Source organism: Macaca fascicularis, chromosome 3, assembly GCF_037993035.2.
Source record: "Macaca fascicularis isolate 582-1 chromosome 3, T2T-MFA8v1.1".
Lineage (NCBI taxonomy): Eukaryota > Metazoa > Chordata > Mammalia > Primates > Cercopithecidae > Macaca > Macaca fascicularis.
The window spans coordinates 72808254-72880342 of NC_088377.1; the positions used below are offsets into that span (position 1 = coordinate 72808254).

The following is a 72089-nucleotide window of genomic DNA, read 5'->3' on the forward strand; positions in this document are numbered from 1 at the left end:
GAAAAATTACCACTTATAAAACCATCCAATCTCATGAGAACTCACTCACTATCATGAAAACACCATGGGTATCATTCTGCTCCTGGCCACTTCCAAATCTCATGCCCTTTTTATATTTCAAAACCAAACATGCTTTCCCAACAGTTCCCCAAAGTCTTAACTCATTTTAGCATTAACCCAAAAGTGTAAGTCCAAAGTCTTATCTGAGACAAGGCAAGTCCCTACTACCTTGTAACTGAGCCTGTAACTCAAAAGCAAGTTAGTTACTTCCAAGATACAATGGGGGTACAGGCATTAGATAAATTTTTCCATTTCAAATGGGAGAAATTTACCAAAACCAAAGCGCTACAGGCCTCATGCAAGTTTGAACTCCAACGGGGAAGTCTTTAAGTCTTAAAACTCTGAGATGATCTCATTTGACTTCATGTCCCACATCTGGGCCATGCTGATGCAAAGGGTGGGCCCTCATGGCCTTGGGCAGCTCCTTCATGGACTGGAATTGAGTGCCTGTGGCTTTTCCAGGTGCACAGTGCAAGCTCATGGGGGTTCTGTCATTCTGGGGTCTGGAGTGTAGTGGCCTTCTCACAACTCTAGCAGGCAACTTCAGTGGGGACTCTGCATGAGGGCTCCAACCCCACATTTCCCCTCTGCATTGCCCTATTACAGGTCCTCCATGAGGGCTCTGCCCCTGTAGAAGACTTCTGCCTGAACATCCAGGCATTTTTATACATCCTCTGAAATCTAGGCAAAGGTTCCCAGAGCTCAATGCTTGTCTTATGTGTACTCGCATGCCCAACACCACATGGAAGCCACCAAGGCTTAAGGATTGCCCTTTCTGAAGAAATAACCCAAGCTGTCCCTTGGCCCCTTTTAGCCACAGCTGGATCTGGAGTAGCTGGGATGCAGGGCACCAAGTTCTGAGGCTTCATAGAGCAGTGGGGTCCTGGGCCTTGACCATGAAACCATTGTTTCCTCCTAGGGCTCCTGGTCTGTGATGGAAGGACCTGCCTCTCAGATCTTTGACATGACCTGAAGACATTTTCCCCATTGTCTTGACTATTAACTTTGAGCTCCTCTTTACTTTTGCAAATTTCTGCAGTGGTTTGAATTTCTTTCCAAAAAATGGGGTTTTATTTTCTACCTCATGGTCAGGCTGCAAATTTTCCAAATTTTTATATTCTGCTTCCATTTTAAACATAAGTTTCTTATCTCCATCTGAGACCACGTCAACCTGGACTTTATCATTCATATCACTATTAGCATTTTGGTCAAAAGCATTTACAAGTCTCTAGGAAGTTCCAAACTTTCCCACATCTTCTGTCTTTGTCTGAGCTCTCTAAACTGTTTCAATGTCTGCCTATTACCCAGTTCCAAAGTCCACTTCCATATTTTCAATTATCTTTATAACAGTGCCCCAAACTCCCAGTATTAATTTTCTATATTAGTCTGTTTTCACACTACTATTAAAGATACTACCAGAGAATGGGTAATTTATAAAGAAAGGAGGCTTAATTTACTCACAATTCTGCATGGTTGGTTAGGGTCTAAGGAAACCTACAATTATGGTGGAAGGCAAAGGAGAAGCAAGTACCTTCCTCACTAGGCAGCAAGAGAGAAGGAGAGCAGAAAAAACCACCACTTATAAAACCAAAAGATCTTTTGAGAACTCACTTACTATCATGAGAACAGCATGGGGGAAAATTTCCCCCACGTTCCAACTACCTCCCACCAAGTCCCTCCCTTGACACGCGGCAATTACAATTTGAGATAAGATTTGGGTGTATAAGATCTTAAAGTTATGAATTCAATACAGGGCACAGGATATAGCTTTTTTTTCTTTCAGAATATCTGAGGTTTCTAGGTTTCTAGTTAATTATCCACCTTATTAAAATGATCTTTTTTGTTTCAATATTGTTCTTTTCTTCTGAAAATGCATACAGACTCACACACAAACACACTCATTTGCTATATAACTTTCTTACACTTAAGGTATATCTTTTTATTTATTTAATTTTTTCAGATGGTGTCTCACTTTGTCACCCAGGCTGGAGTTCAATGGTGCCATCTTAGCTCACGGAAACCTCTGCCTCCCGGGTTCAAGCGATTCTCCTGCTTCAGCTTCCCGGGTAGCTGGGACTACAGGCACACATGACCATGGCCAGTTAATTTTTTGTATTTTTAGAAGAGATGGGGTTTTACCATGTTGGCCAGGCTTGTCTTGAACTCCTGACCTCAAATGACCCACCCACCTTGGCCTCCCAAAGTGCTAGGATTACAGGCATGAGCCACTGCACCCAGCTGGTGTATCTTTAGAGTAATACATTTGTATATGTAACTATGTAGATAAAAACTAAGTCTGTTTTTGTTTGTCAGCAGAGAGGCCACATGTAAAAAAATATATAAAACAAAAAAAAATATTTAATCATGGCCGGGCGCGGTGGCTCAAGCCTGTAATCCCAGCACTTTGGGAGGCTGAGACGGGTGGATCACGAGGTCAGGAGATCGAGACCATCCTGGATAACAAGGTGAAACCCCGTCTCTACTAAAAAAAAAAAATACAAAAAACTAGCCGGGCGAGGTGGCAGTTGCCTGTAGTCCCAGCTACTCCGGAGGCTGACGCAGGAGAATGGGGTAAACCCGGGAGGCCGAGCTTGCAGTGAGCTGAGATCCGGCCACTGCACTCCAGCCTGGGCGATAGATCGAGACTCCGTCTCAAAAAAAAAAAAAAAAAAAAATTTAATCATGACTCAGAAATGTATGGATATTAATTATACTCATGAAATTTTTATGATCAGAAAATGACCCTATGGCTAATAATAATTCAATTGCACATACTGAAGTAACTAAAAGTGTATAATGGGATTGTTTGTAATACAAAGGAAAAGTACATGCTCGAGGTGATAAATACCTCATTTACTCTGCTGTGATCATTAAATATTGTATGTCTGTGTTAAAATATCTCATATATGCCATAAGTGTGTATGCACACTACCCACAAAAATTTTAAAAAAATTTAAATAAGATAAAAAAGAATACAAATTTGACCTATGGGAACAAAATTCTTCAACTTATTTGCAGTTTAAAACCACTGGCAGGCAAGGCGTGGTGGCTCACACCTATATCCCAGCATTTTGGGATGCCAAGGCAAGTGGATCACCTAAGGTCTGGAGTTCGAGACTAGCCTGGCCAACATGGTGAAACTCCATCTCTACTAAAAATACAAAAATTAGCCAAGTTTGGTGGCACATGCCTGTAGTCCCAGCTACTTGGGAGGCTGAGGCAGGAGAATCGCTTGGACCCAGGAGGTGGAGGTTGCAGTGAGCCGAGATTTCGCTGCTGCACTCCAGCCTGGGTGACAGAGCAAGACTCCGCTCCAAAACAAATACACACACACACACACACACTGGCAAAAAAGAGATTACTAGAGATGTCATTCCCCTACATTAACAAATACTATATTGTTACCATCTTTTACCTAGAGCCTTAAGTAAGATTGGACACGTTAAAGTTGATGGCAAATTAACACTTCTTTCAAAGCACAATAGTCTTAACACATTAAAAACAATTATGTTTAATGAAAAAATTAGGTTCACACATAATCTTTAAAAAAATTTTAAATTTATTGCATTGTATTACATAAAGGTACAATTGATAAAATACTACTAACACTCAAAGAGTTTCCTCTCACTAGAATTCAGAATATTACTGTGAACACCCACCTTATACATCACTAAAACAATGTTATAAGTCAGCCACAAAGAGCCTCTCCATTTAGATTTTTCATTATGCATCTTACAGCCTAATGTCCTTACTCTTTCATAGGAAAGTTCATGAAGAATGGACACCTATAGAAAACAACCTCTCATACCTCTGATGCAATTGATCAAATACTTTCACAAACAATGGGAAGAAGGAATCAACGTGAAGTAACTTGAGACTTGAGTTACATTATTATTTGCTTCTTAGAAAATCTATAATTTTTTTTACAGAAAAAGCAGCATTCCTCGAATGTAATTATAAATCTCCAAAAAAATCTACTTCTTTAAAATGTATATAGTGATATCTTCGGATCTCTTTTACACTCAACACTCTGATTTAATATAATGTCTGAAGTTTCAGTGCCTTCATTCTTTCTACTGTGAATCCTCAAATGTTTATACAGACTTAATTTTTGATTAAATATATTTTCCCCATTTGCTACATATGCAAAAATATTTTCTAGTAGAAACTGGTGTTTTCTAAGCTATAGTTTTCAAACAAATGTTCTTTCACATTCATTACATTTTTAGACTTTCTCTCAAATATAAATCCTCTGATGTTCATTAAAGTTTGAGCATCTGCTTCAGGGTTTTCCTGTAATATAAAATGTGTACAATAAAATCTGTATTACAAGTAAAGGTACTATAATCCTCTTTATGTTTGAAATGTTTGTCTTCAGATAGTCTTTAAAGGCCTAAATTTTCTGAAGGTCTTTTTATAGTAATCACATTTATAATACTTTTTTTTTTGAGATGGAGTCTTGCTCTGTTGCCCAGGCTGGAGTACAGTGGTGCGATCTTGGCTCACTGCAACCTCTACACCCTGGGTTCGAGTAATTCTCCTGCCCCAGCTTCCTAAGTAGCTGAGATTACAGGTGCATGCTACCACGTCCTGCTAATTTTTCTATTTTTAGTAGAGATGGGGTTTCACCATGTTGGCCAGGTTGGTCTTGAACTCCTGACCTTGTGATCCGCCTGCCTTGGCCTCCCAAAGTGCTGGGATTATAGTCATAAGCCACCACACCTGGGTTATAATGCTTTTATTAAGTATAAACTTTCTGATATTGAGTAAGATATGAACAGATATTAATGGCTTTTCACATTCTTTGTATTTGTACAATTTTTCTCTAGTATAAATGCTTTCTTGTGCCATAAGGTGAGTATTTGTTAAAAGTTTTGCCACATTCTCCATATTTGTAGGGGTTTTCTTCAGTATAAATTATCCTACCTACCATAAACGTGTGACTACCATTTAAAGGCCTTGCCACATTTAACACATTTCTGGAGTTTCTCACCAGTATGATTTCTCTTTTTTAGAAAAGTTTGAGGTGTGGTTAAATGCTCTGTTATATTTTTTATGTATGTAGAGTTTCTCTCCAGTATAAACTTTTTTAATTAATAAGGATGGAGAACCTGTTAAATGCTTTGCCACAATTTTTTTTTTTTTTAACAATTGTAGGGGTTGTCTCCAATATCAATTATCTTACATTTATTCAAACAAATGTTTGAGGACTTTTAAAAGACATTTCTATATTCCTTATTGTAGGGTTTCTCTTCAATATTAATTCTCTTAATGTATAATAAGGGTTCAAGATTAGTTAAAAGCTAAAGCTTTTAACCACATTCTTTGTTTTTGTAGGGTTTCTCTCTAGAATGAATAATCTGATACTGTGTAAGGCCTGAGATGTGCTTAAAGGTTTTGCCACATTTTTTACCTTTGTAGAGTCTAATATACTCTCTTAGGCTTTGGGAAGCTGAGAGGCAGGTAGATCACCTGAAGTCAGGAGTTCAAGACCAACCTGGCCAACACGGTAAAATCCCTAAAAATACAAAATCAGCCAGTGTGGTTGCATGCGCCTGTAATCCCAGCAACTCAGGAGGCTGAGGCAGGAGAATTGCTTGAACCCAAGAGGCAGAGGTTGCAGTGAGCTGAGATCATGTCACTGCACTCCAGCATGGGTGACAAAGTGAGACTTCATCTCAAAAAATTTTTGTTTAAATAAATTCTCTTGGGTTCCTTAAGGTTTGAGGGCTGGTTAAAGGCTTTATTACTTTTTTACATTTATAAGACTTTTGTTCAATATGAATTATCTTATGTACAATAAAGGCTTGGAACTGGTTAAAGGCTTGGCCACATTCTCCACACTTGTAGAGATTTTTTTTAGTTATTTTATGTATTATAAGGCCTGAGGGCTGGACTTTATCACGTTACTCACATTTGTAGGGTTTCTCTCCAGTATGCATACTCTTATGATTAGCAAGACTTGAGGACCACTTAAAAGCTTTGTCACATTCTTCACATTTGTAGGGTTTCTCTCCAGTATGAATCCTCTTATGAGCATTAAGAGTTGAGGAGAAGGCAAAGGCTTTCCCACATTCTTTACATTTGTAGAGTTTCTCTCCGGTATGAATTATCTTATGTTTCTTAAGGGTTGAGAGGCAGTTAAAGGCTTTGCCACATTCTTCACACGTGTAGGGTTTCTCTCCAGTATGAATTCTCTTGTGGTAAGTGAGCGATGAGGATAAGCTAAAGGCTTTGCCACATTCTTCACATGTGTAAGGTTTCTCTCCAGTATGAATTCTCTTGTGGTTCGTAAGTGTTGAGGAGCGGCTAAAGGCTTTGCCACATTCTTCACATGTGTAGGGTTTCTCTCCAGTATGAATTCTCTTATGTTTAGTAAGGGTTGAGGACCAGGTAAAAGCTTTGCCACATTCCTCACATCTGTAGGGTTTCTCTCCAGTATGAATTCTTTTATGTTTAGTAAGGGTTGATGAGCAGGTAAAGGGTTTGCCACATTCTTCACATTTGTAGGACTTCTCCATAGTATGAATTATCTGATGTTGATTTAGGTGTGAAACCATACAAAATGATTTGACATATTTTTTACATTTCAAATGTTTCTTTCCACTATGTCTTGTCTTATGTCTATTGGAATTTGAAAATTTACTGAAGACTTTGACACATTTATGAGTCTGAAATATTTTGTTTTGGGTAGTTGACAAACATTGGTTAACTTCATTATAACCTCCTTCTTGCACCTCACACTCACCCATGGTTTTACATTTTTTTACTTGTAAATTCTCATGTTCACATTTTCCATATATTCTCGGTATTACTTTTTGAAGTGAATCTTTTATGCCCAGCTCTGGCTGAAGGTCTTGGGTGAAATGAGAACATGTAACTGAAAGACATAAAAATCACAAGTTACTTCACTTACTAGACTCAGATACATACACTTTACAAATCATAAAATTATACAAGGTACATTAGCAAAATGGCATATCAAATTACCACAGGCCACAATTCCTTCATAGGTTTATAAATGTAACAAAACCACAGTGATCAAAATACCTTTGCTGGAAATTTATAAATAAAGTAAGTGTGTGCATCAGGTGGGCACAATGTCAAGAGCCATATATAAAGAGAAGAGAAGTCTGCGACATTCACCCAACACAGCCCTTCCTCATCCCTAGTAGAAGAATATGGTGTCTTTAGGAGCAAACTGTTTTTTTATTATAAAAGACCAGAAAAATACTGGGACCTATATCTTTACTTTTGGCTTACAGGGGCCTTTCTGTCTTCCATGATAGAAAGTGCTGAATGAAATGGTGGTATACTTTTGAAATGACACCTTTAAGTCTTTTGGGATCAAAAGTGAATGTTACAACAGCAGAAAGACTGCAGTCCATGGGCAGAAAACAGGTGTAGAAAGTAGCTACCTACTGGTAAGAGGAAACATGGAGAAGTCTTTTAACTGAAAAATAAATGCAAAATTGCACACAAGACACATCCTGAAAACATGTTTGAGAGACTCTGTGAATCTCTAGCCAAGATAATTGGTTTCAGGCTATGCCAGGAAAGAGCTGCATTATAAAGATCATGAAAGGTAGTTTTATGTTAATGTTTAAATCTCAACCAAAGATTACAATGTATACAAAACATGAGGACAACATGGTCTAATAAAAAAAACAATTTTTGAAAAAGCAACTATAAAAATAAAGAGGCATATATTAATTTTTAAAATATATTTTAAATTTAAAATAAATTTTAAAATATATTATGCTCAGTGAGAAAAATGGAAAACCAGACACCTAAATAAAATCAGAAAAATAAGAATATCAACAATAAGCTTGGAATAATAAAAACAAAACAATCGTGGAATTAAAAAAGAATAACTGAAAAAATTTAAAAGAAAAAAATAATGTAAGAAATGAAGAAGCTAAACAAACAAACTAAGACATACACAAAAAGATCCATCACACATCTTTAAGCAAAGTTTCAAAAGTCGCTAACCAGAAGACAATCTTGGGAGCTGTAAGATAAAAATGAGGTATTATTTATAAGCATAGTTCTCTGAAACATTTGACAATAGAAATCTTGCAGGTCAATAAAGAACTGTGTACAATGGTTAAAGTACTGAAAAAAAAATCTTCATGGTGAGAATAATAAACACAGCAAAAATGTACTACAAAATAAAGAAAAAATAAAGATCTTCCAGAATAAACACATGCTGGAAAAGCATATAAGCACTGCATGTGCCCTAAATAAAATGCTGAAAAGAGGTCTTCCACTTAAAATAACATGATGAAAAAAATACATAATTGTATGAAAATATATAACTTTTTGAAAAACATATGCATATACAAAAAATAAAATTCTGCAGCATTATCGTGATCATGCAGAAAACATTTTTAGTTATTCTTTAAAATTTGAAAGATACAAGTATAAAAATAATCATAAAACATAAAAAGATATAATTATCAACATCAATAAGATGTATAGGGTAGATAAAATGAGGACAAATTTTTCTATGCAACTGAAGTCATTTTTTTTTTACCAGTTTAAGAAATACTGTGGTAACATTTAGAGGTGTTATAAAATCTCCAATGTAGCACAAAGAAAAAATCTTTATAGACACACAAAAGAAAATGAATGAATTACTAACATGAAACAAAGAATGATATTATATAATGGTAAAATGAGTCAATTTACTAGGAATCTATAACTATTATGTCTATCTATATGTACATGCATATATAAGATCAGGGCTTCAAAATATATAAAGCAAATATTGATAGAAATGAAGCAAGAAACAAAATAGCAACATAAAATTATAAACATTAAGACCTCACTTTCAATAATAAATAAAAAATTGAAATAAAACATCGATTAAAAAAACAGAAAACCTGAAGAACATTATATTGTGTATGAATTCATTTTGCATTACTATAGAAAATAAACTGAGACTGAGTAATTTATAAAGAAAAAGACTTCTTTGGTTCACAGTTGAGTAGACTGTACAAGATGTATATGCCAGCATCTGCTTCTGGTGAGGATATGAGGAAGCTTACAATTATAGTGGAAGGCAAAAAAGATGTATATGCCAGCATCTGCTTCTGGTGAGGATATGAGGAAGCTTACAATTATAGTGGAAGGCAAACATGTCACATGGTGAAAGATGATGCGAGTGTGAGGTGGAGGAGCCAGGTTCCTTTAAGCAACCAGCTCTCATGTGAATTAATAGAGGGAGCCCTCTATGATTACCAAGGGGATTGTGCCAAGTCATTCATGAGGGATTTGTCTCCATGATGCAAACACCTCTCATTAGGCCCCACATCCAACACTGGAGATTACATTTCAACATGAGATTTGGAGGGCACAAACATCTACACCATATTATAAAATCAACTAGGCTAAACAGACACGTACAGAACTCTCCAGTCAAAAGCAAGTGGGTACACAATATTCTTATTTGCACCTGGTATATTCTGTTAGAATACATAGGTCTTAGTAAATTTCAAAAGATGAGCCAGGTGCAGTGGCTCACAGGTGTAATCTCAGTACTTCGGGAGGCCAAGGTGGAAGGATCACTTGGGGCAAGAAGCTTGATACCAGCCTTGGGAACATGGTGAGACCCTGTCTCTACAAATAATTAAAAATTAGCTGGGCATGGTGGGGTAGGTCTGTAGTGTCAGTCACTCAGGAGGCCAAGGTGGAAGGATTACTTGAGTCCAAGAGGTTTAGGCTGCAGTGAGCCAAGATAGTGCTACTGCATTAGAGTCTGGGCAACAGAGTAAGAAACCCTGTGTAAAAAAAAATTTAAGAAGAGCAAAATCATACAGCCTATTTTTTTCTAACCAAAACTGAATAAAGCCAAAAAGAAAAAAGGTAAAATAGGCAAATAAAAAATATATGGAAATAAACACACTCTTCAATGTATTCTTGCACAGGTCAAATAATTTAACTTAATTTAATATTTTTGCTTGAGGGTCAAAATAGTTAAGTGACAACTTAGTTGTCAACATAACTCACAGTGGTTAACAAATTTAATATAATCTGTATCAAAATTCCAAAAGTATATTTATTCCTGAAATATTGTTTAAAATTTTTAAAATTTATTTTGAACTATATCTAGAGAAACATGAAAAACAGAGGCATTATACTTCTTAATTTTAAAACATAATAAAAAGCAACAATAACTGTGGTATCCACACAAAGACAGATAAAGACATGACAGAACAAAATAGGGAGACCAGCAATGAACTCTTCTGTGCATGACCAAATAATCTGCCACAAAGTTGCCATCAGCAGACAATGGAGAAAATATCATCCCTTCAACACATAATGTTGAAAACTGGATATCTATATTGACGAAATAAACTTGGATGCTTTAATTGCATCATATACAAAAAATATTTTAAACAAAATACTTAGACTGAAAAAAAACTAATGAAATTCTTAGAAAAAAATATAGTGGAAAGACATGACATTGGTCTTGGCACCATTTTCTTAGACATGCCATCAAATGAATGAGCAACAAAGAGAAGAACACACAAATTTAACTGGACTAAACTTCAAAATTTCTGTAATCAAATAACACATTTAATAGAGTGACAGTGCCACCCACGAAATGGGTGACAATATTTGAAAATCACATGTGATAAAACTTAATATTGAGAATTTATAAACAACACCTAGAAGTAGACAACGATAACTGAATTACTTGATTTAGAAATGGTCAAGCAAGCTGGGCGTGGTGGCTCATTCTTGTAATCCCAGAACTTTGGGAGGCCGAGGTGGGCAGATCACCTGAGGCTAGGAGTTTGAGACCAACCTGACCAACATGGCAAAACCCCATCTCTACTAAAAATACAAAATTAGCCGGGCATGGTGGCACATTCCTATAATCCCAGTTACTCAGGAGGCTGAGGCAGGAGAATCGTTTGAACCAGGGAGGCAGAGGTTGCCCTGAGCCAAAATTGCACCACTGCACTGCAGCCTGGGCAACAAGAGTGAAATTCAGTCTCAAAAAAAAAAAAAAAGAAAGAAAGAAAGAAATGGACAAATGATTAAACTAAATTTTAATTAAAAAAGTTACACAAATGGGGATAACTATTTGAAAGGTTGCACAAAATTAATAATTTATAGAAAAATGCAAAACAAAATCACAATACAAAACAAAATTACCTTATATCAATTAGAATGGCCACTATAAATTTTTTCAAAAACACCAACTATGTAGATGATGTAAAGAAATTGAAACCTATTCAAGTTGTTGATGAGAAAAAAGATGCAACTATCATAAAAAGTATCATGAATGTTCTTGGAATAATTCTAAATGAAATTATACAACACAGCAATTCTATTCATGAATCTATATCTAAAATATGCAACACAGTAAAATGAAGACATAAGAGGTATCCTGCTTGCATATCCCCCCACAGTAAGTCTCATAACCCAACCTCTAAATAAATAAATAAATACATGGATAAAAATTTAAAAATAAATTATAAAAAACTTTAAACTATATTTCAAGTCTATAGTAATGAAAACGGAATGGCGTGTGCAGAAAAATAGACAACCATAAATGAAACAGAACCTACTATTCTCACACATTTTAGACATGACACAAAAAAATTTTTAATGGTTTAACAGAGTTTCTCAAAAATATGCAGATATTAGTGTACTCCAAAAGCAATGGAAAAGCAGTTTATGCAGTCCCTGATAAGCCACAAAGAAAACTTTGGCTGAACTTGAAGAAAGATTTCTGAAGTGAAAGTAGAATCCGTAGAGAATTTAAAAGCCTGGGGCAGAAGGTATCACTATCTGAGAGCAAAAGTAAAAAATGACTCAGGCTTCTCAGAATCTCTTTCCATAGAAGCACATCTCCCCAAACCACATTTTAAGGACTGGCTTCCTCCTTGATTTGTGTATCTCTCATCTGTGTCATCTGCTTCATTCACTCTCACTTACCTGGGTGTTTGGATACCATCTCATTTCTCTTTATATTCCGAGGCTCTTTATTTTGCTCCAGACAGGTGATCAAGTCTGGCTTAGAGACAGCAATACCTGATTTATTAAGAAAAAAAAAGTAAGATAAATCTTGCTGAATTCTTTAATTACCAAATTAGTATTATGCTTAGTAAAGAGGATATACTAGAAAATTCTAGAAAATTAATATTGGTCATAATAGAACTTTTTAACTATTTAGAAAATATTTTAAATGTGTAGGTCCTTAATTTCACTACTCAGTATTGCTGAATCAAAAACTGGTGGTGGCAACTGAATTCTAAGGCATGGGCAACGCTCTTTTACGCCACAACATTTTTGGAATTGCCACTAACCTAGAGCGAAAGATACATAAGCTCAGGAAAGGGAAAAGTTCAGGTCAAAATAAAACGTCTTGAAGAATTTGTTCTACACCAATGAATCCCCAAGATTTTCTTAAAATCGGAGAGCTAAAATTCATTCATGCAAAGCAGAAATTACCAAAATCATCTTAGAAAAGAGAGAAAGGCAATATATTAGGAATTGTGTATCGAAGTTATCCTCACCCAGGGAGACCAGGTTTCTGTAGTTCTCTAACATCACATCTCTATATAAATTCCGCTGAGCACGATCCAGGCATTGCCATTCCTCCAGAGAGAATTCTATAGCTATGTCTCTGAATGTCAACAGTCCCTGAAAAAAAAACAAAAACAACAAAAAACACTCATGAACACACAAACACTCACCACATGGCCATAGGCAGAGATTTTTATTTGACTCAAGAGTAAAAAGAAGTGTTTCTCACTTATAAGAGTGACTAAAATTATTCAATGATAATTTTTAACACTGAAGTATTCTCTAACTCTGAGAAAAGAGGATAGCAGACAATCCACAATACCACTGTAGGTATAATTTTCTGGACGATAAATTATTAAATTAAGAGCATCAATATGGACATGTCTATTTTTTCCTTTTCTTTTTTCTTTTTTTCTTTTTGGAGACCAAGTCTCGCTCTGTTGCCCAGGCTGGAGTGCAGTGGCGTGATCTTGGCTCACTGAAAACTATGCCTCCTGGGTTCAAGTGATTCTCCTGCCTCAGCCTCTCAAGTAGCTGGGATTACAGGTGTGTGCCACCATGCATGGCTAATTTTTGTATTTTTAGTAGAGACAGGGTTTCTCCATGTTGGCCAGGCTTGTCTTGAACTCCTAACCTCAGGTGATCCACCCACCTTGGCCTCCCAAAGTGCTGGGATTACTAGCATGAGCCACTGCACCTGGCCCATTTTAATTATAAAGAAACATCAGTTTTATGCAAAGTTGAAGATACAGACAACTTCCCTGTTCTATAATTTTTAATAGTAACATTAAGTAGCCTTTCTTTAGCAGCCTAGAAAGCAAGTATCTCCTAATAGTTTTTTCAGAACTTTCTGGATAATAAATGCCATCCTGTTTATGTGAGCATTTTCTAAATCCTATTCTGCATGGAACTAATAGAGCACACAGATGAAACTTCAACAAGACATGTTTCACTTTTCATTAATATCCAAAGACAACTGTGTTTCCCCAATAGAAATATTGAGTATTTACACCTTCTCATGTTCAACAGCTACGATGGGAACATTTTAAATATTGCAGGTCATAAATTTGTGGTGAGAATTCTGCATGGCATACAAGAATCCAAGATGAAGAAAATACCTAGAAGGCTTGGTATGGCCGGGCACGGTGGCTGGTGCCTGTAATCCCAGCACTTTGTGGGGCTGAGGTGGGCGGATTGCCTGAGGTCAGGAGTTTGAGACCAGCCTGGCCAACATGGTGAAACCCTGTCTCTACTAAAAATACAAAAATTAGCTGGGCGTGGTGGTGAGCACCTGTAATCCCAGCTAATAGAGAGGCTGAGGCAGGAGAATCACTTGAACCCGCAAGGTGGAGGAGGTTGCAGTGGGCTGAGATTGTGCCATTGCACTCCAGCCTGGGGCACAAGAGTGAAAACTCAAACAAACAAAACAAAACAACAAAAAGAGAAGGCTATGCTATACAGAAAAAAATTTTTTTCAGAACCCCTAGACTATCATAAAAATAGCAAAAAAATAATTGAAACAAACTCATTAGGTATAAACAACACAAGCGGAGAAGTAAACATCTGCAAGTTCTGAACACATGGCATTCCAAAAGGCAGAGTGGACACTGCTTTTTTTTTTTTTTTTTTTTTTTTTAGACAGAGTCTTGCTCTGTCAACCAGGCTGGAGTGCAGTGGTGCGATCTTGGCTCACTGCAACCTCCACCTCCTGGGTTCAAGCAATTCTCCTGCCTTAGCCTCCTGAGTAGCTGAGATTACAGGTGTGCACTACCATGCCCGGCTAATTTTTGTATTTTTAATAGAGACGGATTTTCACCATGTTGGTCAGGCTGTTCTCAAACTCCTGACCTTGTGATCCACCCATCTCAGCCTCCCTAAGTGTTGGGATTACAGGTGTAAACCACCACGCCTGGCCCAGACACTGCTCTTGATCTGAGACATGCTCACCTGAGAAAAAGTGATTTTTTCCTTTTCCTCCTCTTTCTCTGAAATGTATTTTCAGATAAGATGCTCTCGACATATCAAATCTGCATCTTGAGAATACGCCTTTAAAGCACAATCTATTCACCTGCTACCACCACACACATCCACGGGCAGAAAGACTGAGACTTGCTGAAAACACTCACCCATTTTTGTTGCGTATAACTGAAAAGATTTCAGAGCAATGACAGAACAACGAGCTTCTCCATAACTATTAAAGTATAAGTTTCTTTTTCCCTGCCCTCCCGTATCGGACATCAGCAAATTTCTTTACATAATGGCAGCATGAACTGCACTGACCTCTTCCTACCAAACGGAAACAGGGCAGGCAGTGCAGCCTTCCTCAGATGCGAAGGTTGAACTAAACTCTCCTGAATGTATCTTGAACCCCTCAAGTGTATAAGTTACTTGATAATCTCGGCCCTGCTTTATGCAAAGTGATTCTGCAGGATCCAAAAGGGTCCAGGAATGGGCTTTTTCAACAAGTCCCCTGTAAATGCTGATTGTGCTTTCCCAGACACATTATTAGCATTAGCGAGAGAAAGCAGGCACAGCAAAGAGTCCCTTACACCCGCCACGTCTGTCACAATACACATACTTGTGATACAAATAAAGACAACCAACCTCCACCCTGAAATATTATATTTTTTGTTGGCTTTTTTCAGTTTACAGAGAAAACAGAAGGCAGCAATGTCTGAGTAAGTCTGCACTTGGGAAATGTGTACACATGTACTAATAAAATGGTTATTAAGCAGGTACTATGTGCTCAGGAGCATGTCACAGAACACTACGGGGAATAACACATAATGTGATTTAATTTTCATAGCACTCTGGGAGTTGCTACTAAGTGTTGAATAATTTTTAGCATTTAGATTAAGAGCACAGCAGTTTTATTTCTTATGTGTCTCTATCATTAATTTTTAAAAGAAAATGTATAGAACAATAAATCAATATAAAAAACATCCGAAATGATACAATTACATAAGAATTGAATAATCAACTTCCAAATGGCTATTTTGTAAATAATGAAATTAAGGCAGAAATAAAAAAAGTTTTGGAACTAATTAGAGCTGAAATACAACATACCAGAAGCTCTGGGTCACAGCTAAGGCAGTGTTAAGAACAAAATGTATAACACTACACATCCACATCAAAGAGTTAGAAAGATCTCAATTTACAAATCTAACGTCATAATTAAAAGAATTCCAAAAGTAAGAGCAAACTAACTTCAAAGCTAGCAAAAGACAAGAAATAACCAAAATGATAGCTGAAATGTAGAAGGTGAGACATAAATAACCATAAAAAGTTTAATGGGCCAGGCACAGTGGCACACACCTATAATCCCAGAACTTTGGGAGGTCGAGATGGGCAGATCATGATGTCAGGAGTTTGAGACCAGCCTGGCCAACATGGTGAAATCCCGTCTCTACTAGAAATACAAATATTAGCTGGGCGTGATGGCGGGCACCTGCAATCCCACCTACTCAGGAGGCTGAGGCAGGAGAATTGCTTGAAACCAGAAGGCGGAGTTTGCAGTGAGCAGAGATTACGCCCACTGCATTCCAGGGGCGAAAGAGTGAAACTCTGTCTCAAAAAAAAAGTTCAACGAAACCAGAAGTTGATTCTATGAAAAAATTAATGATAGATAAAACATTAGATTAATGAAGAAAAAAGAAATAATTCATATAAACACAATCAGACTAAAAAGTCCAAAAACAACAGATGCTTGTGAGGTTATGGAAGAATGGAATGCTTATATCCTGCTGGTGAGCGTATAAATTTGTTTAACCATTGAGAAAAACAGTTTGGCAATTTTTCAGTAACCTGAAAACAGAATTACCATTTGACCCAGCAATGCCACAACTGGGAATATTACCAATGATTGTAAGTTATTCTACCATAAAGACACATGCATGCATATGTTTATTACAGCACTATTTACAAAAAACAAGACATAAACCTGTATGTCTTCAGTGGTAGACTGGATAAAGAAAACGTGGTATGTACACACCATGAAATATGATGCAGCTATAAGAAAGAACATCATGATGTCCGTTGCAGCAACATGAATGGAGCAGGAGACCGTTATTTTTAGAAAACTAGTGCGGGAATAGAGAATCAAATACTGTATGTTGTCACTTATAAGTGGGAGCAAAATAATGAGAAAACGTGGACACAAATAAGAGAACAGACACTGAGGCCCAGTACAGGGTGAAGGGTCAGAGGATGAAGAAAATCAGAAAAAAAAAAATCTGTTGGGTACTATGCTTAGGTCCTGAGTGATAAAAGAATCTGTACACAAAAACTTCATGATATGATTTTACCTATATAACTTGCACATATACTCTTGAACCCAAAATAAAAGGTAAAAGAAAAAAAATTTGGCCGGGCGCAGTGGCTCACACCCATAATCCCAACCCTTTGGGAGGCTGAGGCAGGCAGATCACCTGAGGCCAGGAGTTCGAGACCAACCTGGCCAACATGGTGAAACCCTGTCTCTATTAAAAATACAAAAATTAGCCGGGCGTGGTGGCACGCACCTATAATTCCAGCTACTCAGGAGGGAGGCAGGAGAGTCTCTCGAACCTGGGAGGTGGAGGTGGCAGCAAGCCAAGATCACACCACTGCACTCCAGCCTGGGTGACAGAGCAAGACTCCGTCTCAAAAAAAAAAAAAAAAAATTCGTGAGTGGGAAAGAGTGCAAGGTCAGTGGTAGGACTGGCTTATGCTACAGACAGTGGTCCACGTGGGGCTATACTCTGATTTAGTCCTGTGTCCATGCAGGCAGATTAGACCATGATCAAGTGGTACGGACCCCTACATTAGTGGAGGAAACAGGTGCTACTGCAGATTCAGTTTCTGGGGTTGAGGATATGCCAGGAAACTTGTAGGCACTTTGGTTGGATTTTGGCAAGAAGCACTAAAAACAAAAGCGCTGTGGTAGAATTCTTGAGGGTGGTGCCTAGTCCTGGGAGGGGTGTGGACGCATCAATGTCTAGTGGGTCTGTCTGTGAATGGGTGAGAATCACGTGGTGGCAGCTCTGAAAGGAGGTCAGTTATCACAGTTCCTTTTCTCTAAGTTTTTAGTTTTTTTCACCCTGAGAGGAGACCTAGAATCACAAGACAATGTGCAGTGTGACAGCCTGTGTGCAGGAGAACAGAGCCTCCCCTTACCAGATGCCCAGAGTCCCCCTCCAGGCCAAGCCTCTGTAATATCTCTTTTCTGACACCTGGGATTACAGGCACCTGTCACCACGCTCGGCTAATTTTTGTATTTTTAGTAGAGATGGGGTTTCACCATGTTGGCCAGGCTGGCACCAAGCAATTTTTTAACACCAACTTTTTGTCTAACATTTCCATCCTGATGCCACCCAGAGTCGGCACGGACCATAATTCAGAGCTCAGTGTCACCATATCGCCCTCACTGCACACGCCTGTCACAAATCCCAGGGACCCATCTATGCTTCTCAGCTACTGTCTATAAACTGGGGACTCCCATAATGTCCCTCAAGTTCAATAATTTGATAAAGATACTCACAGAATTCTGCAAAATCCTGTACTTATGTTAACCAGTTTACTATAAAACATGCAACCAAGAAACAGTGAAATGGAAAAGATGTATAAGACAAAAAAAAAAAAAAAAAAAGTTGGGAAAGATGGGGTATATAGCACCCGACCTCTGCTTTCTTCTTATGTGAAATATTTATAAATGGCAAACTTTTTTTTTACAAAGCATTGAATGGCACTTTTTAAGTGTCATCCAATGACTTTAAAAAAAAATAATTAGTGTAAGTACTGTGTCTGAAACATACAAGGAAAGACAAATAGGTAATAATGTGAGTTAGAAAAGTTGGCATTTTGGAATGTCAGATGGAACTGGAAATTTAATATTTTACTGCAGGCCAGTTAGTCTGTGAGAACAGGGAAATTGACTCAAGACCTTGTTTAAGACACAGTTGAGGCCCAGCGTGGTGGCTCACGCCTGTAATCCCAGCACTTGGGAGGCCAAGCAGGCGGATCATCTAAGGTCAGGCATTTGAGACCAGCCTGGCCAACATGGTGAAACCCCATCTCTACTAAAAATACAAAAAGTAGCTGGGTATGGGCCTGTAATCCTAGTTACTCAGGTGGCTGAGGCAGGATAATTACTTGAACCAGGGAGGCGGAGGTTGTAATGAGGCAAGATGGAGTCACTGCACTCCAGCCTGGGTGACAGAATGAGGCTCCGTCTTAAAAAAAAAGAAAGAAAGAAAGAAAGAAAGAAAAAGGCACAGTTGAAAAATGCAGGCTGCCTGCAATAGCCTATTCCTGTAATCCTAGCACTTTGAGGCGAAGGCGGGCAGATCACTTGAGGCCAGGAGTTTGAGACCAGCCTGGCCAACATGGCAAAACTCTATCTTTACTAAAAATACAAAAAGTAGCCGGGCGTGGTGGCCGGTGCCTTTAATCCCAGCTACTCGAGAGGCTGAGGCAGGAAAATCACTTCAACCCAGGAGATGGAGGTTGCAGTGAACTGAGATCTCACCACTGCACTGCAGCCTGAGTGACAAAGCGACTCTGTCTCAAAATAAATAAATAAATAAAAATAACAGCAAGGGAAAGCCAGTTTCCTGTGGCTTTCCACAGGCAAATATTTAAACAGCAGGCAATTGGACCAAGGTGGATTGACTTTTCTCGGCTCTCACTTAAAAAAACAAAAATCTAACTCAAATGTATCTCTGTGGCCGGGGCGGTGGCTCACGCCTGTAATCCCAGCACTTTGGGAGGCCAAGAAGGGCACATCATTTCAGGTCAGGAGCTCGAGACCACCCTGGCCAACATGGTAAAACCCCGTCTCCACTGAAAACACAAAAATTAGCCGGGCACGGTGGCGGGCACCCGTAATCCCAGCTACTCGGAAGCCTGAGGCGCGACAATAATTGAACCCGGCAGACAGAGGTTGCAGTGAACCGAGATTGCGCCACTGCACTCCAGCAAGGGCAACAAAGCTAGACTCCCTCACAAAAAAAAAATTGCATTTCTTGGAAATTATTACATTGAAGAAAAAAATTCAGGCCTAGTCAACCACAGACTGCTAATTAATCTGTGATGACATAACCAAGAAATTTTCACCTGGATCTTACAAATAAGGAAACTACATAACTTTACCAAAGCAGTTACTGAATTTGGTTTGCTTCATCATGCAACTTATAACAGACTTCTTCAAGCCTCTCCCATGGACCACAACCCACAAACCATAGCTGCGCGCTCTATGATTCTTGAATCACATTTTGATCAAATTGTCTAATATTTTTACAGTGATTCCCATACATTTCTAAAAGGAAATGAGGAACTAGGGACCTCAGGGACCACAACTTTTTCCACTTATGAATCCCACACCCTGAGTCAGGACTCTGCCCTGATGACTTTCCCACCCATGCACAATCTGGGTGAGATGAGGCGCTGGGAGTGCGGAGCCGCCCAGAGAGGGCTCCAGCCCAGGGCAAAGCCACGGCAGAGGAAAAAGACAGAACTCCCAGGGTCCCAGCCGCTGGCCCAGGCACCATATTATGTCTGGAGGAGACTAACAGCCCACCTGGGCCAAGGAGGATTTGGGTCCTGAGACTCCAGAGCTGACTGCGAGGAAGTTTGGGTCCTGCTACAGCCACTTTCAGCCGGTTCCAACCAGCCCCCAGCCCTCTCTCACGATGACAGACCCACCACTCACCATTTCTCGGCTTCCAGGGTGTCCCGGTCTTTTAGCCATAAATCTGCGAATACCTGCAGGACACAAGGCCACAGTGGCTTGGACTCTAGGAGCGGAGGAAGCAGAGCAGTAAGGAGAAGAACTGGAGCTCTGGACGCAGAGAAACGCAAACGACCCGGAAAATTACGGAAGCGTCCTGTTCTCTCCCGCTGCATGCCTGATTGGACAATTCCTAATCCATTGCTCCTGATTGGATAAGGTTTCAGGACCCACCCTTCATGCCCTGAGTGACGAAAAATGTGATCAGACACTGGGCTAAACCAAGCAAAAAATAACAGGTTAGACTGCAACCTTTACAGCCAAGGCTTCTTCCCTGATCTGAGACAGGCCAACCCTAGAAGACATTTGCATTTAACCTTCTGTAAAACGTAATATGCATTTGTAAATGATATATAATATAGTTATTCATAAACTAAAAAAATATGACAATTTTTTAAAAATTTCAGATTTTATGACCTTCCTTACTGCGGATCCTTTGCAGTGACATGGTTTGGCTCTGTGGCTCCACCCAGATCTCATCTCAAATTGTAATTCATGGCAAGGCGTGGTGGCTCAGGCCTGTAATCCCAGCACTTTGGGAGCCCGAGGCTGGTGGACTACGAGGTCAGGAGTTAAAGACCAGCCTGGCCAATATGGTGAAACCTCGTCTGTACTAAAAATACAAAACTTAGCCAGGGTGGTTTGCGGGCGTCTGTAGTCCCAGCTACTCAGGAGGCTGCGGCAGAAAAATCGCTTGAACCCGGGGGGTGGAGCTCGCAGTGAACCGAGATCGTGCCACTGCACTGCAGCCTGGGTGAAAGAGCAAGACTTGGTCTCGAAAATAAATAAATAAATAAATAAATAAATAAATAAATAAAATAAAATAAAATAAATTGTGTTTTCCACATGTCAGGGCAGAGACCAGGTGGGAAGTGATTGGATCATTAGGGGGGATTATCCTCATGCTGTTCTTGTGATAGTAAGGGAGCTCTCAAGATACCTGATGGCTTTAAAATGTGGCATCTCCCCCCGCACACATGCCCCCATCCCCGGTTCTCTCTTTTTCCACCAAGTAAGATGTGCCTTGCTTTCCCTTCACCTTCTGTCATGGTCATGATTGTAATTTTCCTGAGGATTCCTCAGATATGTAGAACTATGATTAAATTAAATCACTTTAAAAAAATTACTCAATCTGAGGTATTTGTTTATAGCAGTGTGAAAATGAACTAATACATGCAGGCAGCCTGAGATTTCACAAAGGAGGCAATCCTCTGCAGTAAAATATGAGCTACATGTAAATTTTGAATTTTCTAGTAGCCAAATATTAAAAAGAAAATAAAAATGGTAGAGCTGGGCTCAGTGGCTCACGGTTGTAATCTCTGCATGTTCAGAAGACGAGGTGGTGGACCACCTGAGATCAGGAATTCGAGATCAGCCTGGCTAACATGGCAAAACCCCATCTCTACTAAAAATACAAAAATTAGCCGAGCGTGGTGACAGACACTTGTAATCCCAGCTACTCAGGAGGCCGAGGCAGGAGAATTGCCTGAATCCAGGAGGCAGAGGTTGCAGTGAGCCGAGATTGTGCCACCGCACTATGGCTTGGTGACAGAGCAACTCTGTCTCAAAATAAAAAAGAAAGAAACAGGTGGAATAACAGGTGGAATTGATTGTAACAATTTAATCAGTCCAATATATCCAAAATATTATTTTAATATGTGATTAGTATGTAATGGTTAATAAAGCATATACATTTTTAAAGCTAAATCTTCCAATGTAACCTTGTATTTTACCTTTCCAGCACATTGCAGTTCAGACCAGCCCCATTCCAGCACTCTGTGGCCATGTCAGAGGCGTTGCAACTGCATCTGGAATAGGTGCTGGGTAAAGTGGGACTGAGACCTACAGGACTCCCTTTTCCATGAGGTCAGGCATTCTAAGTCACAGGATAAATAGGAGATTGGCACAAGATGCAGTTCACAAAGACCTTGCTGATAAAACAGTTTGCAGTAGAGAAGCCACAAAAATCCACCAAAACCAAGATGGGAATGAAAGTGACCTCTGATTGTCCTCACGGATCATTACATGTTAATTATAACGCATTAGCATGCGAAAGACATTCCCATCAGTGCTATGACAGTTAATGAATGCCGTGGAGACATCAGAAAGTTACCGTATATGGTCTAAAAAGAAGAGAAATACTTAGTTCTGGGAATTGCACATCCCTTTCTTCAAAACTCATGAATAATCCACCCGTTGTTTAGCATATAATCAAGAAATAACTAAGTATTTTTAATTGAGGAGCCCACACTGCTGCTATGTCTAGGAGTAGCTATTCTTTTATACCTTTACTTTCCTAATAAGTTTGCTTTTGCTTTGCACTGTAGACTCGCCCAAAATTTCCTTCCTTCCTTCCTTCCTTCCTTCCTTCCTTCCTTCCTTCCTTCCTTCCTTCCTTCCCTCCTTCCTTCCTTCCTTTTTCTCTCTCTCTCTTTTTCTTTTCTATCTTTTGACAGAGTCCTGCTCAGTCGCCCAGGCGGGAGTGCAGTGGCGCCATCTCGTCTCACTGCAACCTCTGCCTCCTGGGTTCAAGAGATTCTCCTGCCTCAGCCTCTGGAGGAGCTGGGATTTCAGACGCGCACCACCAGGCCCAGCTAATTTTTGTATTTTTAGTAGAGTTGGGGTTTCACCATGTTGGCCAGACTGGTCTCAAGCTCCTGACCTCAAGTGATGCACCCGCCTTAGCCTCCCAAGTGCTGGGGTTATAGGCGTGAGCCACCACCCCCAGCTCTGCATTCTTTCTTGTACAAGATCCAATAACCCACTCTTTGGTTCTGGATTGGGACCATTTCTGGAATCTTCTTTTCAGTGAATCACAAAGGGATGATACTAAGGAAACCCCCAACCTAAAGGAAATAGACAGAATCATCATTTGGCTACCTTTTTGTAAGTGGTGGCGTACCCGGGTATGGAATGGGATTGGGTTAGTAGCCCAATTTAGGGGAGTTAGAGTGTCTCCTAAGACAATTAAGATAAAAGATCCCGTTTAATAAAAGGCAAGAACACTTGACGAAACTTGTGTTTGAGACACACCTTCAAAAGCTTACAGTCTTTCCTAAGATTTAGGGGGTTAAAGGCCCCTCTCAGTGAAGTCCCTCTCAGCTAAGATTAGATTTGGCATTATGGAATGTTAACCACTGTTGTCTTTGTGTTTGTTTGCTTGTTTTGAGACGGAGTCTCGTTCTTGTTGCATAGGCTGGAGTGCAATGGCAAGATCTTGGCTCACTGCAACCTCCACCTCCCAGATTCAAGTGATTCTCCTGCCTCAGCCTCCTGAGTAGCTGGGATTACAGGCACCCATCACCACACCCAGATAATTTTTGTATTTTTAGTAAAGACAAGGTTTCACCATGTTGTTCAGGACGGTCTTGAACTCCTGACCTCAGCCAATCCACCCACGTCGGCCTCCCAAAGTGCTGCGATTACACGCATGAGCCACCGTGCCCGGCCTTGTCTTTGGATTAATCTGCCTTGCATTTTTTCCTGATGGCTGTGGCTGACAGAATTGGCGAGTACAGGATCATGGAACATGTGGAGCTTTTTCCTCCCTAAAGTGGGAAACTTGAGAGCAGATGGGACTGTGAAAAACATTCTTTCACAACCAACAAGCAATCACCTAAACTTTTGATTCAATGCGTGGGTCTTTCTCTAGCTTTCCTGAGCTCCTCAACTTTCCTGTCCTACCATAAGCAATGCTGTCTTTCTCTCTCCCCCCCCCTCTCTCTCCTATCCTTTCTGTTACTCTGGGCCACCATCTTCCTCAAAGATCACATGTTGGAACTTCTGGTCAGAAGTCCCTGAAACAGGCCGGGCATGGTGACTCACTCTTGTAATACTAGCACCTTGAGAGGCCGAGGCAGGTGGATCACTTGAAGTCAGGGGTTCAAGACCAGCCTGCCAACATGGCAAAACCTTGTCTCTACTAAAAATACAAAAATTAGCCAGGGTGGTGGCGGGTGCCTGTAGTCCCAGCTACTCAGGAGGCTGAGGCAGGAAGAATTGCTTGAACTTGGGAAGCAGAGGTTGCAGTAAGCTGAGATCGTGCCACTGTACTCCCGCCTGGGAGACAGAGTGAGACTCCATCTCAAAAAGCTAAAAAACAAAGAAACAAAAAAGAAGTCCCTGTAACAAACAACAACAAAATGGATGAAGTTTCCCTCTTGTTTTATTTTATTGGGAGCTTGACCTTGTAGCCGTGTGGCAGTATTTTCTCTTTGTTTCTACCATCCAGCATATAGAAAATTTGAAATTTATGTTATAGTTATCCATAAAAGTGATCTTGGGCAGTAAACAACCTTTTGACTGCTGGAGGCTTCTTCTGGGAGAGGCCAATGGAGCCTGCTCAGTGCCGTAGCTCAGTAGCTGGGCTTTGCTGTGTCACAGGGGCAGCCTGAGTTCAGGGTTCAATTTCTGGCTTAGGAAATGAGTCCTTTGTGATTTGATATCTGCGTGAATATTTACTGATTCTCTTTCCCTTCACGAACCATCCTGAATTTTCCTTTCTCTGAGCTACCTTTGAAGATTCTAGATTTTGTAAAAACTGCTTGCCATCTTTTGAAAATACCTTGTACACCTGTGGTTAGGTTCACAACCGTAGTTAAAGCTTACTGGTTTCAGGAGGCTGAGGTTGCAGTGAGCCTTGTTTGGCCACAGCACTCCAGCCTGGGAGACATAGAGAGAATCCACCACAAAATAAACAAACAAACAAACAAAAATACAACCTTTTGATTTGACCTGGGAGGTTATGTCAGTAAAGTTCAAAAGTCAGAAATATTGGCAGTTTGGCATGGCTAAGATCAAGTAATTAGAGAATTAAATAAATTTTTTAAAAAAGAGCTTAATTATTATTATTATTTTTTTTTATTTATTTATTTTTTTTGAGATGGAGTCTTGCTCTGTCACTCAGGCTGGAGTGCAGTGGTGCAATCTTGGCTCACTGCAACCTCTGCCTACCAGGATCAAGCAATTTTCCTGCCTCAGCCTCCCAAGTAGCTGAGATTGCAGGTGCCCACCACCACACCTAGCTAATTTTTGCATTTTTAGTAGAGACCAGGTTTCACCGTATTGGTCAGGCTGTCCTCAAACTCCTGACCTCATGATCTGCCCGCCTTGGACTTCCAAAGTGCTGGGATTACAGGCTTGAGCCACCGTGTCTGGCCCCAAAGTCAACTTAATTAACTGCAGATAGTCAAGCTCTAACAGCCTGGAAGTCCTTGGTAAAAACAGAGGAGGTGCCACAATATGCATTTTGGGTGCAACTCACAGGAGGTATTCACTCTGATCCTGAAGTTGGGCATGTGAGAGATTGTAAATTTTATCTCTGGAACTTTTCACAGACGTGATTGTGATATATACCTTCACTCAGTATCTGACTGATTTTTCTCTTTTGCCTAGGCCCCAACTACAGTTTAGATTGTGAAATATACTTAGGGTGAGCGACTAGATAATGTGGCTTTCCTGCTGGGCTTTGCCCTCCCGGGGTGTTGTGACATATTTCTGAGCCAATCACTTAGGCGATGTGACTCTCCCTTTCTGCCTGGGCCAGTCCACAGGGGTTACCGTGAAATATCTTTAGGCCCATCACCTTTGTTAAGTGACTCTTTTTTTGCCTTGAATCTGTTTACAGGAGAAATGGTTACATATCACTGGGCCCATCACCTAGATGGTGTGATTGTCTTCTACCTGGGACATATTTACAAGGTGAATTGTGACATATTGCTTTTCCTAGCACCCAGGAGATGTGACTTTTATTGCCAGGACCCTGCCCATAGTAAAAATATTGACATATCGCTGGCCCAGCACCTAGTTGACCTCCTAGTCTTTGCCCACAGGTGGGATGGTCACACATTAGGCCCAGCTCACAGGTATAATGAAGACTCACATATGTGAACCCACCCAGTAGAAGAGATTTTAACTCTTCTAGCTAGGCTTAGAAAAACAGGTAATGATCTGGGCCTTCTATATGTAGAAAGATCACACAATATATCACCCTCATGCATATTCTATAAAGTCTTTTGGTGATCTAAAGAGTGTCATCTCAGGGTCCAGCACAGAGGTAAAATTGTGACTCTTTTTTTTTGTTTTTTTTTGTTGAGACGGAGTCTCACTCTGTCGCCCAGGCTGGAGTGCAGTGGCCGGATCTCAGCTCACTGCAAGCTCCGCCTCCCGGGTTAAGCCATTCTCCTGCCTCAGCCTCCCGAGTAGCTGGGACTACAGGCGCCCACCACCTCACCCGGCTAGTTTTTTGTATTTTTAGTAGAGACGGGGTTTCACCATGTTAGCCAGGATGGTCTCGATCTCCTGACCTCGTGATCCACCCGTCTCGGCCTCCCAAAGTGCTGGGATTACAGGCTTGAGCCACCGCGCCCGGCCAAATTGTGACTCTTATAGGCACACCCAGCTGACAATTAAAATTGTCTCCCTCACACACTGACAAAACTTACTGTTGAGGTCCTGACTCTCATATGAGGACACAACACACAGTTAGAATATTGACCATGCAATGTGGATGTGGCCAAAGGTCAGGTGGTGAGTCATAGCTGGACCCAGCTTACAGGCCCAGTGATGACTCTTGTACTCAGACCCTGCTAATAGGAGAGGTGTTGACTCTCATAGCTGCGTTTAGGCCAAAAAATAAAATTCTGGCTTTTCTAGTTAAAAAAAAAATCACAGGTGATTACAACACACAAGCATGTTGTGTAAAGCCCTCAGATGAGACAGAGAGTGTTATAATAGGACCCAGCACAACACTGAGGTTGTGAGTATTGTATGCACACTCAGCTGACTGTTAAAATTGTCACCTTTACGCATGGAGAGAGCAAAACATTTCCTGAATCTCACTGACACACACAGTCCACAGTTGGATCATGCCTGTCACATGTGGACTGAGCCGCAGGAGGGATGTTGACCAATTTCTGTAACCAGATTATAGGAACAAAGATGGCTCCCTTACCTGGACCTAAAAACTAGAGAGATGTTGACTCTCAAGCCTGGGCTGAGGGCAATGGGCGTGATCCTACATTTGGGATTGTAACAAATGCCTGGGCAAGCACAAAGGTCTCAAAGCAGATTGTGAGTCTCACATGTGCCATAGAAAACCCGCAGGTGGTACAGACAGTGTCATAACAGGGACCGGCAAACAGGTGAGACTCTGACTCTCATTTGCACACCTGGCTAATAGTAAGAATTGGCACCCTGTCACATGAACACAGCCTTCGTAAAACATCCTGAATCTCACACTCAGAGGCAGTCAAAAGTTGGAATTGTGACTCTCATACGTGAACGCAGTCCACAGGTAGGGCGGTGACTCTCACACAAAGATTCAGCGCCCCTGTGAGGCTGTGACTCCCCTACTGGGACACTGTCTATAAGTGGGGTTCGGGCTCTCATGCACAGAGCCAGTGCACTGTTGAGATTGTGACTCAATTACTTAAACACATATCCCAAGATATGTTGACTGTCATAAATGAAGCCAGCACATTTGTGGGGTTTTAAATCTTATCCTTAAACTTTTCTGCTGGTGTGATTCTGACATATACCTTTTCCCAGCATCTGATTAATTTTACTCTATTGTAACATATACCTGGGCCATGCACAAAATTTATGTTCCTCTTCTGCACGAGCCCTGTCCTCAGGAGAAATTACAATATATCTTAGGGCCAATCATCAAAGTGAAGTGACTCTCTTTTTCTGCCTGGGTCCTGCCCTTAGTTGGGATTGTGACATATCACTGGACCTTTAACCCAAATGATATAACCCTTTTTCCTGGGTTCTTATTACAGAAGGCATTGTGACATATCTCTAGACCCATCACCTAGGTGATGTGACTCTTCTTTCCTACCGGAACCCTGCCCCCAAGAGGCATTGTGACGCATCACTGGGCCCAGCTTCCAGGTGATGTAAGAGTCCTGACTTGGCCGTGCCCACAGGGGGCATTGTGACATACCGCTGGGTCCAGCACCTGGGTGATATGACACTCCTGATTTGCCCCTGCACTAAGGTGAGATTTTGACCCTGCTCCAAGTGGCAACTGTGACATATCTCTGGCCAGCACCCAAGTGATGCAACCCTTGGGCCTGGTCTCTCTCCACAGTTGGAATTGGGAAACACACATGGGCACAGCTTACAAGTGGACTGATGACTCATACCTGAAGATATTTTGACTCTTGCAGTTAGCCTTAGGGCAAAAACTAAGGTCCTGGGTCTTCAGGTTGTAGGATGGTCACAGAGTATTATGACTTGCATGCACATTGTATGAAGCCCTCAAGTGCTGTAAAGAGTGCCATAACAGAGCCCAGCACACAGGGAAAATTGTGGCTGTTGTATGCAAACTCAGACAAAAGTAAGGATTATCATCCTTCCACATTAACAGAACCCACTGTTGAGGTTCTGAATCACACACCAAGAGCCAATGGAGTTGGAACTGTGAATCTCATGCATCAATCCAATTGACAGATGAGATGGTAACACCAAGTCCAGGATTCAGAACACCTAGGGGGTGTGCTTCCCCTATCAAAACACTGTCTGTTGGTGAGATTTGGGCTCTCATGCACTGATTTAGTCCACTGTTGTGATTGACTTGCATAATTGAACTCAACCTACAAAAGGTGTTGACTCTTATACCTTTAACTGGAAAATGTCCCGGATTGTGAATTTCTGCTATTGACTGGGTCCAGGTATGCGTTTCATTGCTGTGCGTGTGAGCTGGGTTAAAAAATGAGTCACTATCTCACCTGTGGCTGCATCTACATATGACAGTCACAATTCCAAGCCTGGATTGCGTTTGCTTGTGAGATTTAGGACCTCACCAGTGAGCACTGTCTATGTGTGAGGGTAACAATTCTATCAGCTGGATGCGCATATGACAGTCACAATCTCACCTTTGTTCTGGGTCCTGTTGTAACACTGTATCACATGCTGGCTTCATACAATATGCTTCAGTATTGTAATACACTATTTCCTTTATTTAAGTAGGAGACCCAGGACCTTGCCTGTTGCCCTAAGCCTAGATACCAGAGTCAAAACCTGTTCTCTTAGCTGGATCCAAGTATGACAGTCATCATCTCACCTTTGAGCTGTGACCATGTATATGTCACAATTTCACCTGTGGGCAGGAACCAGACATGAGAGTCATATCACCTGGGTGCTGGGTAAGTGATATGTCACAATTCTTACTTTGGGAAGAGTCCAGGCAACAGAGGAGAGACACATCACCTATATGACTGGCCCAGTGATGGGTGAAAATCTTCTCTGAGAGCTGGGCCCATTCAGGAGAGTCGTATCACCTAGCTGCTTGGCCAAGCAATATATCACAATGCCCCCTTTGCACAGGGCCAACACAGTACAGTTCCATGACCAGGGAGCTGGGTCCAGCTATATGTCACGATTCCTTTTGTGGAAAGTGTCCAGTTAGAGGAGCAGAGTCACATCACCTAGGCGATGGGCCTAGAGAGATGCCACAATGCCACTTGTGAGCTGGGCCCTGGGAGAAGAATAACATCACCCGGTGCTGGGCCCAGCAATATGTTGTGATCCCAACTGTAAAAAGGTTCCAGGCAAGAGAGGAGAACACATCATCACGCTGATAAGCCAAGAGATATTTCACAACCCCCCGGTGCACATGTCCCAGGCAGAAGACTCAAATTACCTTTTCACTTAGGCCAGTAATGTCACAATGCTTCTTCAGGGCAGGGCCCAAACAAGATAGGACAGTCACGTCAGTAAGTGCTAGGCTTGGCGATGTGTCATACCCTTACCTGTGGGCAGGGTCCAGGCAGGAGAGAAGATTTACATCACTTAGGTGCTCAGTAAAGAGATATATTACAATTCCTTTGAAGGAAGTGGCCAGACAAAATAGTCACATCACCTAGGGGCTTGGCCCAGGTATGAGTCACAAGATATCTGTGTCTTGAGCACAGAAGGACTATCAAATTACTAAGGTTCAAGGTAGAAGTGCATGTCACAATGACACCTGCAGGAAGGCCCAGGAATGGGACTCCCAATTACCCACATTTCCCCACTCCAGGTGTCAGAGTCAACAACTCCTGAGACTTAGGTCCAAGTACATGAGTCACAATCTCAACAGTGGATTGCATCCTCTCATGAGAGCCCCAATCCCTTCTCCAAGCTGTCTCCCAGTAGGGGTGTCACAACCTCAATGGTGTGCTGAATCCTGGTTGGAGGGTCCTCACTTCACCTGTGGACTGGATCTGTATATGAGAGTCAAAATTCCAACTCTTGACTGCCCCTAGGTATGAGATTCAGAACCTCAATCATGAGCTACGTACACTTGGACATGTGACAATTTCTACTTGTGGCTGTGTGCTCATACAGGATTCTCAATCTCACCTGTGTTCTGGGCCCTGTTATGAGACTCTCTGTACCCCCCACAGGGTTTATTCAGTATGCATGGGTGTCATAATCCTCTGTGATCTTCACACAAGTAGAAGACCCAGGACCTTATTCATGGCCCTAGGCCTATCTGTGAGAGTCAAAATCTCTCTCATTGGCTGGGCCTATGTGTAATGCCTGTAAGCTGGGTCAAAGTATATGTCACCATCTCAGCTGTGGGGATGCACGGGCAGGGGCAGTGAGAGTCGAGATGGGAGGAGGGTTGTGATGTCCTCTGTCAGGATGTAATTGTTATTGTTTTGGGGCTGTTTTTAGATACCGTCAAATAAAATAAATTTATATGTAAGTATGAAGTAACTTTATCCTAAAGTAATGTTGTGGCCAGGCACAGTGGCTCATGCCTGTAATCCCAGAACTTTGGGAGGCCAAGGCAGGTGGATCACTTGAGGTCAGGTGTTCAGGAACAGTCTGGTCAACATGGTGAAACCCTCTCTCTACTAAGAATACAAAAATTAGCTAGGTGTGGTGGTGGGCACCTGTAATCCCAGCTACTCGGGAGGTGAAGGCAGGAGAATCGCTTGAACCCTGGAGGCACAGGTTGCAGTGAGCCGAGATCACACCACTGCACTCCAGCCTGGGTGACAGAGTGAGACTCTGTTTCAAATAAAATTAATAGTGTTGCAGTGGGGGAAGCACCAAACATAATATCTGCATATGTCTCAAAAGTTAGGCTGAAAAGGGCTGTCATTCATATGGAGGAACAAGCAAGATTAGAAAGAAGGTGGGAGAGGAGGGCAGAATGGAGGGTGGCAAAATCAATGCAATAGAGAATGTTGCACCCTGAAGTGAGCCTGTTCTCGGAAGGGACGTGAAGAGGGGTTGTATGTTTGCTCAGACTGGAGGTGGAGCAGAGTCCGGGCTCTGGGGGAAAGACAGAAACTTAAGCAAAGTTTGCTTAACAGGTATTTTCTTGTGAACCCTGAAGACAAAATTAATTGTGTGTGAAGAACAATGGTAATGTGGAGTCTGTGAATCTGTGATATCTAAAAGAAGGCATATCATCTCAGTCATAATGCGAAGGATCTTTCTTTGCAGTAAGTTGTTCTTACAGAACACAAAGTATTAGAGAGTTTTCTTAATTGTAGCTATTTACCAGAACTCACTACCCACCCTGTCTTTCTCTCCCATTTTTCTGTGCCCTATACATTTTTTTTCCAGTTGGCATTTTCTGAATTATATTATTTATAATAACCTGGTAAAGTTCTATCAATTATGAAATTTGAGAGTATTATCAAATTTATGATTAGTTTTATCAAATTATTAAACTTCAGGGAGAAGTTTAAAACAGCCCATAATTTATAGATAGCTGCTTATAGGCATAGATGGGCCTATGGTGCCTGTCACTGGCGTGTGCATTGGAGAGTGTATTGAGGAACTGAGTCCTCAAGTGGTCAGGTCTGTGGTGACTCTGGATTCTGTCAGAATTGAGTTGTTGAACACCCAGTTGGTGTTGAGGAGTTGGCTGGTGTCAGCAAATGCCATATATTTGGTCTAAAAAGAAAGACATCACTGAAGCCTTGGCTGGAAGGAGACTGTGAGTCTTTTGGGGAAGGGAGACTCTACTCTTCAGCACACAAGCTGCTGTGCTGTGAATTGTCCTGTGATTCCATGTCTCATCCGGGACATCTCAGAGGGAACTGAGAACTCAAAGGAAAGCGGTGCAGAGGGCAGACTCCTCTCCCCACCTCGCTGCTAGAAAGTGATTTCTGCACACTCACGCCCACGCACATTGGGCAGTGATGTAGCCACACTCCTCCCATGACAAGACTCCACCCTCAGAAATTGTGCTGAGAGAACTTCTGCTTCTAGAGTTTTCTGCCTATAGGCTACGTAAGTTCCCAGAGCACTCATGGCTTCTTTTTATGACCAGATCTTGAATCTGCACCAGTGACCTGTTTTCTACACTAGCCTAGGATTCTGGGTCATCCATCCCTCCCATCTGCCTGCACGCACACATTTATAAGTCCAAGCTATCTTGCCTGGACCAGTCTCCGTAGCCCTAACCAGTCATTTCACCAACCGTGTACTGTTCCCTACCCATAGGTCGGTCTTTCTTTCTTTTCTTTCTTTCTTTCTTTCTTTCTTTCTTTCTTTCTTTCTTTCTTTCTTTCTTTCTTTCTTTCTTTCTTTCTTTCTCTTTCTTTCTCTTTCTTTCTTCCTTCCTTCCTTTTCTCTTTATTTCTTTCTTCTTTCTTTCTTTTTCTTTCTTTCTTTCTTTTCTCTCTTTTTCTTTCTTTCTCTCTCTTCTTTCTTTCTCTTGTTTCTCTTTCTCTATCTTTTTTTTTTCTTTCTCCCCTTCCTTCCTCCTTCCTTTCTCTCTTTCTTTCTTACCTTAGACTGAGTTTCACTCTTGTCACCCAGGCTGGAGTAAAGTGGCAGGATCTTGGCTCACAGTAACCTCTGCCTCCTGGGTTTGAGGGATGCTTCTGCTTCAGCCTCCCGAGCAGCTGGAATTACGAGTGCATGCGACCACACCTAACGAATTTTTGTATTTTTAGTAGAGGCAGGGTTTCACCATTTTGGCCAGGATGGTCTCAAACTCCCGACCTCAGGTGATCCACCCACCTCAGCCTCCACAAAGTGCTGGATTACAGGAGTGAGGCACTGTGCCCAGCCCCCATAGACTTTTTATATCAGGTTCTCTTATTCTACCTTTTTTTTTCCCCCAGAAACGCTCTTTCACAAACTCAAAACAACACCTCTGGTGTGTGTAAATACAAACCCTACTGGAAATCAAATGACGATGAGTTCAGGATAAATTTTTTGGACCTGCTTATTGTCAGCATAAATACAAAATAAAAATAAAACAATCATTCAACTTAAAAATTAAAAAAAGAATTTACTTTTTTTTTTTTGGACTGAGTCTCGTCCTGTTGCCCAGGCTGGAGTGCAATGGCTCAATCTCAGCTCACTGCAACTTCCGCCTACTGAGTTCAAGCAATTCTGCCTCAGCCTCCGTAGTAACTGGGATTACAGGCGTGAGCCACCACATCTGGCTGATTTTTGTATTTTTAGTAGAGACAGGGTTTCACCATGTTGGTCAAGCTGGTCTCAAACTCCTGACCTCATGATCTGCCCACCTTGGCCTCCCACAGTGTTGGGATTACAGGAGTGAGGCACCGTGCCCAGCTCTTCTTTTTAAAAAAAAATTTTTTTTGACTTAGATACCTTTTATATGTAAATTCTTTCTCTGCTTATCTTTTTTGTGTCTTTTAAGTATTTATGAAATCTATCTCTGCTCTAATTTTTATTCCTTTTTCTATTTCCTTCCTTCCTTCCTTCCTTCCTTCCTTCCTTCCTTCCTTCCTTCCTTCCTTCCTTCCTTTCTTTCATTCTTTCTTTCTTTCAATGGAGTTTCACTCTTGTCGCCCAGGCTGGAGTGCAGTGGTGTGATTTCAGCTTATGGCAACCTCCGCCTCTTAGGTTCCAGCGATGTTTCTGCCTCAGCCTCCTGAGTAGCTGGAATTACAGGCTCGTGCCACCAGGCCCGGCTAATTTTTGTAGTTTTAGTAGAGACGGGGTTTCACCATTTTGGCCAGCCTGATCTTGATCTCCTGACCTTAGGTGATCCACCCACCTCGGCCTTTCAAAGTGCTGGGATTACAGGCATGAGCCACCTAGCCCGGCCTTTTTTTTGTTTTTTTGTTTTTTTTTAATGCTAACATTGGGATTATTTAGTTGTTCTTTTTCAAGCATTTTGTGGATTAAAGTTATGTTTTTTATTGGACATCTTTTACTTTTTCTTGATATAGAACTATAGCACTATAAATTTGTGTTTTAGAACTGTTTCGTGGGTTTGTCTTTTTTTTTTTTTTTTTTTTTTATCCCAGGAGTTACTGTATGTTGTTTCTATTTTCTTTTTTTGTCAACATGCTTTCTGATTTCCCTTTGGTTTTTCTCTTTGACCCATGGGTTGTTCAGGAATATGTTGTTTACTGTCTACATACTTCTGAGTTTTTAAATTTTTATTTGGCTATTGATTTCTAATTTTATTAAATTATAATTTAAAAAGTTGATAAGGCCGGGTTCAGTGGCTTAAACCTGTAATTCCAGTACTTTGGGAGGCTGAAGTGGGTGGATCACCTGAGGTCAGGAGTTCAAGACCAGCCTGGTCAACATGGTGAAACCCTGTCTCTAGAAAAAATACAAAAATTAGACGGGCATGGTGGCACATGCCTGTAGTCCCAGCTACTCGAGAGGCTGAGGCCCATGAATTGCTTGAGCCCTGGAGGTAGGTTTCAGTGAGCTGAGATTGTGCCATGCCACTCCAGCCTGTATGACAGTGAGACTCTGTCTCAAAAAAAAGAGTATATTACATGAGTCCCCTAGACCTAGAAGGTGCTGCTGAGGTCACCACTGGGCAGGGCATGAGAGGTATATTAGTCTTCTATTGCTCCATAACAAGTCCCCACAAATGTAGTGGCTTAGAACACACCCATTTACTAGCTCATGGTTCTGTAGAACTTATGGTTCAGAGTCCAGAAGACTCCGCTGGGCTCTCTGCTTTGGTTTTCACAACGCTAAAGTCAGTGTATCAGACAGACTGGGCTCTCATTTAGACATGCTGGGAAGAACCCACTTCTACACCCATTCTGGTTGTTGCCAATTTCCAATTCCTCATGGTTGTAGGACTGGGATCCTTGTTCCCTTGCTCGCTGCTAGCTAGGACCCACTCTCTGTAAGTAGATGTTTCCCCACATTTTACTCAATTTGTTCCCTCCATCTTCAAAGTCAGCAAAAGTGCATTGCATCTCCTGCCTACTTTGAATCTCTGACTTCTTCCTCTGCTGCTGGCAGAGGAAGCTCTCTAGAGGTGGGCTCTGAATTCTGATTTCCCTGGGAGATTTGCCTTTGCACGGTTTGAGTGCACACATTTGTTAAAGATCTCACACCCACTCCGTTATTTCTTTGATCTCCTAGGGCATTCTGATGGTCATAGTGATTTTGAAGGCCCTCTGAATTGGGTCAGTCAGTGAACCTTCTTGCTGTCCCCATGAAAGGTCCCTGTTATGTCCCAACAACAGACCAGATCTGGAACTCAGCCCTGTTCTATTCTTGGAACACCCATTGCTGTGGTGTTGGTGGGAGCAGCAGTGGATTCTAATGAGGGTTTGAGCCACCCCTCCATCCTCTTTCCAGTAGCACTGAGCATCTCACTTCTCAGAGCTCCTTCATCCTTGACTCTGTTTCTTCTCTCTCTTCCAGTGTCCCTTCTCTCAGTGCCTTACCTTGTCCCTGTTTCTCACAAGTCAGCCCTGTGTCTCCATTTTCTTGTGTACAGGGATTCCATTTTCCCCCCCGCCAGAGTAGATCTTTCACACTTCTGATGATTTGGCTAAGGCTTTGCTGTCACTGCCTGTAAGGATCTACCAGATTAAATCCTTAAATCAAGACCACCACCCTACTCCCAAGTCTTTGTGTTGCGATGGGAAGGAAGGTGAAGGTGGTTTCCTTGCTCCACTTTCCCCTGTTACGGATGGAATGAATGGAAGTACCCAGGACCACACAGGAACACCGAGGCTGGGGGAAGAGCATGCCCCAAGCAGGTTACAGGGAACCAATGACCTGAAAGGGTGACTAGGAGGATGGAAACCATATCCTAACTGAGAGGAAAAAGGTTTTTTTGTTTTTTGTTTTGTTTTTCTTGAGACAGAGTCTCACTCTGTCATCCAGGCTGGAGTGCAGTGGCGCCGTCTTAGCTCACTGCTGCCTCAACCTCCCAGACTCAAGTGATCCTCCCACCTCAGCCTCCCAATAGCCAGGACTACAAGAGCATGCCTCCACGCCTAGCTAATTTTTAAATTTTTCTTAACGACGAGGTCTCCCTGTGTTGCCCAAGCTGGTCTATGACTCTTTCTTTCCTTCCTTCCTTCCTTCCTTCCTTCCTTCCTTCCTTCCTTCCTTCCTTCCTTCCTTCCTTCCTTCCTTTCTCTCTCTCTCTCTCTCTCTTTCTTTCTTTCTTTTCTTTTTTGCTTGTTTTGACACAGAGTCTGACTTTGTCACCCAAGCTGGAGTGGGACAGTGGGGCAATCTTGGCTCACCACAACCTCCTCCCAGATTCAAGTGATTCTCTTGCCTCAGCCTCCCAAGTACCTGGGATTACAGGCACACACCACCACTCCCATCTAATTTTTGTATTTTTAGTAGACACGGTGTTTTTACCATATTGGCCAGCTGGTCTCGAACTCCTGACCTCAGGCAATCTGCCTGCCTTATCATCCCAAAGTGCCAGGACTACAGGGGTGAACAAGCACGCCCGGCCTATGACTCTGTTTATTGGGCCCTGCCCTTAAGGTGTATTGTGACATACCTTTGGATTAATCACTTAGGAATGTGACTTACTTCTGTTCCCTAGAACCTGTCCACAGGCAGCAGTGAAACGGTTTCTGAGCGCATCACAGGGGTAATGTGACTCTCCCCTTTTTGCCCTGCCCCAAGTGAAGATTGTGACACGTCACCAGGCCCATTATCTAGGTGATATGACTCTTCTCTCCTGCTTGGGCCCTGATTACAAAGGGGATTGTGACAATCACTGGGCCCAGCACCCAGATAATATGACTTTCCCTTTCTGCCTGGGCGTCGTCTACAGAAAAGACTAAGACATATCACTGGGCCAAGCACCCACATGATGTCACTCGCCTGCCTGCATTCTGCCTACGGTGGGTATTGTGACAAATCCCTGGCCAAGAACCAAGGTAACATGACCCACCTACCTGGTTCCTGCCCACTGATGGGATTGCAACATATATGTAGGTCCAGCTCACAGGCATGACGATAACTGTTGTACAAGGACCCAGCCAATAAGGGAGATTTTTACTCATAGTTAGGCTTATTACAACAGGTATGCTTCTGGGTATTCTCCATACAGAGAGGTCACAGACTATTAGGACGCTCATGCATATTTTATAAAGACCTTGGGTGGTACAAAGATGTTGTCACAGGCCAGTGCACAAGTGAAATTTGCACTCCCATAGGCACACCCAGCCACCAATTAAGATTTCACCCTCAACGCATGCATACAGCCCACTCTTGAGGTTCTCAGTCTCACACCTGGGAGATTCACTCTGTCACCCAGGCTGGAGTGCAGTGGCACCATCTCTGCTCACTGCAACCTCCACCTCCCGGGATCGTGATTCTCTTGCCTCAGCTCTTGGACAAAACTTCAGCACTCCTGCTCGGGTGTCTGCCCTACTAAGACACTGTGTGCAGGTGGAGTTGAGGCTCTTATGTATGGACCTGTCTACTGTTGAGATTGCGAATTGCATGCGTAGACTCAACTCACAGGAGGTGTTGACTCCCATACCTTCAGCTGGGGCATGTGCAAGATTAGAAATTTTATTTCTGGATCTTTGTGCAAGTGCGATTGTGACATATACCTTTGCCTAGCATCTGATTGCTTTTACTTTTTTGCCTGGGCCCAGCCTATAGTTGAAATTGTGACATATACTTGGGCTACATAGGTGATGTGATGCTCCTGCCTGGACCCTGCCTTGAGGAGAAATTGTTTCCTATCTCTGGGCCAATCACCTGGTGATGTGACTCTTTCCTTCTTTCTAGGCCCAACTTATAGAAGGCATGGTGACAGATCTCTGGGAGATGTGACTCTACACTCCCGGCGGGGCCGAGCCCCACTGAAGATTGTGACATATTACTGAGCCCATAAACTAGGTGACATGACTCTGCTCCCTGGCCTAAGCCACAATTAAAGGGGACATTGAGACATATTGCTGTGCCCAGAACCTATGTGATGTGACTCTCCTTTCCTACCCAGGCTACGCCTACAAAAGAAATCGTTACATATCACGGAACCAAGATCCCAGTTGATGTAACTCTCCTCCTGGGCCCTGTTCACAGGGGAAATATTGGCATATTCCTAGCCTAGCACCCAGGTGTTGTGAACTTCTGCGTGGTCCCTGGCCGTATGTGAGATTGTGACATATACCTCAGCCCAACTCACAGGCATAATGATGACTGTCTTACCTGGACCAAGACAATAGAAAAGGTTTTGACTCTTCTAAATAGGCTTATGGAAATAGGCTATTTACTGGGTCTTTTACTTGTAGAAAGGTCAGAGATTACAACACTCGTGCATATTTTATAAAGTTCCTGAGTGGCACAGAGAGTGTCATAACAGGGCTCAGCACGCAGGTGGGATTGGGACTCTCATAGGCACAGCCAACAGTAAGGGTTGTCACTTTGCCACATGGACACAGCCCAGTCACTGCTGAGGTTCTGAATTTTACACTCAGAGAGAGTCAAAAGTTGGAACTGTGACTCTTACATGTGAATTTGTTCCACAAAAAAAGATGATGACTCTCAAATATTCAGCACACGTGTGAGGCTGTTCCTATTCTACCAGGAAAAAGTCTGCAAGAGTCTTGGGGCTCTCATGCAGGAGTCCAGTTAACCACTGAGATTCTGACTTGCAAACTTGTACCCAACTCACAAGTGTTTACTCCCATACTTGGTGTTGGGACCAATGTGAGATTGCGAATCTAATCTCTGGACATTCCTGCAGGTGTGATTGTGACATATACCTTTGCCCAGCTCATGAGATTTGATAATTTTGCCTGGATAAAATACACAAGACAGTGACACATATTTGGGCCACACACTTTGGTGATATTACTCATCTGTCTTGGCCCTTTTCTTAGGGGAAATTTGGACATATCTCTGGGCCTATCACCTGGGTTGTGTTACCATCTTTTTCTGCCTGAACGTGGCCCACAGGGGAAATCATAATATATTTTTAGACCCACCCCTAGGTGATGTGACTCTTCCCTTCTGCCTGGGTCCTGCTTCCAGTAAGAATTGTAATATATCACTGGATCCTGCACCCAAATGATGTTACCCTCCTGCCTGGGCCATGCCTAGGGTGGGCATTGTGACATTTCTGGACCCAACATTTAAGTGATCTGAGTATCCTCTTATGTTCACAGCATGCATTGTAACATATCACTAAGCCCAGCGTTCAGGTGATATGGCTTTCTTGCCATTGCACTGCACACAAGGAGAATGTTGACATATCCCTGGCCCCAAATTCAGATGATATGACTGTTTCACCTGATCCACACTCTGAAGTGAAATTGTTACATATACCCAGGCCCAGTTAGCGGACATGATGATGACTCTCATGCGTAGACCCAGCCAATACAACAGATTTTTTACTCTCCTGGCTAGACTTAGGGACACAGGTAAGGGTCTGGCTTTTCTTATAAAATGTCATGGGAAATTATGACACAAATATTTTATAGAGTCCATGAGTTTTATGAGCTGTGTCATAATGCAGTCCAACACGCAGGTGAGATTGAGACTCTCATAGGCACATCCAGCCAACAATGGGATTATCACTCTTAAACCTAGACACAGCCCACTGGTGAGGTTATAAATCTCACATATGGTTGCAGACCACACTTGGAATCATGACTGTCGTGTGTGGATTTGGCCACAGGTCGAAGAGGAAGTCATTTCTTGACTAACTCAAAGGCACAGTGTTGTCTTTTATACTTGGACCAAGCTAATAGAAGAGACATTGAATCTCATTGTTACACTTGGGAAAATGGGTATGGTTCTGGGTTTTACACAGGTCACAAAAAATCACAACACTCATGTGTACAGTATAATGCCCTATGGTGGTACAGAGAGTGTCCACACAGCCCAATACAAAGTTCAGACTTATTCTCACATGCACAGCCAGCTGACAGTAAGAATTGTCACCCACACACAGGGACAGATCCCATTAGTGAGGTCCTGACTTTGCCTTGTGGACACAGTTCACAGTCCAAATTGTGACTGTCATATGTGGATCTGACCACAAGTAAGATTGTGACTCATTTCTGGACCCAGCTCACAAACATGGTGATGACTCTTATATCTGGACCCAGACAAGAGAATTATGTTGACTTCTGCCTGGGCTTAGGGTAATGGGTAAGATCTTGGATCCATAGAAACATAAAGTTCTCAGAGCAGAATTCCACTCTCAAGCATGTTGTGTGAAGATCTCAGATGGTACAAAGAGTGTCATAACAGAACCAAAAACAGAGAAGAAATTGCGAATCTCATGGGGATACCCAGCCAGTAATAAGCATAGTCACTCTCCCATATAGACACAGCTCACTGTTGAGGTTCTGAATCTCACACCCAGAGGCTATGAAAAGTTGAAAGTTTGACTCACATACATGCATCTGGTCAACAGGTAAAATAGTGACTCTGAGACCAAGTTTCTGCACCCTAGTGAGGCTATGCCTACTTATGGGGACACCGTTTGCAGCTGGAGATGGAGCTCTTGTGCACGGATCCTGTCCAGTGTTAAGACTGTGTCTTGTGTATTTGGATGCAACTCACCAAAGGTGATGACTCTCAGACCCGAAGCTGGGAAATATGTAGAATTCTGAATTTTATTCCTGGGCTTTCCCGCAGGTGTGATTGTGGCATATACTTTCACACAGCACCTAATTTATTTTACTAATTTGCTTGGGCCCAGCCAATAGTTGGGACTGTGACATATACTTGGATCAAGTACCTAGGTGATGTAACTCTCCAGCCTGCGCCTTACCACAGGGTGCATTGTGACATATCTTTGGACTTACCACCTATGTGATGTGACTCTACTGTCTTGCCTCATCTTGGCCTCCATTGAGAATTGTGGCATATTGCTGGGCCCAGTACTTAAGTTATGTGACTCTTCTTTGCTGCTTGTGCTTTTAGAAGGGATTGTGACATATTGCTGGGCCAAGAACGTAGGTGATGTGACTCTCCTGCCTTGGCCCTGCCTTCAGGAAAAATTGTGACATGACTCTGGGTTTATTACCAAGGTGATGTGACTCCCATCTCCTGTGTGGGCAAGCCCAAAAGGGTCACTGTGACATACTTCTGGACACCTCACAGAAATGGTATAACTTTTCTCTCATTCCAGGACCCTGGTCTCATTAGAAATTGTGAAATACCTGTGGGCCTATAACCTAAGTAATGTGACTCTCCTGTCCTGCATGGATCCTGCTGACAGGCAAGTTCATGACATTTGGCTGGATCCATCACCTAGGTAATGTGACTCTCCTTTTCTTCACATGCCCTGCCACCGGTGAAGATTGTGACAAATCATGGGCCAATCAGCTGTGTGATGTGACTCTGTGCTTTTTCCTGGGTCCCGCTAACAGGGAGCATTGTGACATTGCCAGGCTCAGCAGCTAGGTAATGTGACTCCTCTTACTCTCTGGCCGCTACTTACAGAAGAGACTGTGAAATACTGCTGAACCAAGAACTCGGATGATGTGACTCCCCTGCCTGTGCCCTCCTACAGTGGGCATCATGACATATCACTGGGTCTAGCACCCAGGTGATGTGACTCTACTATTTTGTTCTTGCTGGCAGGTGAAATTGTGGCACATACCTGGGTCCAGATCACAGGCACAATGATGACTCTCTTACCTGGACACAGCCAGTGGGAGATATTTTGACTTGTGTAGCCAGGCTTAGGCCACAGGTAATGTCCTGGGTCTCCTACTTGTACAAATTTCACAGAACATGACAACCATCAGGACTATCGTAGAAAGCCCTAGAGTGATAGAGAGAGTTTTATAACAGGGCCTAGCTAACAGGTGAGATTGTGACTCTTGTATGCAGACCCAGCCGACAGGATCTTCATTCTTACACATAAATAGAGCCTATGAATGAGGCATTTAATCTCACACATAAAAACAGTTGCAAGTTGGAATTGTCACTCTCACATGTGGATCTGGTTTCCAGCTGGTTTGGTGGCTGTCGAACCATGGTCCAGCAGACCTGTGAGGCTGTGAGTTCCCTATCAGAACACAATCTGCAGGTGAGACTGAGGCTCTTATGCACGGATTTGTGCATTGTTGAGACTGTAACTCCTTTGCTTGAACCCCACTCACTGGAGGGGTTGCCTCTCACACATGAAGCCAGGACTTGTGTGAAACTGTGAAACTCATTTCTATACATTCTCAAGTGTGTGATTGGGAAATATACCTTTGCCCAGAACCTGAGTGATTTGACTCTTTCCTAGGCCCAGCCCACAGATAAAATTGTGACATATACCTGCACCAGTCACCTAAGTAATGTGAAACTCCTTTCTGGGCTCTGCCTGCCAAGGGCATTTTTACATTTCATTGCGACCAGCAGTCACCCAGGTGCTGTGACTCCCCTGCCTGCTCCCTGCCTACAAAGAGCATTGTGACTTATTTCTGGGTTCATTACATAGATGATGTGACTTCATTCTACTGCCTTGGCTCTGCGCTTAGAGTGCATTGTGACATTTAGCGGGGTACTGCACCCAGGTAATGTGACCCTCCTGAGTTCTTCCTACAAGAAGCAGTGGAACATATCACTTAGCCCAGCACCTAGGTGATGTGATTCCCCTCTCTTACCTGGTTCCTGCCCACTGGAGAGATTGTGACCCATTGCTGAGCCCATGACCAAGGTGATGTCACTCTCCTGCCTTGGCCGTGCCCATGGGGGCCACTGTGACACATGTCTAGGCTAATTACTTAGGTGAAGTGAGTCCCCTTTCCTGCCTAAGCTCTGCCTACAGGGGGGATTTTGATATATCACTGGGCCCATCAGTCAGGTGATATGATTCTTTTGCCAGGGTCCTGCCTACAAGGGGGATTGTGATGTATTTCTGGACCAGCACCCAGGTGATGTGTCTTTTCTGTCCTCTCCATCCTCACAGGTTGTATTGTGCCATACACCTGGGACCCAATTATAAGCACAATGATGAATCTTTTACTTGGAATCAAGACATGTGCAGGATGGTAGAACTTATCACTGGACCTTTCACAGTGTTATTGTGACATATAACTTCGTCCAACGTGTGAGTAATTTGACTCTCCAGATGGCCCAGTTCACAAATAAAATTGTGACATATACCTGGGCTAAGAACCAAAGAGGTGTGACTCATGTGCCTGGGCACTGCTCTCAGAAAGATAGTGACATTACACTGCACCCAGCACCTAAGAGATGTGATTCTCCACTTCTACATGGGGCCTGCCTACAGCGAGACTTCTGACATATCAATGGGTTCAGCACTCAGGTGATATGACTTTCATTTTTCTTCCTGGGCCCTCCCCACATGGATAATTGTGACATATCAGTGGCTCCAACAATCAGGTGATGAGACTCTCTCATCTGGGATCTGTCAAAAAAGGGCATTCTGACATATTTCTTTTGCTTTTCCCCTCCGCCAGACAGAGTCTTACTCTGTCGCCCAGGCTAGAGTGTAATGGTGTGATCTTGGCTCACTGCAACCTTCACCTCGAAGGTTATAGTGATTCTCTTGCCTCAGCCTCCTAAGTAGCTGGGACTACAGGCATGCACCACCATGCCAAGATAATTTTTTGTATTTTTAGTAGAGACAGGGTTTCACCATGTTGGGCAAGCTAGTCTCGAACTCCTGACCTGTTGCAGGAAGTCAGGGACCCTGAACAGATGGACCAACTGGAGCCGTGACAGAGGACATAAATTGTGAAGATTTCATTTTAATATGGACATTTATCAGTTCCCAAATAATCTCTTATGCCTGTCTTTAATCTCTTAATCCTGTTATCTTCGCAAGCTGAGGATGTACGTCACCTCAGGACCACAGTGATAATTGTGTTAACTGTAAAAATTGATTGTAAAACATGTGTTTGAACAATATGAAATCACTGCACCTTGAAAAAGAACAGAATAACAGTGATTTTTAGGAAACAAGGGGAGACAACCATAAGGTCTGACTGCCTATGGGGTCAGGCAAAAAGACCCATATTTTTCTTCTTGCAGAGAGCCTATAAATGGACGTGCAAGTAGGAGAAATATCACTAAATTCTTTTCCTGGCAAGGAATATTAATATTAATACCCTGGGAAAGGAATGCATTCTTGGGGGTAGGTCTATAAACGTCCGCTCTGGGAATGTCTGTCTTATGTGGTTAAGGACTGAGCTACGCCCTGTCCTCCTGTAGTACCCTCAGGCTTACTAGGGTGGGAAAAAACTCCACCCTGGTAAATTTGTGGTCAGACCAGTTCCCTGCTCTTGAAACCTGTTTTTTGTTATTTCAGATGTTTATCAAGACAATATGTGCACCACTGAACATAAACCCCTATCAGTAGTTCTGCTTTTGTCCTTTGTCTTATGATCTTTGTTGGACCCTTATCAGTAGTTCTGCCTTTGCCCTTTGCCTTGTGATCTTTGTTGGACCCTTATCAGTATTTCTGATTTTGCCCTTGTCCTGTTCCCTCAGAAGCATGTGATCTTTGTTAGACCCTCATTAGTAGTTCTGCATTTTGCCCTTTGAAGCATGTGATCTTTGTACCTGTTCACTGTTCTTACACCTCCTCACCTTTAGAAACCCTTAATAAAACTTGCTTGTTTTGAGACTCAGGGGGCATCACGGTCCTACCAATATGTGATGTCACCCCCAGCAGCCCAGCTGTAAAATTCCTCTCTTTATACTGTCTCTCTTTATTTCTCAGCTGGCCGACACTTACGGAAAATAGAAAGAACCTACATTGAAATATTGGGGGTGGGTTCCCCCAGTACTGAGCTCAAATGATCCACCTACCTCAGCCTCCCAAAGTGCTGGGAATACAGGCATGAGCCATCACGCCTGGCGTGACATATTTCTAAGCTCAGCACCCAAGTGCTATGACTGTCCTAACTGGGCCCTCCCTACAAGGAGAATTGTGACATATCCCTGGGCCCAGTACTTAGGCCACATGACCCTCCTTTTTACCTAGGCCCAGCCCACAAAAGTAATTTTGACATATCACTGGGCCCAGCATCCAAGAATTGTTATTCTTCTGCCTAGGCCATGCCAACAGAGATACATTTCCCATATCCCTGCTTCAGCACTAGGTGGTGTAACATGTTTTCTTGTCCACACCCACAGGTGTGATTTTGACATATACCTTTTCCTAGCATCTGAGTGATTTGCCTCTTTAGCCTGGGCTAATTCTACAAATAGAATTGTGACATATACCTGGCACAGGCACCTAGGTTATGTAACTCATGCCTTGGTGGTATCCTCAAAGGAGATTGTAATATATCACTGAACCAAGCACCTGGGGATGTGGCCCATGTCTTTTTCCCTGGGCCCTGTCCCAGTGGGGATTGTAAATATCCTTGGGCACTGTATCCATGTGATGTGACTCTCCTGCCTAAGCTCTTCACACAGAGGCATTGTGACATCTCTGGGCCCATCCCTTAGATGGTGTAATTCTCCTTTTGTGCCCAAGTGCTGCCTTCAGGAGGGATTGTGACATATGCCTGGACCAAGCACCTGGGTGATGTGACACTCATGCATGAGTCATGCAAATATCCCTAAGGGGATATTTTTACATGTTGCTGAACTCAGCCTCTAGGTGATGTGACTCTACTCCCCTGCCTGGACCCTGTCCACAGCGGGCACTGGAACATTTCACTTCGCTCAGCACCAAGATGTTACTCTCCTACCTGGACCTCTCCCGCAGGGGACACCTAGATGATGTGATTTTTCTTCCTAGTTCCTGCCCAGAATTCAAACGGGACATATACCTGGTCCCAAAACACAGGTAAGGTAATAACTCTCATACCTAGACAAAGACAATAGAGAGATTTTGACTCTTGTACCTAGGCTTGGAACAATGGGTACAAATTCCTGGTCCAGCTCCCAGGTGATGCGACCCTCCTACCTGGTCAGTTCTCGCAGGTGGGATTGTGACCTATGTTTGGACTCAGCTCACAGGCATGGTGATGACTCTCATACCTGGACTTAGCCAACAAAAAAGTTGACTCTTGTACCTCAAAATAGAAAATCAGGTAAGATCATGGGTCCATACCAGAATGAAGGTCTCAGAGCTGATTGCAACTTTCATGCATATCATATAAAGCTCTCCAGTGGTATACAGAGTGTCATAACAGAGCCCAGCACACAGCTATGATTGTGACCTGACCCTCATATGTACACCCAGGTGACTGTAAGGATTGTTAAACTACCACACAAACACAGCCCACTGTTGAGGTTCTGAATTCATAACCAGAGACAGTCAAAAGTTCGAACTGTGACCCTTGTATGTGAATGTAGTCCGCAGGCTGGATGGTGACTCACACCAGGATTAAACACACCTAATAGGCTGTGATTTTTCTACCAAGACACAGTGTGCAGGTGTGATTGGGGCTGTCATGCACAAACCAAATGCTGTGTAGAATGTGACTCATGTATTTGAACCCAACTCACGGGAGATGTTGACTCTCATACCTGGAGCTGAGATATGTGCTGGATTGTGAATCTCATGTCTGGATTTTACCAAAGGTGTGATTGTGACATATACCTTTGTCTAATATCTGAGTAATATGACTCTCATGTGTGGGCCCAGCATGCATCAGATGGGATTGTTACATACACCTGGGCCAAGCACTTAGGTGATGTGACTCTCCTGCCAGGGCGAGCCCTGTACTATGGAGGATTTTAATATATTGCCGTACTCAGCACCTAGGTGATGTGATTTTTCTTCCTGGTTCCTGCCCAGAGTTCAAATTGTGACATATATCTGGGCTCAAAACACAGGTAAGGTAATAACTATTATACCTGGACCAAGACAATAGAGAGATTTTGCCTCTTGTAGATAAGCTTAGAACAATGGGTATGCCCAGGGTCTCCTACTTGTACAAAGTACACAGAAGATTATGACACTAACAGATATCATATAAAGCCCTCAGGCTGTACACAGAGTGTCACAGCAGGACTTAACACAGATAAGATTACTCCTCTCCTATGCACACCCAGCTGACAGGATTGTCACCCTCACACATGGACAGAGACCAATGGTGAGATCCTGAATCTCAGTTGTAGGCAGAGTCTAGAGTTGGAATTGTGCCTATTGTGTGTAGATCCAGTCACAGATGAGATGGTGACTCATTTCTGAACCCAGCCTACAGGCAAGGTGATAACTTTCATACTTGAGCCCAGCCAGTAAGAGAAGCATTGACTCTTGTGCCTGGGCCTAATTAAGGCCATGGGCAGTATCATGGGATTATATCACCACTAAAGTTTCTGAGCAGACTCACACATACCCTATGGAACTCTCTGTGGTACAAAGAGTGTAATAACAGGGCCTAGCGCACAGGTGAGATTGTTACCCTGCTATGTACACCCAGCCAACAATAAGGATTGTCATCCTCTCACATAAACACAGCTCACTAATGCGGTTCTGAATTTTACATCTGAAGGAAGTTGAAAGATGACATTGTGACTCTTCTATGTGGATCTGGTCCACAGTTAGGAGAGTGACTCTCAAACCAAGATTCAGCAAAACTGTGAGCATGTGGCTGCCCTACTGAGACGCTGTTCACAGGTGGAGCGGAGGCTCTCCTTCGTGGATTTTGTCCATGATTGAGATTCAGTCTCTCATACTTGGACACAACTCACAGAAGGTGTTGACTCTTACAGCTGAACCCTGAAATGTGTGGGATTATGAATCTTATTCACAGACCTTCCTGCAGGTGTAACATATACTTTTACCCAGCAGCTGATTGATTTTTCTGTTCTGTGGAAGCCTAGCCAACAATTGGGAGTTCAGATTCTGAAATATACCTGAACCAGGCCCCTAGGTGAATGTCACTCTCCAACCTGGGGTCTGCCCACAGGGGACATAGTGACATGTCTCTGGGCCCATCACCTATATGATGTGGCTCTACTTTCTTACTTATGTACTGCCTCCATTAAGGATTTTGACATGTCACTGAGCTCACCAGTTTGGAATATGACTCTCCTCTATTGCCTGTGCTCTGCTAACCAAATGATTGTGATATACAGCTAGGTAATGTGACTTTCTTTTGCTACCTCTGCCCTTTCTACATAAGGGATGGTAATGCCACTGGGCCAAGCATCCAGGTGTTCCTCTTCTGCATGAGCCCTGTTCTCAGGAGAAATTGCAATATATCTTTGGGCCAATCATCAAAGTGAAGTGACTCCAACCCAAATGATACAACTATTTTTCCTGGGTTCTTATTACAGAAGGCATTGTGAACATCGTGAAATATCTCTAGACCCATCAGCTAAGTGATGTGACTCTTCTTTCCTGCCTGATCCCTGCCCCCAAGAGGCATTGTGACATAGCACTGGCTCCAGCTTCTAGGTAATGTAACTGTCCTGCTTGGCCTTGCCCACAGAGGGCATTGTGACATATTGCTGGCCAAGCACATAGGTGATGTGACCCTCCTGAATTGTCTCTGCACTCAGGAGATTTTGACCCTGCCCAAAGTGGCAATTGTGACATATCTCTGGCCAGCACCCAGGTGATGCAACCCTTGTGCCTGGTATCTCTCCACAGTTGGAATTGGGAAACACACATGGGCACAGCTTACGGGTGGACTGATGACTCATCTGGAGATATATTGACTCTTGTAGTTAGTCTTAAGGCAAAAACTAAGGTCCTGGGTCTTCAAATTGCAGTATAGTCACAGAGAACTATGATTTCCATGCACATTGTATGAAGCCCTCAAGTGCTATAAAGAGTGCCATAACAGAGCCCAGCACACAGGGAAAATTGTGGCTGTTGTATGCAAACTCAGACAAAAGTAAGGATTATCATCCTTCCACATTAACAGAACCCACTGTTGAGGTTCTGAATCACACACCAAGAGCCAATGGAGTTGGAACTGTGAATCTTATACATCAATCCAATCAACAGATGAGATGATAACACCAAGTCCAGGATTCAGAACACCTGGGGGATGTGCTTCCCCTATCAAAACACAGTCTGTTGGTGAGATTTGGGCTCTCATGCATTGATTTAGTCCACTGTTGTGATTGACTTGCATAGTTGAACTCAACCCACAAGAGGTGTTGACTCTATACCTTTAGCTGGAAAATGTCCCGGATTGTGAATTTCTGCTATTGACTGGGTCCAGGTATGAGTTCCATTGCTATTCCCGTTAGCTGGGTTCAAAAATCAGTCACTATCAGGCTGGGCACGGTGGCTCAAGCCTGTAATCCCAGCACTTTGGGAGGCCGAGACGGGCGGATCACGAGGTCAGGAGATCGAGACCATCCTGGCTAACACGGTGAAACCCCGTCTCTACTAAAAAATACAAAAAACTAGCCGGGCGAGGTGGCAGGCGCTTGTAGTCCCAGCTACTCGGGAGGCTGAGGCAGGAGAATGGCGTAAACCCGGGAGGCGGAGCTTGCAGTGAGCTGAGATCCGGCCACTGCACTCCAGCCTGGAGGACAGAGCGAGACTCCGTTTCAAAAAAAAAAAAAAATCAGTCACTATCTCACCTGTAGCTGCATCTACATATGACAGTCACAATTCCAAGTCTGGATTGAGTTTGCATGTGAGATTTAGGACCTCACCAGTGAGCACTGTCTATGTGTGAGGGTGACAATTCTATCAGCTGGATGTGCATGACAGTCACAATCTCACCTTTGTTCTGGGTCCTGTTATGACACTGTATCACATGCGGGCTTCATACAATATGCCTCAGTATCGTAATACACTATGTCCTTTATTTAAGTAGGAGACCCAGGACTGCTGTCCCAAGTCTAGATATCAGAGTCAAAATCTGTTCTCTTAGCTGGATCTAAGTATGAGAGTCATCATCTCACCTTTGAGCTGTGACCATGTATATGTCACAATTTCACCTGTGGGCAGGAACCAGACATGGGAGTCATATCAGCTGGGTGCTGGGTAAGTGATACAACACAATTCTTACTTGGGCAGGGTCCAGGCAACAGAGGAGAGACACATCACCTATATGACTGGCCCAGCGATGGGTGAAAATCTTCTCTGAAAGCCGGGCCCATTCAGGAGAGTCTAGCTTATGATAATAACAATTCAACTTTGATGTATAGAAAGACTCAACAATGTTACTCTCTTCAATACATGATTTTTATTACACTACATTTTTTATATTGTGCATTTCAAAATAAATTGTTTAAGCTATCTGTATTTTTAATACTTTTGCCTCGTATCTTTTATCCCTGAGTTAAAAGTAATTCATGCACCACCATTACAGGCATCATTAGTATTTTACTCATTTTTCTCCACCTATACCTAAATAATGATACAATTTAATTCCAATATTTATTTTATATATAATTAATCTCACAGTATTATAAAAAATACTGTTTTTGCTTTGCCATATTATTTTCTTGTGTTCATATGGCTATATTATAGATCTTATAATTTGTGTAATAGCAAGAATACATTAATAACAGAAATAACTTTACCTAGTATCTTTTAAATACTTATTAATTAAAAGGTTCCATTTTCAACTGGGCACGGTGGCTCACATGAGCTGGTGGCTCACGCCTGTAATTCCAGCACTTTGGGAGGCTGAGGCAGGCGGATCACGAGGTCATGAGATCGAAACCATCCTGGCCAACACGGCGAAACCCCGTCTCTACTAAAAATACAAAAATTAGCTGGGCATGGTGGCATGCACCTGTAGTCCCAGGGTGGCATGCGTCTGTAGTCCCAGCTACTTGGGAGGCTGAGGCAGGAGAATCGCTTAAACCCGGGAGGCAGAAATTGCAGTGAGCCGAGATAATGCCACTGCCCTTCAGCTTGGGCAACAGAGCAAAACTCTGTCTCAAAAAAAAAAAAAAAAGGTTCTATTTTCATTAGACTTTTACTAATTCTTCTAATATATTTTTTGTGAAATTTTACTGCTATACATTGCATGCCAATAATTTAAAATGCCAGATTTTCATAAGTTCATAGTCACATTTGAAAACTGTAGTTATTTAAAAAATTATATTCTGATACATCTATGCTAATATTCAGTATTTCAACATGTTTTATTTTTGTTTTTAACTCCATTTTACTTCATGGTTTTTTCATATAGGTTCCTTTTGATTATTTAATTGTATTTTGGTTTTAACCTTACATTTATGATTTGGATGGTAATTTTTCACTCTGAATTATTTATAAAAATGTGGTGTTTAAGAGGGCCGGGCGAGGTGGCTCACACCTGTAACTCCAGCACTTTGGGAGGCCGAGGCAGGTGGATCACCTGAGGTCAGGAGTTCGAGACCAGCCTGACCAACATGGAGAAACCCCGTCTTCACTAAAAATACGAAATTAGCCAGGCAAGGTGGCACAAGCCTGTAATCCCAGCTACTTGGAAGACTGAGGCAGGAGAATCATTTGAACCTGGGAGGCGGAAGTTGCGGTGAGCCAAGATCATGCCATTGCTCTCCAGCCTGGGCAACAAGAGTGAACTTCCAACTAAAAAAAATGTGGTGTTTAACTCAAATATAAATCACTGGGTTTCACTTGGGGAAAATTTTTAAAAACAAGTATAAGTTAGATATTTCTTTTTTCTTTTTTTTGAGATGGAGTCTCACTCTGTCGCCCAGGCTGGAGTGTAGTGGCAGGTGCCAGGCTCACTGCAAACTCTGCCTCCCCGGTTCAAGATTCTGCCTCAGCCTCCTGAGTAGCTGGGACTACAGGCGCGCACCACCACGCCCGACTAATTTTTTGTATTTTTAGTAAAGACGGGGTTTCATCATGCTGGCCAGGCTGGTCTCGAATGCCTGACCTCGTGATCTGCCCTCCTCGACCTCCCAACGTGCTGGGATTCCAGGCGTGAGCCACCGTGCCCAGCTCCACAAGTCAGACATTTCTATTGCCTATAAAAGTTACTTATGTGATATTTGCCTGTGTAAATATTGTCCCATTTTGTTTATTAATTATCTTGTTTATCTCTTTTCTCGGGTGGTTGTCAGTGTTTTATTGTCTGGATGAGTAGTCAGAAAGACAGTCTAAAATTACCATCTATTTATTGTGTGAATATATGTTATTGTGTGAGAAAAACAATTGTTATTTGAAGTAATTTTTTATAAATGTAACTATTTTTTGAAAGATGTAAATATTTGTGATTAAAAACATAATTACCATCTTAAACATTTTAAAGTTATATACTTAAGCTCTATGTTTAGTACTTTTAAGTATATTTACATTATATGAAACAGATCTCTTTCATATACTACTGGGGAGGCTGAGGCAGGAGACTGGCTTGAACCCAGGAGGCAGAGTTGAGTAGAGCCAAGATAGTGCCATTGCACTCCAGCCTGGGCAACAAGAGGGAAACTCCGTCTCAAGAAAAAAAAAATGCCTTTCTGAGGCAGAGTAAGATTCATAAAATGTCTTCATAATATCGAAGAGATGTGTTAACTCTGTTCCGGGTAATCAACTCTGAACACTGAGCATTCTCAGTTCCCAGTATTCACCCTGAGTCATTCAGGAAAAATTGGTATCTCTGTAAGGAGACAGAAAAAGGTGTTTGGGGGAGGGTCATAATATTGCCCAGATTTCAAACGGGACATATACCTGGTCCCAAAACACGGGTAAGGTAATAACTCTCATACCTGGACAAAGACAATAGAGAGATTGCACATAAATGCTTTCTACATGCACCTGTTAGGATCTTAACCTAATTGATCTATCATTCGCATGGCTAGATAGTTACTGAATCTAGTCATACGATTTTGTTTTTTGCAGATAAAGTCATCTGTTACCTATAAGTTTCATACAATAACTTGCACAGCTGAAGCATGAATCTTTTGTTAATTTTCCCTAAATTGAGGGACTAGATTTGCAATTTCCAATCTTTCAATGTTAAAGCAAAGCAGAGAAGAGTAATGTGTGTATGTAGTATGCATTTTCTTGCTTAATTTTTAAAATTCTTCTCATATTGCCTTGGACACTCTAGGCAGCCACCTAAAAAATATTCCCTCCTAATTTTTTAGCCAGGATATTAAATTTCAAAAGGTCAAGGACTTAATAATTGGGCTAAGCCAAAATCTTGTCTTTGCGTCTTTCAAAGAGCCAATTATGCCAAGCCATTTAAAGAAGTGGATCTGACGACTTTTATTTTATTTCAAATGTTTTCTCTAATTGTTTGCTCTAAGTGTCTTAATCTAAAAGAGAAACTACATAAAAATATACGTATTCAAGAAATATTCATGTTAAGGTGATCAAAGGTCAATATTGTATTACAGAATGGTAGAATACTCTAAAATTAGAAAGTCAGATTATTATTAATGAATTCATTATTTTTTCAACATTTTCCAATGTTGAAATTAAAGAATTGGCTATGCTTTTTCATGATAAGTTCAATTCTAGGATAGTACTCACTGGTCTACATGGTATTTTTCTTTTCCTTTTTTTTTGGTGGGAGGGAGATGGAGCTTCACTCTCGTTGCCCAAGATGGAGTGCAATGGCACGATCTCAGCTCATCGCAACCTCTGCCTCCTGGGTTCTCCCAGCGATTCTCCTGCCTCAGCCTCTTGACTAGCTGGGATTACAGGCATGCGCCACCATGCCCTGTTAATTTTGTATTTTTAGTAGAGATGGGGTTTTTCCATGTTGGTATGTCTGGTCTCGAACTCACAATTGCAGGTGATCCACCCGCCTCGCCTCCCAAAGTGCTGGGATAACAGGCGTGAGCCACCACACCCTGATGGTATTTTTGTCATGAATTATGTAAAACCGAGTTACCAGAATGGTGCAGAATGCTAACTTAATCAGAATGAGAATGAATTCAGCCGTGTTGGTAGACTATTGGTATCCCAGAGGCTGATCATTTACTTCGGCTGTGTAGACATTGCTTCATAATGCCAGTGAACCCTTTCAACCAAGTTGCCTTTGTTTCCCATTGATGTGGTCATGTTCTGGTCTCTGTTTTTCTTAAGCTGTCCCAGATGAGGGGTGATTATTTCTTGCATTAATGAGATCCCTTCTTTTTCCTCTGCCATGTGATCCTCCTATTCTCTCTACTGAAAGCAACATGTTGAAGGCAGAAATGGAGACAATATACAAATATATACCTTGCCATGTGACCACGATAAACAGCTTACAGCATCGCTTACCAAGAAGTTTGATTAATTTCGGGGAAGCAGGGGTGTTTTTCCACGATGTGCTCTTTCTGTTAAAAACACCTCTGATTAAGTTTAGTCTACTCAAGATAATCTCTGTTATGATAAACAGGAAGCCAATACATTAGTAACATAATTACATGAATAATGTCCCAACGCAGTCACACATTTTGTCACACTAAAGAGAAAAGGATACACAGCAGGTGTGCACTGAAGTGGGAACCTGAGGGTCACCTGAGAATTTTGCCTACCCACCTGAATAGATTTCTTTCTTTGTAAATTAAAGATAATAATGATACCTTTGTTATTAAGTAACTGCGTCTGTTAGTCCATTCTCACACTGCTATAAGGACACACCCAAGACTAGGTAAATTTTAAAGAAAAGAGGTTAATTTGACTCACAGTTCAGCATGGCTGGGAACCTTACAATAATGGCAGAAGGTGAAGGAGAAGCAGGTATCTTTTTCACTAAGTGAAGAAGAGCAGGAATAATGACCACTTAAAAAACCATCCGATCTCATGAGAACTCATTCATTATCATGAGAACACCATGAGTATCATTCCATCCATGGCCCCTTCCAAATTTCATGCCCTTTTTACCAAACATGCTTTCCCAAGAATCCCCCAAAGTCTTAACTTAATTAGCATTAACCCAAAAGTCTAACTCCAAAGTCTCATCTGAGGCAAGGCAAGTACCTATGAGCCTGTAAATCAAAAGCAAGTTAGAAACGTCCCAGATACAATGGGGTTACAGGCATTAGATAAATTCTGCCATTTCAAATGGGAGAAAATGGCCAAAACCAAAGAGCTACAGGCCCCATGCAAGTTTGAATTCCAACGGGGCAGTTATTAAGTCTTAAAGCTCTGAGATGTTCTCATTTGACTCCATGTCTCACATGTGGGCCATGCTGATGCAAAGGGTGGACCCTCATGGCTTTGGGCAGCTCCTTCATGGACTGGAATTGAGTGCCTGTGGCTTTTCCAGGTGCACAGTGCAAGCTCATGGGGGATCTGTCATTCTGGGGTCTACAGTATAGTAGACTTCTCACAACTCTAGTAGGCAACTTCAGTGGGGACTCTGCATGAGGGCTCCAACCCCACATTTCCCTTCTGCATTGCCCTATTACAGGTTCTCCATGAGGGCTCTGCCCCTGTAGAAGACTTCTGCCTGAACATCCAGGTATTTTTATCCATCCTCTGAAATCTAGGCAAAGGTTCCTAGAGCTCAACTCTTGTCTTATGTGCACTCGCATGCCCAACACCACATGGGAGCCACCAAGGCTTGAGGATTGCACTTTCTGAAGAAATAACCCAAGCTGTACGTTGGCCCCTTTTAGCCACAGCTGGATCTGGAGGGGCTGGGATGCAGGGCACCAAGTCCCAAGGCTTCATAGAGTAATGGGGCCCTGGGCCTTGACCATGAAACCATTGTTTCCTCCTAGGGCTCCTGGCCTGTGATGGAAGGACCTGCCTCAGATCTTTGACATGACCTGAAGACATTTTCCCCATTGTCTTGGCTGTCAACATTTGGCTTTTCTTTACTTTTGCAAATTTCTGCAGTGGCTTGAATTTCTTTCCAAAAAATGGGGTTTTATATTCCACCTCATGATCAGGCTGCAAACTTTCCAAACTTTTATGTTCTGCTTCCACTTTAAACATAAGTTTCTCATCTCCATCTGAGATGACCTCAGCCTGGACATTATCATCTATATCACTATTAACATTTTGGTCAAAAGCATTCAACAAGTCTCTAGGAAGTTCCAAACTTTCCCACATTTTTCTATCTTTTTCTGAGCTCTCTAAACTGTTTCAACCTCTGCCTATTACCCATTTCCAAAGTCACTTCCACATTTTCAATTCTCTTTATAGCCGTGCCCCAAACTCCCAGTATTAATTTTCTGTATTAGTCTGTTTTCACATCACTATAAAGATAATATCAGAGAATGGGTAATTTATACAGAAAGGACGTTTAATTTACTCATGGTTCTGCATGGCTGGGAGGTCTCAGGAAACCTGCAATTACGGTGGAAGGTAAAGGAGAAGCAAATACCTTCTTCACTAGGCAGCAGGAGAGAGAGAGAGCAGAAAACAAAACCACTTATAAAACCATTAGATCTTTTGAGAACTCACTTACAATCATGAGAACAGCATGGGGGAAAATTACCCCCATGTTCCAATCACCTCCCACCAAGTCCCTCCCTTGACACGTGGGGATTACAATTTGAGATAAGATTTGGGTGGGATATGATTTTACAGTAATGAATTCAATACCAGGCACAAAATATAGATTTATTTTTTTGAGGATCTCTGAGGTTTCCAGGTTTGTCGTTAATTATCCACCTTATCAAAATAATCTTTTTTGTTTCAATATTGTTCTTCTGTTCTGAAAATGCATACAAACTCACACACAAACACACTCATTTGCTACATAACTTTCTTACACATAAGGTATATATATATATATATTTTTTTTTTTTTAAACAGTGTCCTGCTCTGTCATCCAGGCTGTAGTGCAGTGGTGGCATCTCAGCTCACTGCAACCTCTGCCTCCCAGGATCAAGTGATTCTCCTGCCTCAGCCTCCCTAGTAGCTGGAAATACAGGCACACACCAGCACACCCAGCTAAATTTTTGTATTTTTAGTAAAGATGTGGTTTCACCATTTTGACCAGGCTGGTCTTGAACTCCTGACCTCAAATTATCTGCCCCACTCAGCCTCCCAAAGTGCTGAGATTACAGCATGAGCCACTGTGCCTGGCTGATATATCTTTAGAGAAATATATTTGTATGTGTAACTCTATGTAAATAAAAACTAAAAGTCTGTTTTCGTTTGTTAGCAGAGAGGCCACATGTACAAAAATGCATATAAAACAAGTTTTTAAAAAATTTAATAAAGACTCAGAAATGTATTGATATTAATTATACTTATGTAATTTTTATGATCATAAAATGACCCTGTGGTTAATAATAATTCAATTGCACATATTGAAATAACTAAAACTGTATAATGGGATTGTTCAATAAATACATGCTTGAGGTGAGGAATACCTCATTTACTCTGTTGTGATAATTAAATAGTGTATGCCTGCATTAAAATGTCTCACATATGCTGTAAGTGTGTATGTTGGGAACAAGCCCCATAAAATCTGGCCATAAACTGGCCCCAAAACTGGCCATCAAATCTCTGCAGCACTGTGACATGTTCATGATGGCCATAACGCCCATGCTGGAAGGTTGTGGGTTTACCAGAATGAAGGCAAAGAACACCTGGCCCACCCAGAGCGGAAAACAGCTTAAAGACATTCTTAAGCCACAAACAGTAGCATGAGCAATCTGTGCCTTAAGGACATGCTCCTGCTGCAGTTAATTAGCCCAACCTATTCCTTTAATTTGGCTGATCCCTTCATTTCCCATAAGGGATACTTTTAGTTAATTTAATATCTATAGAAACAATGCTAATGACTGGCTTGCTGTTAATAAATATGCAAGGCTCTCAGCTCTGAAGGCTGTAAGATCTGTGATTTCCCACTTCACACCCCTATATTTCTGTGTTTGTGTCTTTAATTCCTCTAGTACCACTGGGTTAGGGTCTCCCCAACTGAACTGGTCTCAGCATGTGTATGCATACTATCTACCCACACATTTTATTTAAAAAATCTAAATAGGGTAAAAAAGAATACAAATTTGATTTATGAGAACAAAATTCTTCAACTTATTTGCAGTTTAAACCACTGGCAGGCCAGGTGTGGTGATTCCCGGCTATAACCCCAGCACTTTGGGATGCCAAGGTGAGTGGATCACGCGAGGTCAGGAGTTCAAGACCAGCCTGGCCAACATGGTGAAACCCTATCTCTACTAAAAATACAGAAATTAGCCAGGCATAGTGGCAAGTGCCTGTAGTCGCTGCTACTTGGCAGGCTGAGGCAGAAGAATCACTTGGACCCAGGAGGTGGAGGTTGCAGTGAACTGAGATCATGCCACTGCACTCCAGCCTGGGTGACAGAGTGAGACTCCATCTGTTTTTAAATAAATTATCTTAGATTCATTATGGTTTGAGAGTTGGTTAAAGGCTTTGTTACATTTTTATACATTTATATGATTTTTCACAATTTGAATTCCCTTATGTACAATTAAGGTTTGGACCTAGATAAAGGCTTGGCCACATTCCCTACACTTGTAGTGTTTTTTTTTTTAGTATAAATTATTTTATGTATTATAAGGCCTGAGGGATGGACTTTGCCATATTATTCACATTTGTAGAGTTTCTCTCCAGTATGAATTATCTTATGTTTAGCAAGACTTGAATGCCACTTAAAAGCTTTGTCACATTCTTCACACTTGTATGGTTTCTCTCCAGTATGAATTCTCTTATGTGCCTTAATGGTTGAGGAGCAGCTAAAGGCTTTGCCACATTCTTCACATGTGTAGGGTTTCTCTCCAGTATGAATTATCTTATGTGTCTTAAGGGTCGAAGAGCAGTTAAAGGCTTTGCCACATTCTTCACATGTGTAGGGTTTCTCTCCAGTATGAACTCTTTTGTGGTAAGTGAGGGCTGCGGATACACTAAAGGCTTTGCCACATTCTTCACATGTGTAGGGTCTCTCTCCAGTATGAATTCTCTTGTGGTTAGTAAGTGTTGAGGAGCGCCTAAAGGCTTGGCCACATTCTTCACATGTGTAGGGTTTCTCTCCGGTGTGAATTCTCTTATGTCTAGTAAGGTTTGAGGACCAGCTAAAGACCTTGCCACATTCCTCACATCTGTAGGGTTTCTCTCCAGTATGAATTATTTTATGTGTAGTACGGTTTGAGGAGTGGTTAAAGGATTTGTCACATTCTTCACATTTGTGGGACTTCTCCATAGTATGAATTATCTGATGTTGATTTAGGTGTGAGAGCATGCAAAATGATTTGCCATATTTTTCACATTTCAAATATTTCTTTCTAGTATATCTTGTATTAAGTCTATTGGAATTTGAAAATTTATCCAAGACTTTGACACATTTATGAGTCTGAAATATTTTGCTTTGGGTATTTGACAAATGTTGGTTAACTTCATTATAACCTCCTTTGTGCACCTCACACTCATCCCCTTTTTGACAACATTTTTTTAATTGTAAATTCTCATGTCCACATTTTCCATATGTTCTTGATACTACTTTCTGGAGTGAATCTTTTATGCCCTGCTCAGGCTGAAGGTCTTGGTTGAAATGAGAACACATAACTGAAAAACATAAAAATCACAAGTTACTTCACTTACTAGACTCAGATAAATACACTGCACAAATCAAATATATAAAAGTATTCAAGGTACATTAGCAAAAGAGTATATCAAAATACCACAGGTCATAATTACTTCATAGACATATAAATGTAACAAAATCATAGTGATCAAAATACCTTTGTTGGAAATTTATAAATAAAGTAAGTGTGTGCACCATGTGAGCACAATGTCAAGAACCATATAGAGTGAAAAGAAAAGTCAGCTACATTTACCCAACACAGCCCTTCCTCATCCCTGATAGAAGAACATCGTGCCTTTAATGACAGCTTTAAGTCTTCTGAGATCAAAAGTGTTACAACAGCAGAAAGACTGCGCTACCATGGACAGAAAATAGGTGTAGAAAGTAGTTACTGACCAGTAAGGAGAAATATGAAGAAGTCTTTTAACTGAAAAATAAATACAAAATTGCAGACAAGACAACATCCTGAGAACATGTTTGGGAGACTCCCAGAATCTCTACTCAAGACAATTGGCTTCAGGCTATGCCAAGAAAGAGCTGCATTATAAAGACTGTGAAATGTAGTTTTATGTTAATGTCTAAATCTCAACCAAAGATTACAATGTATACAAAATATTTGGGCAACATGGTCCAATAAAAAAATCAAAATTTTCAAACAGCAACTATAAAAATAAAGATGTATATTTTAATTTTTAAAATTTAAGAAAATCCACATTTTGCTCAATGAGAAAAAATGGAAAACCAGATATTAGATAAATGAGAATGTCAACAAAAGGCTTGGAATAATAAAAATAAACATTTGTGGAGGTAGAAAAGAAAATGAAATAATTTAAAAGTAAGAAAAAAGTAATGTAAAAAATGAAGAAGTTAAACAAACAAAGTAGGATATACACAAAAAGATCCATAACACATATTTAAGCAAAGTTCAAAAGTCACAAACCAGAAGATAATCTTGGGAGCTGCAAGATAAAAGTGAGGTATTATTTATAAGCCTAGTTCTCCAAGACAACCAGTGAATTTGTCAACAGAAACCTTGCCGGTTAGAAAAGAACTGTGTAAAATGGTCAAAGTGCTGAAAAAAATATTCATGGTGAAAATATAACCAGCAAAAATATACTACAAAATAAATAAAAAATAAAGATCTTCCAGAATAAACAAATGCCGGAAAAGCATATAAGCACTGCATGTGCCCTAAATAAAATGCTGAAAAGAGGTCTTTCCACTTAAAATAATATAATGGGAACAAAAAATATGAAAATACATAACTTTCTGAAAAACATATGGATACACAAAAAATAAACTTCTGTGGTATTATAGTGATGGTACAGAAAACATTTTTAGTTATTCTTTAAAATTTGAAAGATGTAAGCATAAAAATAATCATAAAACATAAAAAAGACATAATTATCAACATCAATAAGAAGTATAGGGTAGATATAATGAGGACAAATTTTTCTATGAAACTGAAGTCTTTTTTTTACCAGTTTAAAATATACTATTGTAACATTAAGAGGTTTTATAAAATCTCCAATGTAGCACAAAGAAAAACTCTTTATGGACACACAAAAGAAAATGAGTCCATTACTAGCATGAGACAAAGTCTGATATTACCTAAATCCATTTACTAGGAATCTATAACTATTATGTCTATCTATATGTATATGCATCTATAACATCAGGGCCTCAAAATACATAAAGCAAATATTGATAAAAATGTAGCAAGAAATAAAATAACAACATAAAATTATAAACATTAAGACCTCACTTTCTTTCTTTTTTTTTTATTACCATACTTAAGTTCTAGGGTACATGTCCACAACGTGCAGGTTTGTTACATATGTATACATGTGCCATGTTGGTGTGCTGCACCCATTAACTCCTCATTTACATTAGGTATATCTCCAAATGCTATCCCTCCTCCCTTCCCCCTCCCCACAATAGGCCCTGGTGTGTGATGTTCCAGATATCTACATTGAAAAAAGGAAGTTGGATGCTTCAATTGCACCATATACAAAAAGTATTTTAAACAAAATACTTAGACTAAAAAAAAACTAATGAAACTCTTAGAAAAAAATATAGTGGAAAGACATGACATTGGTCTTGGCACCATTTTCTTAGATACGCCATCAAATGCCTGAGCAACAAAGAGAAGAACAGAAAAATTTAACTGGGCTAAACTTCAAAATTTCTGCGATCAAATAAAACATTTAATAGAGTGACAGTGTCATCCAAGAAATAGATGACAATATTTGAAAATCACATGTGATAAGGCTTAATATTGAAAATACATAAACAACTCCTAGAAGTAGACAACAATAATTGAATCACCTGATTTAGAAATGCACAAATGAACCGGGTACGGTGGCTCACTCATGTAATCCCAGAACTTTGGGAGGCTGAGGTGGGCAGATCACCTGAGGTCAGTAATTCTAGACCAGTCTGACCAACACGGCGAAACCCACCTCTACTAAAAATACAAAATTAGCTGGGCATGGTGGCATATCCCTGATCTCAGCTGCTCAGGAGACTGAGGCAGGAGAATCATTTGAATCTGGGAGGCAGAGGTTGCTGTGAGCCAAAATCTCCCCATTGCACTCCAGCTTAGGCAACAAGAGCAAAACTCTGTCTCAAAAAAAAAAAAAAAAGAAAAGAAAAGAAAAGAAAAGAAATGGACAAATGATTAAGCTAAATTTTAATAAAAAGATATACAAATGGGAAGAAGTATTTGAAAGGTTGCACAAAACTAATAATTTATAGAAAAATGCAAAATAAAACCACAATACAAAACAAAATTACCTTACATCAATTAGGATGGCCACTACAATTTTTTTAAAAACACCATGTTGATGATGTAAAGAAATTGAAACCTATGTAAGTTGTTGATGAGAAAAAAGATGCAGCCATCATAAAAAATATCACGAATGTTCTTCAAATAATTAAAAATGAAATTATTATATAATACAGCAATATCATTTATGAATCTATATCTAAAATATGCAACACAGTAAAATGAAGACATGAGGTACTCTGCTTGCATATCGCCCTACAGCAAGTATCATAACCCACCCTCTAAATAAATAAATAAATATATAAAAATTAAAAAATAAAAAATTTGTAAAAAATTTTAAAGTATATTTCAAGGCTATAGTAATAAAAACAGAATGGCATGTACAGAAAAATGGACAACCACCAATGAAACAGAAATTACTATTCTCATGCATTTTAGACATGATGCAAAAAAATTTTTTTTAATGGTTTAACATAGAGTTTCTCAAAAATATGCAGATATTAGTGTGTCCCCAAAAGCAATGGCAAAGTAGTCAGTTTGTGCAGTCCCTGATAAGCCATAAAGAAAACTTTGGCTCACACTGTGAACTTGAAGAAAGATTATTGAAGTGAAAGTAGAATCCGTAGAGAATTTAACAGTATGGGGCAGAAGGTGTCCCAATGTGAGCAAAAAAAAAAAAGAAAAAAGACTGGAGATTCTCAGAAACTCTTTCCATCAAAGCACAGCTCTGCAGATCACATTTTAAAGACTGGCTACCTCCTTGACTTGTGGACAGCTCATCCGTGTCATCTTCTTCATTTGCTCTCACCTACCTGGGTGTTTGGCTACCATCTCACTTCTCTTCATATTCTGGGGCTCTTTATTTTGCTCCAGACAGGTGATCAAGTCTAGCTTAGGGACAGTAATACCTGTTTTATTAAGGAAAAAAAAGTAACATAAATCTTATTTATTTATTTATTTTTTGAAATGGAGTCTCACTCTGTCACTCAGGTTGGCATGCAGTGGCACGATCTCAGCTCACTGCAACCTCCACTTCCCAGGTGCAAACAATTCTTCTCCCTCAGCCTCCTGAGTAGCTGGGACTACAGGCACGCATCACCATGTCCAGCTAATTTTTGTATTTTTAGTAGAGACAGAGTTTCACCATATTGGAGTTCCAGTATGGTCTCGAACTGGTCTCCAGTTCCAGCCTGGTCTCGAACTCCTGACCTCATGATCTGCCTGCCTTGGCCTCCCAAAGTGCTGGGATTACAGGTGTGAGCCTGGTCATATAAATCTTGCTGAATTCTTTAATTACCAAACTAGTATTATGCTCAGTAAAGAGGATATAATAGAAAATTCTAGAAAATTAATATTGGCTCATAACAGAACTTTCTAAACATTTAGAAAATATTTTAAATTTGTAAGTCCTTAATTTCACTACTCAGTACTACTGAATCAAAAAATGTTGGTGGCAACTGAATTCTAAGGCGTGGGCAGCGCTATTTTACGTCATGACGTTTTTGGAATTGCCACTAACCTAGAGCAAAAGATACATAAGCTCAGGAAAGGGAAAAGTTCAGGTCAAGATAAAACATCTTGAAGAATTTGTTCGACACCAATGAATCCCCAAGATTTTCTTAAAATCGGAGAGCTAAAATTCATTCATGCAAAGCAGAAATTACCAAAATCATCTTAGAAAAGAGAGAAAGGCAATATATTAGGAATTGTGTATCGAAGTTATCCTCACCCAGGGAGACCAGGTTTCTGTAGTTCTCTAACATCACATCTCTATATAAATTCCGCTGAGCATGATCCAGGCATTGCCATTCCGCCAGAGAGAATTCTATAGCTATATCTCTGTATGTCAACAGTCCCTGAAAAAACAAAAACAAAAACAAAAACAAAAAAAAACACTCATGAACACACACTTACCATATGGCCGTAAGCAGAGATTTTTATTTGACTCAAGTTAAAAAAGAGAGTAAAAAGAAGTGGTTCTCACTTATAAGAGTGACTAAAATTGTTCAATAAGAGAATTTTTAACATGGAAGTATGCTCTAACTCTGAGAAGAGAGGAGAGCATAAGATCCACAATACCATAGTAGCTTTGATACTTTTCTGTAATTATAAAATTAAGGGCATCAACATGGACATGTCCTTCTTTTTTCTTGTCTTCCTCTTTTTTTGACCGAGTCTCACTCTGTTGCCCAGGTGGGAGTGCAGTGGCATGATCTTGGCTCAGTGCAACCTCTGCCTCTTGGGTTCAATAGATTCTCCTGCCTCAGTCTCCTGAGTAGCTGGGAGTACAGGCACAGGCCATCATGCCTGGCTAATTTTTGTATATTTAGTAGAGACAGGGTTTCTCCATGTTGGCCAGGCAAGTCTTGAACTCCTGACCTCACGTGATCCACTCACCTCGGCCTCCCAAAGTGCTGGGATGGCAGGTGTGAGCCACCTCGCCCAGCCGGACATGTCTATTTTTTGAGTGCTATATTTACATCATACAGAATAAGTTGTGCATATTTCTCAGATAAAACAGTCATTATGAGTTGGAAGGTACCTCTTAAGTCTTAATATGTGCAATAAACTAAATATTTTGTGAGATTTTATTTCAGGAGGTTTGGGATAAAGTCTGAATTTCTGAATTTTTAGCAAATTCACCAATGTTTCTAAGAGGCAGAGTCTGGGTTTTCCCCAGTTTCTCTTACCTGTAAATAAAGATAAGAGCCTTCATTTTAAAAAGACAAATATATGCAAAAGTCATCTAAAAAGAAAGGACAGCTTCCAGATTAAATGTGATGGTTTATGCACTTCAGCCAGTAAATTTCCTAAGTGTACTTAATAATTAAGAGAGTAATAATTAACTCAACAGTGGAATAAAAAGTCATAGAGCTCTTGAACCAAGTGAATAAAATTGTTATCAACTTTATTAGGACACATTTTTACTATGTGCTGATGCACACAGGACACAACATTACTGCTGTGGTATTTCTCACCTCTCAGAAAAGTAAATTGTAACTAAATTTAAATATATATGTATTTAAATATATAAGTATATATATATATATATTTTTTTTTTCTGAGATAGAGTCTTGCTCTGTCACCCAGCCTAGAGTGCAGTGATGCAATCTCAGGTCACTGCAACATTCACCTCCTGAGTTCAAGCAATCCTCCTGCCTCAACCTCCTGAGTAGCTGGGATTATAGGCACATGGCACCATGCTTGGCTAATTGTTGTATTTTTTTAGAGGAGACAGGGTTTCATCAGGTAGGCCAGGCTGGCCTCGAACTCCTGACCTCATGTGATCTGCCTGCCTCGGCCTCCCAAAGTGCTGAGATTACAAGCCTGAGCCACCATGCCTGGCCTAAATTTAATTATAAAGAAACATCAGTTTTATGCAAAGTTGAAGGTGCAGAAAACTTCCCTGTCGTGTAATTTTTAATAGTAATTTTAAGTAGTCTTTGTTTAGCACCCTAGAGAGCAAGAATCTCCTAATAGTTTTTTCAGAACTTTCTGGGTAACAAATGCCATTCTGTTTAAATGAACATGTTCTAAATCCTGTTCTGCATGGAATTAATAGAGCACACAGATGAAACCTCAACATGACATGTTTCACTTTTCACTAATATCCGAAGACAACTGTGTTTCCCAGTAGAAATCTTGAGTATCCACACCTTCTCATGTTCAACAGCTACAATGGGAACATTTTAAATATTGCAGGTCATAAATTTGTAGTGAGAATTCTGCATGGCATACAAGAACCCAAGATGAAGAGAATGTATAGAACGCTAAGGAATATAGAAAAAAATATTTTTTTTCAGAAGCCCTTGACTATCATACAAATCACAAAAATTAGTTGAAACAAACTCATTAGGGATCAACAGCACAAGCAGAGAAGTAAAAATCTGCAAGTTCCGAACAGATGGCATTCCAAAAGGCAGAGGGGACACCGCTCTTTATCTGAGACACGCTCACCTGAGAAAAAAAGTGATTGTTTTCTTTTCCTCCTCTTTCTCTGAAATGTATTTTCAGATAAGATGCTCTGGACATATCAAAACTGCATCTTGAGAGTATGCCTTTAAAGCACAATCTATTTACCTGCTACCACCACACACACCCATGGACGGAAAGACCGAGACTTGAAGAAAACATTCACCCATTTTTCTTGTTTATAACTGAAAAGATTTAAGAGCAATGGGAGAACAATGAGCTTCTCCATAACTATTAAAATATGAGTTTCTTTTTCCCTGCCCTCCTCTAGCAGACACCAGCAATCTTCTTTACAGTAATGGGAGCATGAACTGCACTGACCTCTTCCTACCAAACGGAAACAGGGCAGGCAGTGCAGCCTTCCTTAGATGCGAAGTTTGAACTAAACTCTCCTGAATGTATCTTGAACCCCTCAAGTGTATAAGTTACTTGATAATCTCGGCCCTGCTTTATGCAAAGTGATTCTGCAGGATCCAAAAGGGTCCAGGAATGGGCTTTTTCAACAAGTCCCCTGTAAATGCTGATTGTGCTTTCCCAGACACATTATTAGCATTAGTGAGAGAAAGCAGGCACAGCAAAGAGTCCCTTACACCCGCCACATTTGTCACAATACAAATACTTCTGGTACAAATAAAGACAACCAATCTCCACCCTGAAATACTACATTTTTTGTTGGGTTTTTTAAGTTTACAGAGAAAACAGAAGGCAGCAATGTCTGAGTAAGTCTGCACCTGGGAAACGTGTACACATGTACTAATAAAATGTTTGTTAAGCAGGTACTATGTGCTCAGGAGCATGTCACAGAACACTGTACTGGGAATAATACATTTTGTCATTTAATTTTCATACTACCCCAGGAGCTGGTACTAAGTGTTGAATAATTTTCAGCATTTAGATTAAGAGCACAGCAGTTTTATTTCTTCTTATGTTTCTCTATCATTAATTTTAAAAAGAAAATACATAGATTAATAATTCAATACAAAAAGCATATGGAATGATACAATTACATAAAAATTGAATAATCAGCTTCCAAATGGATATTTTGTAAATAATAAAATTAAGGCTGAAATAAAATTTTTGAAACTAATTAGAGATTAAATACAACATACCAGAATCTCAGGGTTACAGCTAAGGCAGTGTTAAGAACAAAATGTGTATCACTAAACATCCACAACAAAAAGTTAGAAAGATCTCCATTTAAAAATCTAATGTTACAACTGAAAGAATTTCAAAAGAGCAAACCAACTTCAAGGATCGCAAAAGTCAAGACATAACCAAAATCAAAACTGAAATGAAGAAGGTTGAGAACTAAATAACTATAAAAAGTTCAACGTGCTGTGCGCTGCGGCTCACTCCTGGAATTCCAGCTCTTTCAGAGGCCAAGGCGGGCAAATCAAGAGGTCAGAAGTTTGAGATCAGCCTGGCCAACATGGTGAAACCCCGTCTCTACTAAAAATACAAAAATTAGCTGGGCGTGGTGGCATATGTCTGTAATTCCAGGAGAATCGCTTGAAAATGGAAGGTGGAGGTTACAGTGAGCTGAGACCATGCCATACACTCCAGCCTGGGTGAAAGAGCAAAACTCCACCTCAAAAAAGGTCAATGAAACCAGAAGTTGATTCTGTGTAAAAACAGTAAGATAGATAAAACACTAGACTAATGAAGAAAAAACAAATAATTCAAATAAAAACAAAACAAAAAAAACTCAAACAGATGCTTGGGAGGTTGTGGAGAAATGGAATGCTTATACGCTGCTTGTGAGAGTATAAATGTATTTAAGCATTGAGAAAAACAGTTTGGCATTTTTTCAAAAACCTGAAAACAGAATTACCATTCCCAGTCCCACAACTGGGAATATACCCAATAAATGTAAGTTATTCTACCATGAAGACACATGCATGCATATGTTTATTACAGAACAATTCACGATAGCAAAAACCAGAAATAAACCTGTATGTCTTCAATGGTAGACTGGATAAAGAAAATGTGGTATGTAAACACCATGAAATATGATGCAGCTATAACAAAGAACAGCATCATGTCCTTTGCAGCAACGTCAATGGAGCTGGAGACTTATTTTTAGAAAACTAGTGCAGGAGCAGAAAATCAAAAACTTTATGTTTTCACTTGTAAGTGGGAGCAAAATAATGAGAACATGTGGACACAAATAAGAGAACAACAGACACTGAAGCTCAGTTCAGGGTGGAGGGTCGGAGGATAAAGAAAATCAGAAAACAAATCTGTTCAGTACTATGCTTAGTACCTGAGTGATAATATAATCTGTACACAAAAACTTCATGATATGATTTTACCTATATAACAAACTTGCACATATACTCCTGAACCTAAAATAAAAGGTAAAAGAAAAAAAATTCGATTAGGCGCAGTGACTCACACCTGTAAGTCAAGCCCGTTGGGAGACTGAGGCAGGCAGATCGCAGATCATCTGAGGCCAAAAGTTCGAGACCAACCTGGACAACATTGTGAAATCCTGTCTCTACTAAAAATACAAAAATTAGTTGGGCCTGGTGGCCCACATCTGTAATTCCAGCTACTCAGGAGGCTGAGGCAGGACAATCATTTGAACCCGGGAGGCAGAGGTTGTAAAGAGGTGAGATTGAACCACTGCACTCCAGCCTGGAGGACTGAGCGAGACTCCCCCTCCAAAGCAAACAAAAAAAAAAGCATTTATTGGAAATTACTATCTTGAAGAAAATAGTCGGGCCTAGGTAACCACAATCTGCCAATGAATCTCTGATGACATAACCAATAAATTTTCACCTGGATCTTACAGATAAAAAAACTAAATAACTGTACCAAACCAATTATTGAATTTGGTTTGCTTCATCATGCAACTTATAACAGACTTTTCTTCAAGTCTCTCCCATGGATCACAACCCAGAAGCCATAGCTGGGCACTCTATGATTCTCTTTTTTTTTTTTTTTTTTTTTTTTTTTTTTTTTTGAGATGGAGTCTTGCTGTGATGTGCAGGCTGGAGTGCAGTGAGGTCATCTCGCCTCACTGCAACCTCTGCCTCCCAGGTTTAAGCGATTCTCCTGTCTCAGACTACCAAGTAGCTGGGACTACAGGCGCGTGCCACCACACACAGCTAATTTTTGTATTTTTAGTAGAGATGTGGTTTCGCCATGTTGGTCAGGCTGGTCTCGAACTCCTGACCTCGTGATCTGCCCGCCTCGACCTCCCAAAGTACTGGGATTACAGGTGTGAGTCACCGCGCCCAGCCCGCTCTATGATTCTTGAATCACACTTTGATTAAATTCTCTAATGTTTTTACAGTGACTCCCATACACTTCTAAAAGGAAAAATGAGGAACTAGGGACCCCAGGGACTACAGCTCTTACCAATTATGAATCCTGCACCCTGAGTCTGGATTCTCCCCTGATGACTTTCCCATCCCTGTACAATCTGGGTGAGGTGAGGCGCTGGGAATGCAGAGCTGCCCAGAGAGGACTCCAGCCCAGCGCAAAGCCACTGCAGAGGAGAAAGACAGAACTCCCAGGGTCCCAGCCGCTGGCCCAGGCAGCATCTTACGGTTTGAGGAGACTAACAGCCGAACTGGGCCAAGGAAGATTTGGGTCCTCAGACTCTGGAGCTGACTGCGAGGAAGTTTGGGTCCCGCTACAGCCACTTTCAGCCGGTTCCAACCAGGCCCCACTCCTCTCTCACGATGACAGACCCACCACTCACCATTTCTCGGCTTCCAGGGGGTCCAGGTCTTTTAGCCATAAATCTGCGGATGCCTGCAGGACACAAGGCCACAGAGGCTTGACCTCTAGGAGCGAGGACGCAGAGCAGAGAAGAGAACTGGAGCTCTGGATACAGAGAAACACAAAAGGACCGGTAAAATTAGGGAGGTGTCCTGTTCTCTCCAGCTGCATGCCTGATTGTACAGTTTCTAATATACGGTCCGTGATTGGATAAGGTTTCAGACCCCACCCGTCACGCCCTGAGTGGCGTAATATTTGATCAGACACTGGGCTGAATGAAGCAAAAATAACAGCCTAAGCTGCACTCTTTACTGGCAGGGCTTCTCCCCTGATCTGAGCCAGGCCAACACCAGAGGATATTTGCATTTAACCTTGTGTGTAACGTCATATGCATTTATAAATGATATATAATATAGTTATTCATATATTGAAATAATATAATGACAATTATTTTAAAATTTCGGATTTTATGACCTTCCTTGCTGCGGATCCTTTGCAGTGATATAGTTTGACTCTGTGGCTCCACCGAAATCTAATTTCAAATTGTAATTCCTGTCTGTGCGAGGTGGCTCACGCCTGTAATCCCAGCACTTCCGGAGGCGGAGGCGGGCGGATCACGAGTTCCGGAGTTCCAGACCGGCCTAGCCAATATGGTGAAACCCTGTCTCTACTAAAAATACAAAAATTAGCCAGGAGTGGCGGCGAGCGCCTGTAGTCCCAGCTACTCGATAGCCTGTGGCAGGAGAATCGCTTGAACCCAGGAGGTGGAGGTTGCAGTGAGCTGAGATGGTATCATTGCACTCCAGCCTGGGCGACAGAGCGAGACTCCATCTCAAAGAAAAAAAATTTTAATTCCCACCTGTCAGGGCAGGGACCGGGTAGGAGGTGCTTGGATCACTGGGGTGGATTATCCTCATGCTGTTCTTGTGATAGTAAGGGAGCTCTCAAGATACCTGATGGTTTAAAAATGTGGCATGTCCCTCCTCCCCGGCTTCCCGGTTCTCTCTCGCTTTCCACCATGTGAGATGTGCCTTGCTTTCCCTTCACCTTCTGTCATGGTCATGACTGTAATTTTCCTGAGGATTTTTCAGTCATGAAGGACTATGATTCAATTAAACCACTTAAAAAAAATTACGCAGTGTGAGGTATTTGTTTACAGCAGTGTGAAAATGAACTAATACATGCAGGCAGCCTGAGATTTCACAAAGGAGGCAATCCTCTGCAGTAAAATATGAGCTACATGTAAATTTTGAATTTTCTAGTAGCCAAATGTTAAAAAGTAAAAAGAAAAAGGTGGGGCCGGGCCCAGTGGCTCACACCTGTAATCTCAGTGCCTTGAGAGGCCCAGGTGGTGAAAGACCTGAGGTCAGGGGTTCGAGACCAGCCTGGCTGACATGGCAAAACCCCAGCTCTACCAAAAATAGAAAAATTAGCTGGACGTGGTGACAGGCACTTGCAATCCCAGCTACTAGGGAGGCTGAGACAGGAGAATTGTTTGATCCCGGGAGGCAGAGAATGCAGGGAGCTGAGATCGCACCACAGCACTCCAGTCTGGCGACAGAGCGACTCTGTCTCAAAATAAAAAAGAAACAGGTGGAATAACAGGTAGAATTGATTGTAACAATTTAATCAGTCCAATATATCCAAAATATTATTATTTTACTATGTGATTAATATATAATGGTTAATAAAACATATACATTTTTGAAGCTAAATCTTTGAATAT

At 41.4% G+C, this 72089-nt stretch overlaps 2 protein-coding genes across 4 annotated transcripts; both read right to left on the minus strand.

Annotated features, from left to right (window-relative positions):
- Positions 1–3704: 3704 nt before the first annotated feature.
- ZNF679 (zinc finger protein 679) lies at positions 3705–20458 on the minus strand. Of its 2 annotated transcripts, XM_045389164.3 has the most exons (5): positions 20291–20458; positions 12594–12720; positions 12013–12108; positions 5975–6940; positions 3705–4353 (listed from the first exon to the last, which is right to left on the minus strand). In XM_045389164.3, coding segments are annotated over exons 1-5 (1230 nt in total). In that variant the 5' UTR covers positions 20330–20458; the 3' UTR covers positions 3705–4351. The 2 variants fall into 2 exon arrangements, with proteins under 2 accessions (XP_045245099.2, XP_005549519.3); XM_005549462.4 differs by lacking the exon at positions 3705–4353 and having other exon boundaries at positions 4923–6940.
- Positions 20459–58878: 38420 nt separating this feature from the next.
- On the minus strand, positions 58879–70382 carry ZNF735 (zinc finger protein 735). Of its 2 annotated transcripts, XM_074036508.1 has the most exons (5): positions 70344–70382; positions 64392–64518; positions 63475–63570; positions 59091–59855; positions 58879–59006 (listed from the first exon to the last, which is right to left on the minus strand). In XM_074036508.1, exons 1-5 carry the CDS (start codon positions 70380–70382, stop codon positions 58879–58881), a joined length of 1155 nt encoding a protein of 384 aa, XP_073892609.1. The 2 variants fall into 2 exon arrangements, with proteins under 2 accessions (XP_073892609.1, XP_005596022.3); XM_005595965.4 differs by having other exon boundaries at positions 58879–59855.
- Positions 70383–72089: the final 1707 nt, after the last annotated feature.

Coding starts and splice junctions, on each gene's coding strand:
- ZNF679 (XM_005549462.4), bottom strand. CDS start 20,329: ATGGCTAAAAGACCGGGACACCCTGGAAGCCGAGAAATG. Junction 12,109..12,593: donor CAGAAACCTGGTCTCCCTGG/GTGAGGATAACT, acceptor TTAATAAATCAG/GTATTGCTGTCTCTAAGCCA. Junction 6,941..12,012: donor GATGGTATCCAAACACCCAG/GTAAGTGAGAGT, acceptor TATGTCTTTCAG/TTACATGTTCTCATTTCACC.
- ZNF735 (XM_005595965.4), bottom strand. CDS start 70,382: ATGGCTAAAAGACCTGGACCCCCTGGAAGCCGAGAAATG. Junction 63,571..64,391: donor CAGAAACCTGGTCTCCCTGG/GTGAGGATAACT, acceptor TTAATAAAACAG/GTATTACTGTCCCTAAGCTA. Junction 59,856..63,474: donor GATGGTAGCCAAACACCCAG/GTAGGTGAGAGC, acceptor TATGTTTTTCAG/TTATGTGTTCTCATTTCAAC.